Genomic DNA, 71,373 nt, shown 5'->3' with positions numbered 1-71,373 from the left:
TTATAGATTTGCGCGAAAGAAATCAAAACAAGGGGAAAAGCCTCACAGAGAAACGATTTTCCTACAAATTGTTTGGTGACTCAACCCGTAACTCAGTACCGTACCATTGAGGGACTTGTCCTCCTTTTAATCTTGCAGGTCCAGATCGACTCACTTGGAGGTGGTCAAAACTCGGCAATCTCTTGGTGGCTGATGCTTATAGACATCTCATTAAAGAGAAACCGGATAAAAAAGATGATACATGGATAGTAATCCGAAGTTAGAAAGGACAACAAAGAATTCGGTAATTTCTCTGGCTTCTTTTAAATGATAAATTGCTTACCAATAGCGAAAGATGCCAATGCAGCATGGTGAATGAAGGCACATGCCAAATATACGGAAGGTCCCAACAATCTGAGACTACCATGGTTTTCCGATCGTCTGGGGAAGGATTGTAACAACAGATAGATTGCAAAACTTCAACAGCTTGCCGCTTAAAACTTGGTTGCTCGATAATTTACAGGATGATCAGGTTCAAAATGTTGATGGGGTACCTTGGAGCTTTCTCTTTGGCGTGTTGTGTTGACTCATCTGGAGAAGTCAAAATCTGATTGTATTCAAAGGTGTGAGCCTTTTGGTTCTGAAGCACTAGTGAGGGAAGGATACGCAATTGCTAAAGTTGCTATGGAAGCTTACATTAAGGCTAGTGAGCAAAAACAATCAAGAGTAAAATGGGAAGTACCACACAAGGGATGGTGGAAATCAAATACTGATGGTGCTTGTGCATTGGATGATTTTAAAATTGCCACTAGAGGATATTTCGAGGTGACCAAGGCTGCTGGAAACTGGGTTATTGTGGTAATATTAGGACCGATTCTATTCTTCAGACTGAGCTATGGGCTATACTAGATGGATTGGTGATGGCATGGGAATTGGGAGTTCAACAATTGATAGTAGAAAGTGATAGTAAAGGAGCAATTGGTTTAATAATTGAGGGAACAAACAACAGATAACACCTCGGCTTTGATCAGAGACATATCACTGTTTAGTAAACGAGATTGGTCTTTACAATTCAAACATGTTTAAAGAGAAGTCAATCTTGGTGCAGATCATAATGCAAAGGTGGGACTCCAAGCAAGTCAAGGGCTGAAGCGATTCTATGATCCACCTGTAGGCATCAACAATATTCTGTTTGCTGATGGTGCAGAACCTCCTTGTAATCAATATAGATCTTCGTAATATTTCATTGAGCAATCTGCTATTTTCTACCAAAAACAATAGTGTTAAAGGACCTTGCTTACTCTTAATGTTGTTCAGCAATAACCATCTTTGTGTCCAGACTTTAAATCTTCTGGTTGGAACCTGTCAGTACTAATTGTCAATCCAAACCATACAACTCTTGAAGAGCTACTGTCACGCTGCAACCAGATGGGCACTGGTTCATATTTTGGGCTACAAATCAAGTATTATGGTTAGTTATGGCAGGTTTAAAGGTGAGTTGCTACTCAACTTCAGTGATCTCGTATCGTTTTCCATCCCAAACTGCACATCGATTCCCTGTTTACAAACATCTCTTCCTGTGAAAATACTCTTCCAAGTCCGAGTGAAGGTGTTAAGCTTCTAATCACCCGATCAATATTTTGACGGATTTCTTTTGGCATTTTCGCACGAGCCATTACATTCACTTGTATAGTGAGCGTCTTTGATAAATAAAGTAGTCCACTAATTTTGAGAAAAGAGTTCATTTTCTTTTTGTTGAAAGGGTAGACCATAGTGGTAATTATGCAAGGGGAGCTCAAGTGGTCGAAGCCGAATTTGGGAAGAGCCAGAGACCAAGACCAACCCATTTTGTTACGACTTTCTGTATAAATATTTCTCATTAAGTATATCACCAGTTTTACTTTGAACCCTCAAATTGCCATCCTCAGATTCCCATTAGGCCATAACTGCACCAAATACAAGAGAAAGAACTATGAAAAATGGGGAACGAAGGACTAAACTTCGCCAGCTTGTTGCCTCATGGATTATAAGTTATAACCTTGTATGTCGCAAATAAAATGGGTTCTTCAACGTTATTTAGAGTTTACGATATCAACAATTCCGTTGTTGCTGAATGAGTTGGGGGCCCTTTATGCCTACCACACGTTCAAAGGAATGCTGCTGTAAACGCCCCAAAAGCTAGCAAGGGTATCAGGATTTTATTTGCTTCAGATGCCAAGTAATGCGTCAAACATATGGCATTTAGGCTTGAACAAACGGGGTAACGAGCAAAGGGCTTTCTCTAGTATCTACAGCGAAAGTCTATTTTTGTCAAGATTAACATGCCGATTGAATCAGCAATTGACCAAAATAAAAGAAAATCAGAAGCTGGAGAGATTTGACCATGGGCCAAAACAAAGAATGCAAGAATATATTCTAGATAACATCCCTTTCGATGCATTCCTATGATTACATTTTCATTCCTATTAGATCGGGTAAGAAACAATGGCATTTTATGGCATTTCCATTTTCAAGTACTGACGCCTAACTCAGCCTAATAGTAGAGCTTCACTAAGACACGTTCAAAATCTCTTTGGGTTTTTCCCACACTAAGTGAAAAAGAAGCACATCTCCCAATGCAATAAATAGCAAACAAGACATTTACGAAATTTGAGTAATATAAGATAATATATGGATGACATCACTACCTCACGAAGCACAAAGTATACTCAATAATCAAAATAAGTTGAAAAGATTCATAACAAAGTAAAACTTACCATTTGTAAATATTACTTGAAAAATAAAAGTAACACAGTTAATACAAACACAAAACTTGTGTTTATAGGAATCTGAAAAGAAAACACCACAATTAAACTTATGAAGCAGCTACAGCTGCCTTCTTCCTTGGAGCTGCTTCAGTACCTGCCAAGAATTTAAGCACCAACCCATTATTATACACATCGTAGTCAAACACAGACAACATACAATACAATAAGAAGTTACCATTACCTTCTCTAAAGCCAGTTTTGAATCTCCTGGGCACATGACGAAGATATCTCATGCGGCCAGTCCCGGTGGTTTTTCTTCTAATAGCCTTCATACTCCAGTTATCTGAAGCCAAAAACACAAGCCAGTAATATTGCAATGAAAATCACTGTTCAGCAGACAGAATTGATTGAAAATATAGATCGGCTAAAACTCCAACAGCTATCTTTAACCAAGCCAGGACCATCAACAATGGCTTAATATATTTTAACCCAAAATTAAAACTACAGTCAGGGCAGGAAAGATCAAATGATACAACAGGAAATATGGTTCATGATCTGTTAAACTAAAACCTAAATCAAGAAAGAAGAAAACTTTAATTTGCCAACCTTCGTCTAAGTTCAGCTAAGAAAACTAAAAACAGAGCTAAAATTACTAAAATAAATAGACTGGGGAAGGGGGAATCTAAAGCAAAGAAGCAAAAGAAAATTTACATTTTCGGATGCGGCTGGCAGGATAGCCACAAGCACCGCAACGGCTCTTTTGGAGATGGAAGCTTCGACGTCCACATCGAACGCAGAGAGTATGAGTCTTGTTCCTTCTCTTTCCAAAGCTTCCAGTTCCTTTACCCTATAAGAAAAAAAGGAATCTTCACAATCAATTTCAATTTCTTTATAAGCAACAATAACGAATAGAATCATTTCAAAAATAATAATACCATTTCTTCTGCTGGTGGTGCGGCAAAAACCCTAGAATTGTGAGGGGCTTTGTCTCTGCGGAGAGAGCTTTAACGGAAAAAGTGTTTTTAATCTAACAAATATATGAATTCCGGATTAGGGTTTTTACGGTTCCATTGTGGGGATTGGTTTTAGGCTTTCTGGTCTCCGGATTTTGGGTTCCAACAAACGATCAGACCCAAAAACCATCGTGTTGCAGCCCAATTATTATATGGATCAGACCATGTTCTAGGAAATATTTTCTTTGGGAAATTTTTATATAATTTAACAGGGTTAATATATTATTTGATATTTAATTGAGTACTTATCCTTTTTTACTAGAACACACTTGTTAAGTATTCATTATGTCACATGATGTCATTTGATTTGGTTACTGAATTAAATCTTGAACCAAATTAATGTACCAAATTGAGACAAAAAAATTTATATGTCAAATTAAACCTTGAAAAAAACTCAAATACCAAAAACTACATTAATTCAATTTAAAATGATTCGTATGAAAATAGTAAAATTTAAATTTTAAAAGAAATAAATTAAAATTAAAATTAATTACTCGGATCATATCAATCACATAAAATGCTTAAATGTAAGGATTATATATATATGATGGTCGTGATTAAGCCACCACTTGGCACGCGCTGGATGTTTACGTACACTTAAAAAGGGGAGTAAGAAATGGCAAATTTGGGTATCATCATCAGCTTGTGTGGATGACAAAACACAGCTTAGCCAATAGCCAAGGACCATAATTGCTGCTTAACTAACAAACTAAGGGCTGATATTTAAAAACATACTTTAATGTTGATCTAACTCCATACAACCCCTTTTGTTGGTTGGCTAAACCTAATCATTTTTCTTAAATATTTAAGTCCTAATCTAATTTAGTGCCTAATGCATATCCCAATTACTAACCAGTAATATAAGGGTGGAATTCACTTATATTGGTGTTAATTTGTAGAAGTTTTACATTTTTTTTTTGTAAGTTTCTATACGATTAATATTTTAATAATTCAGCTTACATGTAGTTATTTATGTAGATTATACATATCAAGTTTAGCATAAATTAAAATTTGTTAACTATTTGTTTTATCTAAAAATAATTAGTCACTAAATATATATTAATATAGACAATATTTTAAATTGATATGATAGAGATATTTGATAAATTCAAAAATTTGCATACATGACAAGTTAAAATATCTTAATGATTTCAATGGACGGATTGTTAAAATATTAGCCGTATAAAAGTTATCGAAGAGAGTAAAACCACTTTAATTTTACATTGGTGTAAGTGAATTCTTCTCTTATGAAAAGAAAAAAATTATAAAATTATATAGTCTCTAGTTTAACGATAAAAAAAACTTTTACGAGTTTTGAACTTATATCACTTTTTCAACATTAAAAATATTTGAGAAACCAAATGATATAAAAATCATTTTTTAAGTATTGACATTACAAAATCAGTATAATGTACAAATATATATCCGATGAACTATAATATAAATATGAATCACTACAAAACACAACAAATAAAAAATCGAATATAATTAATCAAACCGAATAAAACACATACATAACATACATAAAATAAAATAAAAATTTACACATCATAATTTCACATTTTGAAACTCAAACCCGAAAAAGAATAATTAAAAAATTTCATATCGATCGTGGTTTAGAGGAGCTAGCTAGCTAGCATTAATTAAGGTTAAGAAAAGGTGATTAGAGCAGTGTATATATATTGCTTTAATTAGTTAAAAAGGGGTCCTCACAGCATTATCTTTTTTTTTTCAATCATAGCATAAAAGTAAGATACCAATTCATAGCTTTGAGAGAGATAACGTGGGTTGGTCAGTCAAGTCTCATCTCATGTAATGAATCATTAGAGATTTTTTTCCTTAACTAATTAAAAGAGAAAAAAAAATTAAAATAAATAAAAGGAAGAGGAAAGAAGATAAGCATGGCGAAGTGACAGTTGATGGTAATAAAAGCCCAAAAGGGGAGGGGTGGGGGTGGGGGTGCAGATGGGCATATGAGAAGTTGTGAACCATACAAGTGCTAGTATCGTGGTCTATTGTTGATTGCCTTTAATAAGATTGCAGTGTGCAGACCAAGAAAAAAACCCTTTTTGACGTTGATATTTTCTACCTGTTTTTAACATCCCTTGACTCTTATATACTCCAGCACGTACATTAAACAACATGTTCCTATAATTTACATCATTATATTGGGATCCTAACAGTTCTGCATTTAGAGACGATATTGTCTCATATATATTTCTTGATTTTAATATTGAGTAATTCGATTTTTGTCAAAAGATTGAAATAATTTAAGTGTCAAAAATAAGTTACTAAAGGTAATTAATCACGATATTAATATTTTTATTAATTATATTAAATTTAATCCTCAACAAGGGTGAAATTTAAATTTTTTAGAAGGTCGAAATTAAATTATATTATTATGATAATAAAATGTAATTTCGTCATTTTAATAGTCTATATCTTTATAATTTAAAAAAAAGTGAATCAAAATTTCATCATTTTGAGTTTCAAAGTACACTTTTACTATTATTAATTTAAAATTTTATATTATTAAGGGGTCAAAGGAAAAATTTTCATTTTAGGGAGGCCGGGTCCAGCCAACCATCCCTAGCTCTACCCTTGTTCCTTGATGTTTATACATTTTGAGTAAATGGGAACAAAATGTGTAAATATTATTACAAGCTAAATTTAATAAATTAGGATCAAATTCATATAATATATAATATTTAAAAGCTAAATTTATTATTATACCAATAAAAATATGTACAATTAACTCAAAAATATTAACCTTGTGATTATTTAATCACTTTTAAATTTATAAGATTAAACTACTCTAATTTTTTTAAAAATAATTTATTTAATAACGAAACTAAGAAAAACACATAAATTTTTTTTACCATAAATACATCAAATTATGTGAAAACAAATTTCATAGCATCAATCAAAATCCAACTGAATTGACAAAACAACTCAACTGTTCCAGGTGACAAACAATGGGTACAAAGTCCATCCTTTTTTCTCCTTATTCTGGTGTGGACACTTTGTATAACCTTTTAGATTAAAATAAAAGATTTGAAGTGGAGGGGTGGGAATCTGTATGTTACATCTGCCTGCCCATTGCTTCTTACCCTTTTATTTTTCTAAAGTTAATTAATTTCCTTTCATTTTTGCTCAACCAGTTTTGCCCAACTTGCAAAGGGAAAGGGGACTACCAGCTATTTTTTTCCTTTAAATATATAGAGTAAAATTTTACTTATTTAGAATAATATTACTAATTAACATATAATCAATGGGAATTTCTTTCCTTCACAAATAAATTTGAAATATTAATATATTTTTATTTTTAAAATTATAATTATCTGATAATAATAATAACCAATCATTATATTCATATATCGCTAAAGCTTTAGTTAATAGAATGAGAAAAAAAACAATCGGAAGTTGAAAAATTAAAAGATTTGTCATTTGAATTTTGAATGATTTGTTTTATATATTAAAATAAAAATTATCATTCGTCCTATCTTCTTTCCTCTTACGTTTTCTTTGTGAGATTTCATCATTGGTATTCATACGTTTATGTCAGCCAAATTTAAGCATAGGATATGAATTAATAAATATATTACAGCAGAGCAATTAATAAGATTTCTGGTCATTTTTAAATGCACATATTTAAGTTCTCATCAATAGTTGGTGGTCCAAAGCTTCTACTACCAGGAATGAAATCATTTGACCTAGTTTCTTGGTTGGGATGAAGCATTCTATACAAGCACACCCCCAAAACCAGAAAGAAAGATTGTATAAATGAGAAAGATGTAATAAAATATAGGTTGAAAAACACCATTATATTGCTTTGCAAAAACAAATATCAAACATCATATATTCAGCTTGCTCTGACAAATCTATCTTCTTCTTCTTTTTTTTCCTCTCTTTGCGGATAAAGAAAAGTGATGCCTAATTACAGAAAAATGAAATGGCAATGTACAATATCTAAGATATATAGTCTAAGGTCCCCCCTTCCACAATCCAAAACAACATCAACCCCTTTTTCTCTTAACACTTTGAAATTCAACTCCTTTAATCTTCCTCCTTCCGAAGGCCTGGCTGCTGCCTTATCTGGTGTCATCTTCGCATTCAAGATGAAGGGTTCATTGAGACAACTCTCTCCCTTTTTTCTCTCTTTTCTTTCTTTCTTTTTTCTTCTTCTTGTCATTTGAAGAATCAAACCTCGCACTTGTAGGTGTTTGGATACAAAGGCCAGGTAGGGAATTAGGATAGGTTATGTAGTATGTATAGTTGTTATCTTCAACCAAAATCTGTATGTCTCTTATCTCACTTCAAAAACTTCGGAAAGAACAAAATCTGAAGGATCATAATGATGATGATTGGTGCAGCAGTGAATTAGTGAATGCCAAACGATGCTTTGCCTCTTCATTCCAACACCGTTGAATGTCTTCTGCAATCCTGATAGCATCCATTGATGTACCTAGCAGTCCACGTTTAGTGAACCCCACCGCGTATAGCCCATATTCACCTTTCCATCCATTAGGGAATGGCCTTCGAGGGTACCCATCTTTCTCTGAGAACATCACTTTTTCCTGACAATTTTTTCAATTGCTCTTTTTTTAGCATCAAGTTGTGAAGAGTTTTAACTTAAATAGCTTAAAGAATCATAGATAAAAAAAAAAAAAAAAAAGGAAAGAAAAGGTTGTAAAATTAAGCTTTTTATACCTTTAGCCAAGAGGGTACATTGCTTTTATAACCGGTTGCTAATATGATTGCATCAAAGTTCTCAGTTGTGCCATTGACAAACTCCACAGCATGTCGTTTTAGGCTCTTGATGCTCGGACGTACCTACAGCAACAACAGCTCTAAATTAAGAATTGTGAATATATATATACATAAATAAATATGCAAATGTAGTATGTAATTAGAAAGAGAACTTCCAAATGCAAAGAAAATTCTAAAATTCCATAATCAAAATTTTTATAATTGATAAAAGAATAACTTTCAAATTCCATCAATTTTTGTTGGATCGAACGAAAAAAAATTGATATTTTTATATAAAATCATGTTTTTGAGAAAAAAAATTAGGATCAAAATGAGTTTTTTTTCTAAGAAAAGAAATGGAGCGCAATTATTGCGAAACAATATATTCCGGCAAAAGGAAAAGCAAGTGGTACGATTGTTTGAAACACAGTATTATAGGATCAATCAAACACTTGACATTTAGTTGCCAAAGGAAAGGAAAAAAAGAAAAGTGATGAGATAAGGGGAAAGTACCTTAATGTCTCCACTTTTGATTTTAGCAAGCGTGCCAACATCTAAAACGGGGGTCTTTCCCGACAGATTCTTGAGTTGAAGGGGACCCAAGTGCGGACGAGCCAATCCGAAGCGAGAAGTATCACCGAGCATCAACCATGATACAATCAACAGGAAACGGTCGACCAGTCGCAAGGGAAACCACTTGAGCAGCCACATCGATAATCCGAATGTTGATGTCCCTAGCATCTCTTGTGGGAGGACATGGACCTTCAGTTTCATAATCCAAACACTTTACTTATAATGTCTTACAAACATAGCATAAAACATGGAGTTGAAGAAAAGGGTGGAGATTCATGATTAAGACAACATATATAGATATATAGGATCCTAACTAGAAAATATATATATTGCGATGTTGCGCATGCTTGGGAATCCCAAGAAAGTGAGAGATCAAAGATCTTTGTTCTTTCTTTTTGTCTACCTAATTTTAGTATACTAAGTTTGCTTTGGTCGGTCTTTTTTAACTGATTCAACCCTTTGGAACTTGTAGCCACGCAGATTCTGGCAATATCTGTCAATTACAAGCTCTTAGCTAGCTTGTCTAATGATTCCATTTGATTATACTTACTAAGCAATAATCACCTTTTTAATGATATTTTATCTGGGTTTTTCTCGATTTATATGAAATTTGAGAGAAAACCTAAAATTAACGAAAATTTGTTCAATCAAAAACCACCCTTTTTCTTAACTAGATCAAGAATTTTAAAGTCTGAGGGGACAGTTTGAGAAACCCTTTTTTCTTTTTCTTTTTTTCTTCCAATCACCTTTGTGAAAAAACAATCCAAAAAGTTGAAAGAAAAATCCCATAGTGGGTGTGATTTTTGCTTTAATGTTTAGAAAGAGAAGAAAAATATAATTTTTTAAAAAGAAAAGAAGAGTTCTTACTGTATCTCTGACCACCAGTGAAGGCCTAGCATTATGATTGCAAAGGTCCAAACACACCTCCATGCCTGAATTCCCACACCCCACCACCAAAACCCTTTTCCCTCTAAACTCTTCTCCACTTTTATATAAACTTGTATGCCTTATGTCCCCACTGAATTCCCCCATTCCTTCCATCTCCGGCATCATCGCCTCCGCATTCTCTCCCGTCGCCACCACCAACCACCGGCACACGTATTCCATCTCTTTCCCTTTAACCCCAACACTTGTCACGCGCCAAAACCCCAGCGTCGGATCATACTCAGCTTGTGAAACCGTCTCGTTGAACCTAGGCTTAATATCAAACTTCCTAGCGTAAGCTTCCAAGTAGTCCACGAATTGTTGCTTGCTAGGGTAAGTAGGGAAACCAGTAGGGAACCCCATCAAAGGAAGCTCACAAAACTGCTTCGGCAAATGAAGACGAAGACGGTCATACGTCTTGAGTTGCCACAAAGATGCTATGCAGTTGGATCTCTCTAGGATTACACTCGGAACACCTTTCTCTTTCAAGCAAGCGGCGGTTGCTAAACCCGAAGGCCCGGCGCCGACGATAACTGGCCCCGGAACACATAAGCAACTAGACGACGACGACGATGACTCTTTCATCTTCTCCAAAAACATGGGATCATGAGCTTGTTTTCCTTCTATTTCACTCAAGTAGTCCATGAACTAATACTTATTAAATTACTAACTGGTAATTGAGCTCAAGAAGAACAAAAACAAGAGTGAAGAGAAAGCATTTGAGATTAGATTTTTATAAGGGAATTGTCCCTTGAAACTAGGAGTGGATTAAGAATATAAGAGGATTCTTATCCACTTATATGAAACTGAGTTGTTTTGAATGAATCTATCTGAATTTTGGTTCTTTATGAAAGGTTTAGCGAAAGATGAGCAAAGAACTTCTGGGGCTTAATCAGCATTCATTCATTTAAACACAGAGAGAGAGAGAGAAGGGAACAATGAAAAAACAAAATTGAAATAAAATAAGATGAAGAGAGAGGAAGATGGTGATATGTCAGTAACATCCTATATATATAGATTTATATATTCCTTTTGTTCATTCAAGAATTTATTTTCATAAGGGAATTAAGTTTGAGAAGTGGTAAAGGAGGGGCAAATATTAAATCAAGTAGGGACATTTTATTAATTTAATAAAAAAAGGAATTGAATGTCTGGAACTGTAAATATTTACTACTCAAAAACACCTCTCCATGGGACGTCACCCTATCTGTCATGGCAGAAACTTAGAGAACTCATTGGGTGAGCATTTAATTAGTAAAAGAACTATCGAGTTTCACCTCTTTTTATAATTAATCCTTAACTTTAATCCCAAATAGGATAAGTTAGACAGTGGTGATTACATCTAGAAGATTGTTGGTACGATTTTCACTGGATTTGCAGTTCTGAATATTGTCATATTCAATTTCCATTTTTTATTTTGATTCTAGGGTCGGTTTTATTTAAAGACAATGGCGGTTTTATGTTTCAATTAGGAAAGTTAATCGAAAGTAAAGATGGAAAGCCATTTTCCTCTATCACTGTTCAATTGAAGTGATGAATGATCTTACACTTCTTCATAAATTCTGTTCTATTTGGTTTCTAACTGTGACAATATATTTTAATTGAGCCCTATTTCAACTTAAATAATTTTTTTAAAATTTAATGATAAAATGTATTTTAGCGTTTTTGAGTTTTAAGTTTGAGATAGATAGTAATATGAATTGTATTAAAATTATTATAAAAAATATTTTTATAAAATTGAGTTGTTACTTACCTCATCTCATGAAACATGTTAATCTGAATGATTGACTAAGTTAGTGTCACGCATCATGCAGATCTCAACTCAATTAAAAAAATCAAATATCTAATTATTTTATGAAATAACAAACATAGACTTTTTGTCTTTTTATATAAAATTTATAATCTATATAAAAGCATGAGTTTAAAAATTTTTGAATTGACGATGATACTCTTTATTTTCTATCATATTACTGAAATCACATATAAAAAAAAGTTTGAATAAGATAGAAGTTGTGATAATTATATATTTTAAAAATTATAATTTAATAGGAATTATGATAATTACGCATTTAAAAATAATTATAATTTAATTTAAAATTATTAGTTAAAAAGTTATGCTAATCTTGAAAAAAGTTATTACTTGAATAAAACTTTAATCATAAAATATAGGAAAAACCTATGATAATTATAAATTATCATAAATTATAATTGCAATTACAATCTCAGTTATTAGTTAAAAATTTGAATGTAAAAATAAATTCTTTATTAATGTAAAATAGAGTTATTACGTTAATAGAATTCTAAGCATCTTAAATATCATTTAATTAATATTAGAGCTAATTATTAATTAGTTATTATTTACCTTAATTATATAAAGTGAAATTATATTGTAGGTTGAATATGTTGAAAATGCTTTAATTATGATTCAAATTTTTTATTATAATATCTGAATTAATAAGTTAATATATTTTAATTATATTTAATAATTATTATAAAGTGAAATTATATTATAAGTTGAATATGTTGAAAATGCTTTAATTATGATTCAATTTTTTTTATAATATTTGAATTGATAAGTTAATATATTTTAATTATATTTAATAATTTAAATATAAATATTATTTTATATTAATTATTATAATAAAAATATAACATTTAAAAATTAACTAAAAATTAAACGTATAAAATTACATACAACAACTTTAAAAACTAGTTAAAAAATATAAAATTTAATATTTTAACTTTAACATTTCGACTAAAATTTTATTTAAATTTTTTATATAAATTTTTACTCACATTTAATATTTATCGCGAAAGGATAAAATGTTGAATACAGTTAAGGGTTACTGAAAAGTAGAGAAACGGTTGTAGGGTAGTAATGATGGAGATGATGTGATAGTGGTCACAAATATACAGTGGTGATTATAAATTAAACTTGCACAAATTTGATTTATGTATGAATTAAAATATGTTATGTTTATTTATTAAAATTTATTGTAAAATTTGTAATATTTTATAAATAAAAATTAAAATAATGTTGAGTAATTTTATCTCATATCTTATTAATGAAAATATTTGAATATTTATACATGTTATTACCATTCACGACATGACCTTACTATTCTTAGAATTGACATTCTGAACGAACTTCAAGAATATTAGATATGTGTTTCACTCTGGATTGTCTGCCAAATCACACGGCTTCCCTTCTGCGAGTTCCTTGAGTATATGCGAATTGAGACTGCGACATTTCCTTGGTTCGTGCGAACTTTCTTTGTGAGTTGAGTCTGCAAGCTCCCTTCGCAATTCTTTCATGATTTACCTCACACTCAATCATTTAGTGAAATCTATCTTAAATTCAAGTTGGTGATCACTTATGTTTAACAACCTAGTCCTCAAATTCATTTATATTTTAAAACAATTTGAGAAGTAGAATTGAAGATCAAATAAAAGGTTTAGAGACACATGGAAGAGTGTAAAAGCAAAGAAGAGGAAAGAAGGAGATGGTGAGAGAGACCCTGAAAATCAGATTTAAGCTGAAATAATAATTGAAAAATATCAGGAAAAAAGAAAGAAGTGAATGAAAATGAATCCTCTCAAGGCAACTAATATATGCATGGTGGAGAGAGGGTCTCGGACTTAGACAAGACAAGCTTAGGTGGTGATTAACTACCTTTCCCTCAGGTAATCATTCATTCCCTTCCATCCTGCTTTTATGTATTTTTCTCATAAAAAATAAAGATGTTAATCAGACAGCATTTATTTCAATAACTACTAATGTTTAATTATAACATATACAAAGTTTGAAGCTTAATTAAACATTTGATGTCCGGATTTTTATTATCCGTATGATCACGGCGGATCAATAAATGTACAACAGGAATGTTTCTGTCATCTCTGCTCCCCTTATTATTAGCCACTGCTTTCTTTTCTTTCAAACTAGCAAATTAATTTGAAAGCTATGAGTAGGTGAGACAAAACAGATTGAAATTTTTGTTTTATTTTTAATCAAAATTGATTAAAATTATTTTGGATTGATATGTTATTTTATTAAATAATTTGATTTTATATTTTTAAAACCGAATGATTAATTAAAATAAATATTATTATTATTTTAATTTAAACGTAATTTTATTCAAGCTAACCAACCTAACTAAATGGACCCAATGTTCCATGGTTTCTTCTTACAAGTTTTAGATTTTTTTTTTATCTGAAATTCTTGCGACATATTACGTTATTGTTCCTGGTCTTGAAATGTTTAAGATTGTTGTGGTTAGATTAGAAACGAAAATGTAATGGCTATATTACTACGTAATTTGTTAGATCCATGGGAGCGAATCGAAACTTCTGTCAATATACCCAATAAGGAAAAAGAATTGGAAAGTTCCAATGTTGGCGTTGCAGCTTGAGAACAAAAATTCATATGATGTTGGCAACTCAATATTATTTCATCAAAGCTTTTATGTTTAATCATTTTTGGAGTTAAAGTTGAGTTGACCCATTTATATATCTTTTTTTTTTTTTTTTCCTGATTGCTTACCGTTCAAATCCATAGGCCAAGGGGGACCAACATCTTCAATATTTAGAGACGTCATGTTGTAGGGTTTTTTTTTTTTTTTTTTGGCTATAATTCGTCCCATTTCAACCCGCAAAGTCCAGAATAAATTGATGAATACAACATCGTAAATATGGCACTTAGTAGGTTCACACAATTCACAAAAAAAAAATAAAGTGTAAATTACATCAATAGTCATTTAATTTTAGGGTAGTTGACAAAACAATCACTCAACTTTCAAAAAATAACAAAACAGTAAGTGATATAGCATCCTACTGTGTAAACGGTCTCAATTTAAACCCTAGCTGGGTTGGGCATTAAAAGAAAAAAAAAAGCAAAAAAAAAGAAGATAAATTTTTCAAAGCTCCACGCATCACCAATGGCGTATCACCATTACCTTCAAGCTCTTTAAACCTACTTTCAAATCCCTAGGATCCATCAATCCAAAATCTCATTCAAGTTTCTCGAATTTTGATTTCGTCTATATAGGAGAAGAAAGCTCCACAGAGGAAAAGTGGTGGCCAAAATTTCATCTATATCTAACAGTGGAGATGGTAGATAGGGGTATTTTGATATCTCAAATTTTAGACATGTTTTTTGTTCTCAAATAGATTGGTAAATGGTCATATAGATGGGTAAATTTTCAACATGTTTTTTGTTTTCTCAAATTTTGCAGCAATTAATTTGCTTTTAGAGTCTTCAAACAATCCCTTCTCTCAACCTTCCTTTACTCTTCCCCTAACTCTTTTTCTCTTGATCGATTCCACGATGCCAACAACTCTGTCCTTGCTGCTTCACATGAATCTTTTGATGCTAACAACCTGCACAATCTTGAGTTCCCTTTTAGTAAGTTCAACCCAGTTGAATTTCTCCATCACTTCCCATTCCTTAGCTCTTCCTTTCTCTAGCAGGAACTATTTTTTCTTGGAGGCTTGAACAAGGTGAGCGATGCTTTCCAAACATCTTTTCATCAAGATTGTTGATTGTTGAATGGATGATTGGATGATTGAGATAAGGTGGTAGTGGTTTGGAGGTCAACAATGGTGACGCCAAAGATGGTTGTGGTAGAGGCACCGATAACAAGATTCTTGGGATGTAGAAGAAGTATAAACATATTGGGTCATTTATGTAAAAATTTAAAAATATTGGACCATTTATAAAAAATAAAAAAAAAGACGGAGAAAAATAGTCACTAACTTTGCCTTGTCCAATATGGCAAGTTAACTGGCCACGTTAGCTAGTTAACTGGCCACATCACCTATTCCTTTAGGTCTATAACGGAAAATGTTAATGAGTGACTGATTTGTTAACTTTTGATAACGTTAGTGACTGTTTTGTTATTTTTTGAAAGTTGAGCGGCTGAATTAAAACATGAGTGACTGTTTTGTCAGTTACCTAAAAGTTAAGTGACTATTGGTGTAATTTACCCAAAAATAAATTGGGAAGGGTCCTTGACAACATATATAAATCTATCACACTTGACAGATGTCTCATCTAGTCCTTTTAGGTTAACTCCAAAAGCTCCTTAGGTTGAAACATGCTACCCTATTATTGCATTAGGAAGATTGCTAGGAACCACACTAACTCCAACCCTATAAATACTCATTTATCATCAATGTACAAAGACAACAAGACTTAATCCTTACTCTCCCAACAATTCATCCTACACACTCTTAAACCTCCAAGTTTAGCAGTTCTTCGCACCTCTCACACTGTGATCCACCTCGTTGTAGTGACTCTTTGCACCCCTCACGATGAAAATCACCCTGTTATAAAACCCAAAAAGTTAACAAAAAGCTATGTCTCTTCTTTTAAAGGATATAATCATCAAGAGCGAGAAAGTCAAAGCATTTCCTGCAACCCATGTAGAAATAAGTTTGAGGAACAGGGCCAAAACAATACAGTAGAGGCCTACCACCCTTTGTACCTACAACCACAACAATGGAATGATGAACTTGCATGTCTTCTCTCATTTGCCTTCTAGTAGACCATTAAGAAGAAGAATATTGTCATTGTCCCAAAGAAGAAGATAACTCCTAATCGATGATACAATAGTATCAAGAGTTGCAAGAACAAAATGAGTTTCTTTGGTCTCAGCTTCAAGAATATGCCTAAGAAAAACTTAAATGAGCAAATAGTAACTTGGAAAAGAAGAAGATATGTCTTGGGACCAAAGACGATCCCTAAGGTAGCATCGCAACCTTGACCTAATAGAACACTCGAATTGTCAATTCACCTAGTGCATATTCTTGTTATTTACAACTTGACCCCAAAAGTTAAAAAAATTATAAAATTACCCCATTGGTATTTTTGTGAAAAAATTTCTAATTTAAAGTGAGCCCACACTCAGCAGATGTGAGCTTAAGTATAATGGAGAAGACTACTCGATCGAAGCATTCATTCTAAACGAATCATAAAGGTACGATTTTGATTAAGTATTTTTTTACTTTAGAAAACACAACAAAGTTCTTGTTTTTTGAAAAAAAAATTAAAACTTTGGTTTTCCCTTTTCATTACGTTTTCCGAACCCAATTTTCCAACATATTCAAGTACCAAAAAACCTCCCTAAAAGCTCAAGACAACAAGAGAAGAAGAAGTTTCAGAATATTGGTGTAAAAAATGTTCCACAGATGTACATAAATACGCTTATTCCTACGAGAGGATCCCCAAATGTGAGAACAAATAAGAATCTCCATGAGGAAGAAAATGCCTCAAAAGAAGTGAAAAGAAGACTTTTGCTAGAAGAGGAGGTTCACCCCACCAAATTGAAACATGATAAGGGCAACTCGAAGTATGAACTATGAGAAGGTTTCTATGAGGAAAGGTATCGAAATGCTTGACTTAATTAAAATAATCTTTGGAATAGTAAAACATTAGATATTTTAAGAGGCCAACAATGGTACATAAGAGGTGGCAATGAATCACCATCAAACATATCACCTTGCCTCTTAAGAAAGCCACTCTCACAATTGCAATTTTAAGAAGGTAAATCTCATCTTGGCACAAACATTGGCGTCGTTAAGAAAGGAAGAAATACAATCACCATTAGGCGAGTAGATAAGCAAGTATGAAGGAAGAAGTATGAAGGAAGAAATACAATCGCCTCCTAAAATAATAATGGATTTATAAATGTTCTATGGTAAGAAAGCAATTCTAGATCTTTAGCCCACCATTATTGTAGCGACGTAAAAAAAAATTTTTAGCTTCGCTTGGTCGCTAATTGTGGCGATTTATTAAACATTTGAAAACCAACTTTCGATTTTATTAACAAAGGGAGTCGCCACGATCCTTTTTATAGGTGTGATCGGACACCTAATAAAATTATTTTAAAACAAAAAGAAGGCCAAATTTAGGTCTACATGAAAGTCCAGAGAAAAATTGGGGTTCGGGAGTCAGTTACGCGTGAGGAAGGTATTAGCACCCTCGCGACGCCCAAAATTGGTATCTCATAAACATGTGTTGACTTGATTTTCAAAAATACGAGTTCAATATAATATTTAATCATGATCCGATTGAAAAATGAGAATTTTTAGTTTTCGATTTTTTTTTAGAAAGGGTGTCCCGTTTTTTAACACAAGCCGACGAATTTCACCCAACATAGCGATAAAATCGATGGCTTAATATTAAATTGGTACATTGTCTTATTTTTGAAATTAATTAAAACATGAGAAAAAATATTCCTAAAGTGAGAAATTAAAAATAGATAAAGGACGCAAAAAAATGATATCATTAATGAAAAATATTAACATGGAATACTAGAATATTAGAATAATAATAATAATAATGATATTTACAAAATAAAAACAAATCATGTACTAATAATAAAATAGGAAAAATGATATATTTGGTAATAATAATATAAAATAATAATATGTACATAAAAATACATATATATATATATATATGCATATAATAAAAGTATGTAATAATAATAATAATAATATCTACAATAAAAGAAAATATTAGGAAACGTACATAAAAAATATATACATAAAAATTTACAACAATAATATAAAATAATGATATGTGCAAAAATATATATATACATATGTACATAAAATATACACTAATATAATAATAGTTATAATAATACTAACAATAGTAATAATTTGTAATAATAATATATACACAATATGGTATTTAAAATATATATATATATATATGTATATAATAGTATTTAAGAATATATACATAAGAAATATATAACTAATGGCATTAAAAATATATACATAATATATATAAAATACCTAAAAAAGAAGGGGAAAGAAGAGAGAGGGAGGGGGAAAGGAAATCCGGCCAAGGGGGCGGTCACCGGTCACCGGTCGATCGTCGATCTCCGCCTCGTCGTCGACCATCACGCCACCACCGTATGTGGCGGAAAAGGTAAATTTTTAACAATATATGTATATATAAAGAAAGAAAAAAACAACACAAAAAAGAAAAAAAGATTCGAAGAAGAGGAAAAAGAAAAAGATGCAACCTTTTATTGATGTTTCTTTTGTGTTCAAAATTTGAAGGATTTTGTGTTTTTTTTTCAATCTTTGTAAAATCCTCCTCCTTTTTTTTTACATGATTTTTGAATGGCTTTTTATAGCCATCTTTTACATGATTTTCTTTTTTTTTTCTATTTTGTAGGTGGTGGTGGTAGACAATGGGAGGAAAAATGGGGCAAGTGGGAAAGTGGTTAGGTGGCTAGGTTTTTTATCTTTTTTGTTAGGTTTTTCTTTTTCTTTTTTTTTTTTTTTGGTTAGGTTTTTTTGGGGTAGGTTTTTCTTTTTTTTTTTTTTTCTTTGTTTTTTTTGGGTTAGGTTTTTTTGGGGGCTTAATGGGCTTTTAAATTGGGTTTGGGTAGATGTAAATGGGTCATGGGTTAAGGGTTTTAGTGGGTTTAGAGGTTTGGTTGGGTTTTCATATAATTGGGCCGGGCAATTTGGGCTTCTACAATTATCATCACTAGGTATCTCATTGAACTTCTTCAGTATACCACTCTTAAAACACCGAGACGAAAGACAATCACCATCTCTTTTAAATGATAGTTGTAGTAAAAGGAAAAAAATATAAATTAATGAGTAGATTGAACAAAAAATATGAAAAATAAAAATTTGATATAAGTGGAACTGTTTGAAAGATTTTTGGAATAGAAATACACAAGTTAAAGAACCATAATTAATCATAGTTACAAATATACAAAAATATCCCTAGAGCAACGTGGTGCACTTGGAGGATTTTTACTAACCATAGGTATAGAGCTAGATGAAAGCCTGCTTCAAACATCTGTAATGGAAGAAAAAAGCCCCTTCCAATTGTTATGACCTCACTCATCTAATAAAGGCTCGACGAAATCGAAACTAGTACCTATAATGTACCATATGCAAACACTATAAGTGTATCATGATTAGTATCTCCTCTGCGGTAGTAGTACATAATAGCTCTACATTCTCTACCGAAATATCATATATTAGGAGATTGCCAACCATTTCAAACAAAAGACACAACAAACAAAAAATATAGTGAAAAGGAATAGGCAATCGTGCAACAAAAAGGAATAAAGGAAGGAAAGTTAAGGGAAGAAAGAAAATGCAAAGTTGCTAGTTTTAGACTCTGGCACGCAACCTATTTATAAGTGTTTCGAAAAAAATAAATCGACATTCCAGATGAAATACCAGTGATAAGAAACGATGCATTCCCAATAAATCCAATCAAACACGACCATGTGTTTAAGAAAAATTAATACAAAGGTACGACGACTGGAGGGATAATGATGATGTTGCAAAACTTGTGAAAGCCTTACTAAATAAACGTAGTTAACCTCACCTACGACATTAACTCAAGCCAAACCACCTTATAACTTGCCTTTCTTCTAGGAGGAAAATTATTATACCATTACCTTAAGCTCCCATTGCTAGAACAGTTGACCATTATAAAGACTTAACGATGTACAACCTCATCATGGCTTGGCCAGGAAAGCTAAACCTCATGGTTAAGCCCAAACAATCCATAGAAGATATATTGCAAATGGTCTAGAATAACATTATAAATCCATTATATTCAACAAATATCTCGTCGTATCCTTTTAGGTTGACTCCAATAGTGCTCTAGGTTGACACATGCCACACTATCACTTCACCTAAGGGGAGGGAAACTTAATGCCTAAGACCCACACCCAACCTCTATAACTTATAAAACCCCCCATCACTACCTCTATTGTAAAACACAATATCTTGTGTAGTTTTACTGTTATAACTATTAATTATACCCTCGCATTAAATCCCTATTGTCAGAACAGTTGACCGTTACAGAGACCTAGCAAAGCTCAACCTAGCTGTGGTTTTTCTGGAAGTGCTCAATCTCATGACCTTGCATAGATATATTAGGAAAGGTCCTAAACAATACTTCTTATCAATCCATCGCATCCAGTAGATGCCTTGTCTAATTCCTTTGAGTTGACTCCAACAATGCATTAGGCTAACACATGTCACCTTATCACTACACCTAGGAGGAGGGGAACTCAATAGTTGAGACCCACACTTAGCCTCCATCCTTATAAATATCCCCTTATCTCTGGGTAAATAAACAAAAATGAGATCTAGTCCTTATTCTGTAGATAATCTATCCCACACACTCTTAAACGTCCAAGTTTAGCGGCTCTCCGCACTTCCTACAATATGAATCGTTTGTTGTTGTGACAACTCTCTCTCGTACCTCTGTTATAAAACTTAACATCCTTGTAGTTTTAGTGTTATAACAATATCTTTCAATTGTGTTGATTTAAGAAGGCAGGAATGGGTTAATTTCAAATCTTAAATACTATTTAAAAAAAAAAAAGGATTTTATAAACCAAATCCACTTAAGCTGAAGTACATGGCAGGGCTCTTGAATGAAAGCCAAATGTCAATCAATAATTAAATTAAGTATGAAGGTTTAGATGATTAAAAATTTAGGGAATGTAAAATAGCATCACTAGCAATATCTTAAACATGATCTATAATTGATTAAAAAAAATAATCCCAAAGTAGTCTAAAAAATATTATCCCTAAGTTAGGTCACACGTTTGCTCAATATCTCCCCCATCTTCAGCCAATTGCTTCAAAAATTTCCATTTTTCACAACTTGGACCTTTGTCTCATTAATGCACTGAAAAGTCAGGCTGAATATTTATCACAATTTTAGCCAGCAAGTAATAAAGGTTTTCAATGGCATGATTGTTAATATTATATTCAGTGGAGTATGCATGCTTCTCTTGTTGTTCTTCTACTATACTTAATTTAAAGGATTAGTTTTGTACTTTAATTTGCTTTATTTTGGTCCTTGTGTCATTATTACTATTATGACTTGGTCCAAATGATTAGTAAAAGAAATAACTGTTTTGGTAATTATAAATGCATCTTTCTAATGGCATTGAGTCTAAAATATAATATTAATAATAGAAGTAAGATATTTAAATTTAAGATATACTGAAATCGGGTATAAAATAGAGACAAAAGATGATAATTTCCTCTTAAAGAATGAAAGACCCCGGCTGTCAAAATCAGGTGATTAGCAAAACACAAATGGGTTAACTCTGATCATGCCCTGATGTGTACATACGTGGAAAAAATGAAAAATACCTGACAAATATATTCCTTTTGATTCAAATCCTATCATATTGTTTTCTATCTTGTTTATAAATATGTGCATTTATGAATAACCGCCTGATTTATAATTGGACTAATCAAATAAAATGGTTCATAAATAATTTACAATTTTTTTTCTTCTAAATTCTGACATGACGACCGTCCTTTAATATATATAAATTTAGTTTGGGTAGATTTTGATGATTGAGTTGGACCCGTTTATAAAACGTCTCAATCTTGAAAGAAGCTTGTGAAATTTTGTAAGCCACTTAGGGGGGCTAAGGACAAATGTATGGAGTCCTTGACAGTTGAAAACAGTAACAACATAAATCAATGTCTTAAATGAAAGCCTGTGCCAAATAATTTGGTAAGCAACAACCATATGTTCCTTAGAGAGAGAAGATTTATATATTGTAAGGTGACCCCTTTTTCTTCTTCTTTTTTTTTTTGTCCCTAACATCTCTATTGTGACATCTTCACACCTTTAATTGTTATAAAGTTGAGATCCTTGCTGTTTCTCCTGTTTGATGTGTCACTTATTGTATTGGGAAGTTAAGACCCTCAGGTTGAAAAAAGAAGAAGAAAACGCACACAATCTTCCTTTACATTGAATCAGCAGTAAAGGGAAAACCCATCATTCCTTTGTTTTTGTTGGTTCTAAAATGGGTTTTAAGATTGGGATTTTCAATGTATTTTTGTCGCTAATAAGTGACCGAAAGATGTAAAGTGAATATCATTTCAATTTGAAGTGAGGTCAATAAATTTTTTAAAAAGGACAAAGTACAATTTAATCGTGATATTAACACGTAATTTCCTAAAAATTAAAGTAATTATATAAGTAATTATTTATTTTTGAGAAGGCCAAAGCGACTGTCTACCCCGCCTACCCCTCCCTTCACGCCTACTTATATAGTTAAAAATAATGCATTTATCACATAATTATGAATGAAATAGATTATAATAATTTTGTTTAATGAATGTTATAGTAGGATTAGGGTTCCAAAAAAGAGATTTTTTAAGAAATATATATTGGTTTTTATGGATTACCATACATATGTAAGTAATCCTCAAACACATCTTTTAATGAAAGCATTAAGAACCATACAAAATTAGACTAAAGTAATAAATATTGCTTTAGATATTGCTATAAAAGCCAAAGAAAAAAGAATGCTGCAAAAATATGAAACAAGACAAGCTAAAAAAGTTGGTGGGTTTATACTTTTATTTATAATGGCGGAAGGCTTAAGAGCCGAAAGTTACACATTATTATTAGATTTAAAATGAAGAAAGGGAGGCCTATGGTCTAATGACCTTCCATTACTGTTCTCCAATATATAAGGAAGAGGGAAGGTATCTTATTTACACCTAAAAAACAATACCAGTTTGAGAACTCTGAATAAAAAATGTTGATACTATATATAGTATTATTCCATTACTTAATTTTCATATGCCCATGGCTTTAGCCTTTGCAGTTTCCACTTTCCATACCCAACCAAAACCATACATATATATTATAATTATTAGATTAATGGTAGCAATGTATTTATACAAATTTAAAAAAATTTTAAAATTATTTTTTAAAATTTTAAATAAAAAATGTGATAATAATATTGATTACCTTTTAAATAGAATGAACTTTTGTTATTTCTAAATTGAATCGATGTTTTATTGATAGGGCAGCAACTCAATCAAACACTTTAAGTTAGTAAAAAAATAGGGTAAACTTCACTTAATGTCATTAAATTATTAATAAGTTTATGTTTTGATCACTTAATTTTAAAATGTTACGAAATGGACACTGAACTATTTGAAATCTTTCATTTAAGTCATTGGTTTGTTAAATTTACTAATATATGACATTTTTTCACATGCACCAATCAAAAACTCTTCTTCTTCTTCTTCTCCTTCTCTTCCATAGTTTTTTATTTTATTTATTTTATGAAATAGCTTTGAATGTCATGAATCTACGAACCAAAATTCAATCAACTTTTTCTTTGATCTCTAACACTGATCGTTAGATCGACTTGGATCTGAGGTATGTTCTTCTACTTGTTGATGGGTACCGATCCACCTTATCAATCACTGAATTGTCGCTTAGAGCTCACTAGCCAAACTTTATTAAGAAAGAAAAAGCTTAACAGCCCAATGACTTAAATAAAAAAACTCTCGAGTAGTCCAGTGACTTAAATGAAAACTTTTGAATATTGTAATAATCATTTTGTATCTTTTTGAAGCTGAGTGACCAAAACGTAAATTTAGTAATAATTTAATGACTTTAGGTGAAATTTACCCTAAAAAGTAAAGACAAAATATGTCCCCTTTAACAGTAGTTCCTAAAGCCCAAACCAGCCAATAATATGGGCTTAGAGCTACCGCGTGACCGACAATAAAATAATGTGAGTTATGCATTCTATTATATAAACTTTTTATAATATATATTCATTTTATTATTTAGATTTAGATTTTTTTTAATATTTGAATTTATGTTGTTCTCTTAAGAGCTTAATGCGTCTTACCATTATTATTATAAAAATGTTAATTTAAATTTTCATGTGATTATACTGAATAAAAAAATCATGTGATTATTAGAAAAGAAAAGAAAAAAGACGCAGACATGATGGTATTAATGTTAGAAAAAATCGATGGTTCTCGTACACACTATCCATCTTTATTCTATTTAATTGAAAATGCCTACTTTAGCTAAGCACTCCAATTTTTGTACCTTAACTTTATGGGAATGGAAATTGGAAGGCTAAAAAACACCAAAGGCAACCCATGCCTATCTTTCTTTTATGAAAGCAATAATGAATTGCATATATATATATATATATATATATATATATATATCGCTCGTTGATATTTTTAGAAAAGTATATAATTTCACGTTATTTTTATTCTTTTTCAATAAAGAATGATAAATTAAATTTTTTATTGACTTTTAGTTTTTTCTTTTGAAAATTTGAATCCAACTAAAAATACTAAAGTTTAGGAGAAAAAATTTAATTTATCATTCTCTTATTAAAAATGATATGAATGATGTAGAATCATATATTCATACAATCTTATCACTTTTGGACATAACTATAATATCAAAAGTGAACATAATAAAATACATGTTATTAACAAGTCAAATTTTATATTTTGGTAATATTTTAATTACATTTTTTGTTATATAAAAAAAGAATAATTCCAAAAAGAAAAGGAGAGGAATATTAATATAAATACATAAATTACTCATACCATTACCATAAAACCTTAAATACTATAATTAGAAGCTCATCTCTATCACTATCATCATATGAATTCAATAAAAAAGTCGCTATCATAGGGCTAATATATTTTGTCAATAAAAGTAATGTGGCCTAATACGAATGGTAGGGCCATTGGTTAAAAGTGGAGGAGGGTTCATCATAATTTTAGGATGTATATTTATTTCTTCTATGCACATGTTGATTGTATATACTATTTAAATTATATTTATTTATTGTATAGAATTTATAACGATCACGAAATTAGAACAGAATAATATATAACTTAAATTTTAAGAACATAAATTGAATTTAAGTAAACCGTATTTTTGAAATTATTTTTAAAAATATATACTAAAATAATAAATTATGTGAAATTCTATTCTTATAAATAGTTTTTATAATCTTAATTATTAATTACTAAAGGTAGATTATTAAATAAATTTAAATATTGTGGCCCGCTAAAAATTTATTGTAATATTATTTATATTTTAAATATTTATTTCATCTTAATAATGTATTTAATTGGTAACAAAAAGGTGGTTTAAATGATTTTAAAATTTGGAGTGGATTATCATATAAAATTGTAAGTTAAATTATTGAATATAAGCAAATTGAAAGAAATTATTATGAAAATACAACTTGCAAAACACCATAAAAATTATATAAAAAATGCGAAGCGGTTTATGTTGCAATTTTTCCCTCTACATATGGTTTCTTTCTTTTCTTATCCCGTATCAAAATTTTATAGTGTGAACACATTTAAAACTTAAGGATCTTGTAATATATAATATATATTAGATTTAAGATTTAGACGTGTTTAGGTTAATAAATTTTCATGGAGACAACAAAATGAAAAGATAATAAGTAAAATTTCGCTAAACTTACAAAATATTCTCATACACAAAAAAAAAACACAAATCCTTTTCTTTCTTATTTTTAGATAAATTTCCATTCTTAATCGAATTTTCACAGTTTCATATAGAAATAAGTTTTTAGTTTATTTGTGTTGAAGCTAAAAAGTCAGAAAAGTGAGAATTATAAATTTGAATACTTGTAATATTTAAGTTTGAGTTTAGTTGTTAATAATATTTTAGCAATTTGTAAATAATACAAATAATTAGTAGTTACATTTAATTAGTTGATGACTTTGATTCAAATTTATAAATACATATCATCTGTATAAATTTCATTTTATTTTTAAAGAAAATTTATTCTTTTAAGTGTAATATGGTATCGAGCATAAATTTTTCCACTATACAACTAATTATTTTCTTGCCATATAAACAAAATTTCATTTTCTTTTTAATAATTATGTCAAATTTCTTCATTGATATATCTTTTAGAGATCGATTTGAACATGACAGTAAATTCTATTGCCTTTATCAATTAGATAAATTAAGCCTTAATCTTGTGTCTTAACCCTTTTTAGTGACAACTACGATATTTGAAAACAATCAATGCTAATGGCTCTAGCTTTCAAGAAAAATAGTAGATTTATTTATGGTTATCTTCAATAGTTTGATGCTTCTATAGAATAAATTCTAGATCCATTTATGAATTTATTCACTTATGACGATAATAGTGTGATATACCTAAATCAAGAGTGAACGATGAACTATATATGCATGACTCATATACTTTGATCTAAAGGAAAACATGAGTCCTACATGATTCAAAAGACAGATGATTGATAACATTATTTCCTCCATCATCAATAGGTTTCGACCTAAGGTGAAAGTCATAGAAAATTAGGGATGGTGAAGTGACCCTTTGTAATGATTTACTTGCACTCTCTCTAGACCAATGTTTTGAAAATCTTTTGTCCACTCTTGGATGATCTTTTACTTTCTTCTACTTTATTTTCATCTATTTCAGTAATTATACTTTTTAGAATGGAACTTTTTGGATGTGATAATAGTTGAATTTTTTTACATTGGTGCACATTTACTTATCCACTTCTTACTTAGTTATAATTATAGTATTTTGATTATTAATATTAATTCTAGACAAAGCATTGGTGCTTAATTTACTTAGTTATAAATAACTTATCTATACCATATCTTCATCCATATGATAGTTACACTACTATTACACTGTCAAATTGATTTCAGCACTTAACCAAACGCCCTCCGATCATCACCACCGTTGAAAGGTCAACCTTTCTACATACACCAAATTATACGAACAATATGCACATTGTCATGTGGGCAGAGTGAAAGATATGTTTTAGAGAGCAAAACGATACACGAGTATACTTGTAAGAAGTTCATAGTTTTAAAGAATTAGTGATTAAATTAGTTTGACTTAATGCCAAATTCAGTTAATATTTTTATAATAATAATAATAATAATAATGTACTTTGATTTGAAATTTCCTATATTTTTGCTAATTTAATTCCTTCCATCCGATAAGATTAAAGACGGAAAGCAAAATGTAATTATTTACTCATTAGCAATTTAATATTAGTGAAACCAAATTTAGAATCTAATCATCAAAATTAGTGGGGTAGGAAAGACCAAAAATAAAGTAATACTAGCATTACACTTTTGCATTAATTTTGTGTTTTAATCAATAAAAAGTGGTGTCCACATAAAAAGTTTAATGCTTCGTTCTCAAGTTTGGAACTTATTGTTATTGTTATTCACCCACAAATATTAAACCAACTCTACCGTTTTCAAATTGAAGAAAAAATGGTGCTAAAATATTTCTATTAATATTAAATACATTTTTACATAATATTTTTCCTTCATAACTGTCACATAGTTTACTTAAGGAATTATAATTTCGTCTTCCTAAAATAGCATAAACATGTAGCTTTCATATTGGTAGTGCTCATACCTACATTGTTACTATACTATTTGATTGAGTTCGAAAGTTTATTTAAAAAATAGAGATTTCAATAAAAATATAAACCCGAAAAATGAGTTTGGATAACATGTCTTTTAAAAGGGTCAAGCTTCGAGCAGATTTTTTTGCCCGGGCTCGACTCGACCCGAATCACATGTCTATACCTTTTTATGTATTTTTAATTTGTTGGGAAATATATATTTTTAACATATTTGATGTATTATATTCTTAAATTTGTTTTTATATGAAAATAATCTAAAAAAAATATTATAGTCAGACCAGATCGAGCTCGTGTTTGACATTTCTAATATGAGTCGGGTTTGAACAAAATTTTAAATTTACTTTTTTCAGCCAAATGCAAATTTTAAAAATAGGCCTAAAATCTCAAACCCGACCCAATCTTACCCATGATCAAGTGTAATTGTATGTACCAATTAAAGAGGTATTCATGGTTGGTCGAAAATTCCAATCAATTTTTTAAAGAATTGCCTTATTCATATTCGTTTGATCCAAAAATCAATTACATTATTTAAAATAATATAAATCTAAATATTTTTAATTTAAATACAAATATTTTTATTATTAAATATAAAATTAAGTTATATTAGACCAATCTGAATTCACAAAATATCTATTTACGATCCGACCTGTAAGGATCAGGCGTACCCCAACCTAGCAAATAGCCCAGCCTATTGAAATGGTACTAAATGGAGTTTGCAAAAGGGATAAATTTTAAAATGATACATGAACTTTTAATTTAATGTACAATTTGATATATGAACTTTAATTTAGTGTAATTGTACACATAAAAATTTGATTGTGGTTCAAATGTATATATGAAACTTTAATTTTGATTCAATCATGCACATTTAAAGAAATAAATAAATCAATTTGTTCTTATTTTGGATAAATATAATTATATATATATATATATATATATATATATATATATGCAATATATAAACATAAAATTATGCTATACCAATAATTATATTAATAATGCATGAGAATTTGTTCAAATCAAATCAAAATTTAATGTATAAAATTGTACAAAATCAAAATATATGTATAAAATTACATATTAAAGTCATGTATAGTATTAAGATTTATCTCTTTGCAAAAACATCAATTTAATTAGACTTCTTTTTGCTATATTATAATAATTTTAATTTCAATTCCAAAACAATAAAGGTAAACTTCATAAATAGTTACCTGATTATTAAAAATTTTCTTATTAAATATTTTGACTTTAAAAATTATAAAATAATTATTTAACTTACTTTTTAAATTTTTTTAAAGTTCAAAACTGCTGGCTGATGTGGCTGTTAACTTGATGACTTATATTTTTGACAAATTATTTTTATATCTGCCCTTGCAGCTTCCTTTCTTTTCGCAGCAGACACTAATTTTGGGTATATGCATGATTTCAAGCCTATTTGGTCCTCTAAATTTCATTTAGTTTCTTCATTTTCGACAATAAGAAATGGGAAATTTAATTAGAAGGAGTTTAAAGTAGAAAAAAGTCTTATTTTGACGCATACAATCAAATCTACTAAATTTAATTTAAATCCACCCAAATTAGTTCAGATTCGTCATGCTTCTCGTATCTTCATTCATTTGCATTTTAGAGTTAATATTTGAGTTTTTTCTTCTGATGAACTGAAAAATTGGGTTCTGGTAGTGATGATAATTGGATATTTGATTCTGATTTTAAGTGTAGAAACTCATTTGCGGGATTCTGGTGTGATCTGGGTTATTTAATTATTATATGACATAGAAATTATGTGTATTAAAAGAAATTTGTCAAAAATACAAGTTACCAAGTTATCAACCACTTAAACAAAAAAAAAAACTAAATGATTATTTTATAATTTTTTAAAACTGAGTGACTTAATAAAAAATTATAATCATTGAATGACCGTTTATATAATTTACCTTAATTTTAATTAAAAAATCACTAGTACCTAATTTTATTTCTAATAGTTGGCATTCTGCTAGTGGTTTAAATATATCTTCTTTTAATATTTTTTAATGGAAAAATTAACTGTTGTTTCTTAAATTCATGAATTCTCTTTATATTTTATAAATATATTTTAGAAAAGTAAAATATTTACCCTTAATCCTTCCTCAACTAATAATTAAAAAGATAATATATTTCAATGTACTTAAACTCACATTCTATTATATTACTAATAATACCCACACTCAAATATATTTTTTAATTATGTTTTTAGGTGTTGCTTCACACCTCAAATGATTGCATGAATCTCCATATTATATATACGTTCAAAAATGTGCTTTTATTATTATTATTTAAAACAAAACACAAAGGAACACTTTGGGTTGGAACAAAAATGATTGTGCCACATTTGATGTATCTATTTGATAAAGACAATTCCAATTAAGAAAAATCTCAACTTTATGTAAAATATGATCTTCCACTCCCTATATATCAACCATATAATATATTACTATATTGGACACAGAATCAAGAGGTGGGCCATATTTTCCACTCTTTCAAACCTTCATTCTGTTTTTATTTTTAAATCACTTCTCAAAGCTTGATTAGACCGTCGTGGAAACTTGGCTTTTCTCCATGATTTAAAGTCTACTTTGTCCCTACCTCAACTTGCATTTCCTTCCTATACATCTCATATATTTTATACCATATTAAAGTCTTAAGTTTTTCTTTTCTTGATAAGATATTAAAGTTTAGTTTGTCACGTACAAAAGTTTTAGGTTATATACTGTTATTATTTTTTTATATTTTATAAAATTATGATTCTTAAATTCATTAAGTTATATTATTTTTAAAGTTTATTACAGTAAATATATTATCATATGTGTAATGACATGTCAACTTATTATTTTCACATATTACTCACTAAATATTTAATTAATTGATTAAGAATTGTAATTTGTGTCAAGACTAAAATTTTAAAATTTAAAAGTATAAGAATTTAGAATGACCCAATTACGAATATAAACTAAATCTGTAATTATATGCATGGTACATGACTAACAGTTGAATTTAATCAAATGAATTTAACTGTTATTATTTTAGTCAATATTAAAATTTTAAAATTTAGAAATTACAAAAAATATATAGGACTAATATCAAAATTTAACCAAAATTCACTATCCAAATAATTGTTAGCTCAAAGATAATATAAGTATATTATGGAACCTTAGCAATGTATATATATGAGACAATGGTTGAACAATAAAAAAAATCACATCTAATCATTAATTTATCTTTGGTAATATATAACTCTAAAAAGTTTCCTTTTCTCGTCATCGTTTCAAAAATTGGGAGTTGGGAGATGCCCTTTTCCATTTACTATATATTATCATTTGCCATCCGATTTTAGTTCATGAACCTTTTCTTTACCTTACAATTATTTTTTTTTCCCCCTTTCTTTTGTCAGTTATCGATTGAGTTTTTAATTCGATTAGTATGGATATTATTATTAATATAGGAGGATATAGTTTGAGTACGTTGAAACGTATTATCTTCCTATTTATAGATTGAGAAGATATTATAAATAATTTTAAATATTGTGTCAAAAAGAGCAAATATAATTATAAAATTACTCAAAAAAAATATAACTACTAAACAGATTGGATTTTCTTCATATTCAAATTATTTTAGGCATGAACTTTTTTGGGCAGACTGTTTTTTATTCAGATTAGTTCAAGTTGAGCGGACTTTGACGGATTCAAATAATTATTTATTTTATTTTATAAATATATACCATATTATATGAATAAATTTTGTATATTTGAATTATTATAATAATATATATAAAAAGTGCAGGTTTGAAAAAATTTTAATTGATGAAAATAGCTTTTATTGTTTATTATATTACTATATTGATAATTGAATAATTTTATCTTTTTTATTAAATTTATAAATTTAATACTCATATTTTATAGTATTTATTTCAAGCTTTAAAAATAAAATATTTATCCCAAAATCTAAATATATTATTCAGAGTCCAAACCCAAATAACATACTCATTAGTATCCAAACCCAAAATAAATTACTTATATCCCAAATCTCAAGTCCAAAATAAAAAGAAATCAAACCCAATACTCAAATACAAATTGTAAAGTTAAAACCCAACTCAAAATCTAATTTATATAATTTATCTATATCTTATAATATATTAATAGCTATATATGCATTATAGTTATGGTAATAATTATATAATATTATTACATTATGTTAAAGAGGATCACTTACAGTAATGTAAAACAAAAACAGTATTACACACATTTGTAATTCTTTATACAATTAATATTTTAATAATTTGATTGTGAAATTTCATGTTTTATTTACATAGATCGTTCATGTCAAGTTTTGAATAAATTAAAATGTCGACAATTTGTTTAATATAAAAAATTTCAACCTTCAAATATATATATTAATAAAAATAATATTCTTAACGATATGAAAATATATCAAATTGATTTGAAACTTTATGTGCATGAGCATGACAAGTATAACTATGTTGATAAATTAAATAGTTAGTTTGTTAAAATACATACAGAGAGTTAGTTTGTTAAAATACATACAGAGAGTTATATATGTAGCCGCTAAAGAAAATTTTGAACTAATTACAAAACATCACGTGTCAAGCCAAAATTACCATGGTCAAATTAAAATTATTGTGCGTAAAAATGATGACATCACATACTATGTCATAATTATTACTTATCTCTTAATTAATTTAAATATTGCGATAAATAATAAATAAATATATTATTATTTCTCTAATTAATTAAATTAATATGAGATAAATAATAAATAGATGAGAAGTTTTTAAACTTGGATTCTGCCACATACTTTGGTACTTCTAGAATAACGTCGTCTTAGAATTCGATAATGTGATACTATCAACTAATAATATGATGACACGTGGCAACCTGATATCCTTACATGTGGCAAGCTTTAATAAAAATTTAATTTTTTAAAAGATAAATAAATTTAGAAAAAATTATAAAATCATTATACATAGAGAATGAACATGGACAAATCGTTGTCATTTAGTCCCTATATTTTTTTAAGAGTTTAGTCTCTCTACTTTTTAGATTTCAAAATTCAAACCGAATTGTTAACATAGTCAATATTTTGTTACATTTGCTGATTTGACATTTTGAAATTAAAAAAAACTTAATTGATAGTCATGTAATTAAAAATAATATTGTAATGAACTTAAATTTAACAAATTAAATTTATTAATGTTAATAATTGAACACGGATCTCAAAATTTAAAAATTAGAAGGACTAAATTCTAAGAAATAAAAGTATAAAAATTAAATTTTAACATTGTGAAGCGTATATAGACTTATTACATATTTTAACCTCTTTCTTCTTTTTTCAAGTTTTTCACTTCAAATTTGTTTATTTTTTCAATAAAATCATAAATTATTTTTAAATTATAAAAAATAAAAATATTAAATATTAAAAGTTTTTATGAACTTTTAAAATTTTAATTTTAAAATTATAAATTTTCATTTTATGTATTTTTAAAGAGTAATGACCAAATTAATAAAAATTATAAATATTAAGGGCTAAAATAATTATTTTATCTTTTATAATTACCACATCAACAAATTTAATAGAAAAATTGAGGGACCGATATTTTTAAATATAAAAAAGGCAGGAACTAGAAGGACTAAATTTTAAATTTCAGAAATGCATAGGGACTTCTGAAAAATTTAAACCTAATAATTATAATTTAAGACGCCCGGTTATTGTGCAACGAGGAAGATTAAAGTCGGAGCAGAGATAACAAAAGGGTGATGAAGGAGGAAGATTTAAGGCTGCTCTTCTCTATTTTATTATTATATGTTTTCTTTATTATTTTATATATAAGAGCTAAGCATACGCTTCCAGTCTCTTGCCTCTTCACAAATCGTAAGTTAAATTCCCGCCATCTTTATTTGAAGATTTGAGTAGCCATTATTGGCGGCATTGCTTCTTATGGAAGAAAAAAGAATTAGGGTTTATTGCTGCTTTTGGTGTCCCTTGGAATGTAGTTCCTTTAAAATACTTTGATGGTTCCTGTAAATCAAAGTTTATTTATGTTTAATTTCTCATCATATATCTTGTCCTATTTGATAAATTGGGGTAGATTTTATCTTCAACAAAACATGTGAATATTCCCTAAGAATTAATATGATGTATTTGCATCTTGAATCATTCCGTTATTTTTCTTGGTTTCAGGTTGTGCTATTCAAGTATGGCAGAAGTTGAGAACATTGAATTTAAGTGGGGTAAAAAGAGAGGAATTGGTGCGAGAAATAGAGATGTTCAGTTTTATGAATCATTCACTTATGATGGCCTCTATTACACTCTTTTTGACAATGTTTATCTTCACAAAGAAGGCCAAACTTTACCTTTTCTAGGGAAACTTATAAAAATATGGGAAAATCCCGATAAATCCAAGAAAGTGAAGATTTTATGGTTTTTCCAACCTAATGAGATATCAAAATATCTTAAAGTTGAATTGAATCATCCTAATGAAGTGTTCTTGGCATCTGGTGACGGAGTTGGCCTATTTAACATTAATCCTTTGGTAATTGGAATTCCATAACTTGTTTCAGTACTCCATATTTCTTTTATTATCTGAAATTCGACAATTGTAGTTTATATTTGTAGTTACTTGTGGTATTTACAGTCCAGTGTTTGAGTTTTGGTAGCTATCGAGTTTATTAATTTTATTTTGTGCTTTTTACTATAGGGAAAGACTTTGAAGAGGATAAGTTCAAGAGCTTTCCATTCATAGTGCTAATATCTTCTTTTAGCTACTCTGTTTACATCCTGTTAAATTTCTTGCATGAAGTGGGTAGATCACAAGTTTCAATGGTCTAAGTGTTTTCATCTCTCCTAACACTTTCGAGTTTGGACATATATGTTGGATTCATAGTGGTCTCATGTACAGAAATTTGGTTTACAAATCTTGTTACTTATTCTTGAAAATGGTAATTTGTGTCCAATTCACTTCGGCCTTGAGGATAACTATCTTGCTAAAAGGGGTTTGTATTTAAGTTTTGCAGGCACTCAGTTTTAAAATGTAATTTTGCCAATCATTTTGATACCTGTTTTTAAGCATGTAGCATTCAGATATGTGTTCTATTTAAGTGTTTAGCAGACATTTATCTGACTAGCTACTAATTTCTCTACTTTAATTCAGGAAGCAATTGTAGGAAAATGCAATGTAGTTTGCATTTCAAAGGATAGCAGAAATCCACAACCCTCAGATCAAGAGCTCCAAAAGGCTGACTTTGTATTTTGTCGTACGTTCAATGTTAAGCGCTGCATTATTGTGGATGAAATGGATGAAAAAATTGCTGGAATTGATGGTATTACTATTTATTCTTTTATCATTTAATGTTACTTCATTGTGATTTCCTGTTCTGTGCTGGTTGTATAAATTGTTGATATTTGTTTCTGGAATTGTTGCAGTTAAATTTATTTTTAACCGAATGGGTTCTCTAAAGCCCTCTTCTAGTCATAACACTGATGTGGATGATAAACATACTAGTGAGACTGCAATGACAGTAAATAAAAAGGTGATTTTGTCTAATAAGTTGAACTCGTTTGAGACTCAAAATTTTGAAGATAGACAAGGGGAACAGAAACCCCTTGTTGAAGAAACCTTTGCTACTGATGATAGACAAGAGAATGTCTTTAACTACAAATCTGCTTCAAGCCTTAAAGCTGAAGAAAACAAAGAGTTGAAAGTTGATGAGAAATTAAAGTCCATTGAGGATTTGGGAGAGTTAGATGAGAGGCCATATAAGAAAGCAAAGCTAGATAGTTTTGGGAAAGTCTCTGATTGCAAGAACAAGATTGATGTGCTTATACCAAATATCATTGCTTCTGAAGACGAACCCAGATGTGCTACAAATACTAATGGGACATCAAACTCTTCCACGAAGCTGAAGTTGGGGGATGACGAACTCACAAAACCTACTTGCAAGTTGCCAAACGAGTCTTCTTCATGGCCTTCAAATGATATCATCAAAACTGATGACAAAGCATTGGAAGTTATTAGTAGACCTGATTTTGAAATTGGTGTTCTGGAGTTATCTCCTTCTTTCCTTTCCTTTTGTTTATCCCTTGCAACATGGAGTTCTAATGTGCATTAAAGATTGTGAGCTTGGTCCTATAATGTTGAAAAGGATTGTTAGCTTTAGTTATTGCAGCCTTGACACCAATACAGTAGCATCAGACCTTCAATGCTTCTCGAAGTGATTCAATTCTTTCCCAGGATGGTACGATACCTAGTAGTTGATCTTTGCCTCTTCTGTCTGTTTTGGAACTTGCCCAGTCTGCATCTGTATTGGCTTCTAGTTTTAAAGATAATAGAAGGCAATTTACCCTTAAAGTATATTAGTGTTCTTAATACAACTTGAAGATGGGATTTTTGTAGGATCATGTATGAATTGACTCACAACACTAATTAGAATATATTTCCCTATCATTCTCTGATATTCTCTTTCATCCACTGCTTGAATATGTTTCTATTGTGAAATGCTATCGCCCAGCTACCTCAAACCCCAAAAAATATCTCAAGCAAGTCTTTGATTTCAATTTCTTTTGCAGGCTTTAGCTTTCAAAGCAGCTATTTCTTCATGATCATCACCTGTTACCAATGACATGATGTACATACACAATCAATGTAGTAAGTCCATTTTTCAAGGTTTTCTTTATAAATAGAATGTGACCACCTTGACTTGGAAGGCAGCTTTAATTTCTCATAGCTACCGAAGTGAGAATATACAATGCAAATTTGCAATAAAGAAAGGATTGAACAAATCATGACACAATCTAGGAATTAAATGTCATCCTACTTTTAGAATTCTATCCTCTAGCTTCGAGGATAGTCTAATACGTGCCTTTAGTCACATGTAGAAATTGTTATTTTGGGAGTTTTTTTTTTTAAATAATTTTATTATAAATTTTAGTCATATCTATTCTTTTTAATATAATATCTACAATTATCTATAATCTTTTCCTAACTCATAAATAAAAAATAATACAAACTATCATTCAATTGATTATTCTTTCGGAATTAATAAAGAGTACGGAAACAAAACTTGATCACTTCAGTAATCATAACATCCATTTTACATCCATTTTAATATATATAATCTAATAAATGTAACAGTCACGCAACAAAGTAAGACTTTCGGCGGACACGTTAAAGCTGGAAAATGTGGGGCCCTCTTTCTAGTTAGAGTACTTGTTTGGCTGGCTGGAGGAGCTTAGCCTAACTTCTTTTCTACTAATTTATCCATTTTCATTTGTTTATTATTGGGATAATGATAAGTTTAATTCTTAAATTATTTTTAGAATTTAAATATTTTTATTAAAATGTTAATTAAAATATTAATTTTAATGTTGTTAGTATGACATTATATGATTGTTTATGTTTACTTCATACTAATATGATATTATTTGTCTATATATCACATCAACAGATAATTTAAAATTTATAAAATTAAAAATTAAAATTCAAAAATATTAAAAAACTCATAAAAAGAAAAACATTAAGTACTCATACATTGTCATACAAATTGACACATTTAAAATTTTAACATTTTAATTAATATTTTGTCAAAAAATCATTTCAATTTTTTTCAAAAGTTGATGGTCAAATTTAATTTAAAAAAAGTAATAATAAGGGCTAAATTGACAAGATATAAACATTAAGAGCTAAATTTGATATTATGTCTTTATTATCTAGGTAAACTATACTGATAGTCCTCAACTATAAAAAGTTTTTATTTTATAAGCTCAAAATAAAAATTTGCAATTTAAGCAAATATATTATATAGTTTTGTCATTTTGGTCATTAATCTGTTAAAATCACAAATGGAAAGCTGATGTGGCAATTAAAAATTAGTATAATAATAAATTTAACTCTCAACTTTTACATATTACATCAATTTAGTCAAATTTTTAAAATTTGACCTTCAAAATTTACAAATATTTTAAATTTGATACTAATTCTAAAAAGTTTAAAGAAATATATAAAATCCATAAATATTTTTTAAAATATATTAATAAATTTAAATTTTATATTAATATTAATATTTTTATTAATGATTCACAAAGTCCAAATCGAATCAAAACTGAAAATTTTCATTTATTTACAACCTTGTTGGTTTATTTAGGAAAGGGGTTGGGAGAGATATTGGGGTAGCGTTGAGAAAAAAATCCTATTAAATCGAAAGTCGATTTGAATTGAGGTATTTAGACAATTTATGAAATGTAACTTCAAAAATTGTAGTTACTCAAAATCGAATCAAATTCTTTTATTTATTTAATATATAATTAATTTTAATTTTTATGATATAAAAATATTTTATATTTGAAATAGTGAAAATGATGTAAAAGTTCTTGAAAAATTATTGTTTTTAGAAGTATATAGTTATGAAAAAACCTTGAAATTTTATCAAATAATATTCAAAAGTCATAAAACAAAACTCATTTTTTATCAAAATAAGTCTTCTAAAAACAAAACAAAAAATTAATATGACAAATCAAGAACTAAACCGAGCCGGATTGAATTATGATGGATAGTTCAAAAAATTTAAAAAACCCAACTGAACCAAACCGATATCACCCCTAGATGGGGAAGAGGGAGAGGGACAGGGGTGAGGAAGGGCTTTTTATTTTATGTAATATTAATATTAATGTAAAATTTAAATTTATTATATTTTTTTGAAAATATTTATGTATTTTTATATATTTCTTTGAATTTTTTAGAATTAGGGTCAAACTGAGACTATTTGTAATTTTAGAGAGTCAATTTTTGAAATTATGATTAAATTGATATGATATATAAATATTGAGGGTAAATTTGTTATTATACTGATTTTTAATTACCACATCATCTTATTGTTTGTAATTTTAATGGAAGTGATCAAATGACCGAATTAGGTAACGTGAGTATCTAAATTGAAAATTTTTAATTTGAGTACCTAAAATGAAAAATTTTAATAATTAAATGACTATTTATATAATTTACCTTTATTATTTTGAGATTCCTGTTCCTTTATTATTATTATTATGATATCAATTTCAACAAACGTTTTAGGTGAAAAAAAATATTCTTACTATGATTTATGTTTTATTGACCCATTGGAATGAGTTGTTGAGTTGGTCATAGAGCATACCCTTTTATTTTTCATACAAAATATTGATAGCCAAGCCGTATATGCAGCCAAGCTATTTGACTTCATACATGCTTAATGCTGACTTGAGCAATAACTTTTCTCTTTCTCTTATATATATATATGTATGTAAGATAGGGTTAATCACGTTACATGCATTTATATAAACCTCATCCTATTATTCACCATTTCTAGCCATGGAAATCAAAATGTGGCACAGACAGAGCTCCGGCAGAGAAACCATCACATTAGGCCGGAGCTACACGCAGCGTGGCATCAAAGATGATCGTTCTAAACCGAAGTGGACAAACTTTTGGAGGAAACTCAGAAGAGAAAGGAAGAAACTGTTCAGTTCTGGTGGTACATTCCAAGCTTCTTATGAACCAGATGCTTACTCCCAAAATTTTGATCAAGGAACGGGATGGGCGGAGCCTGATAATCTTTCTCGATCTTTTTCAGCTCGGTTTGCCGATCCGTCGAGGATCTCGAGAGCCAAATTATGAGTTGTTTGCATTCATGTAATTAAGAACTTGAAATGGGAAAGTGTTACCATGTTTAATATATCTTTTATAAGAATCCAAACTCAGGCTTTTTGCATACCATTTTCTCCTCTTTTTTGAGCTATTTTTTCTCTGCATTGCCATTTGTATGTAGTTCATGTTAACTGGTTGGACTTAATGGTGAAAAAAAACTCAAGCAAACTTGTTAAACCCAGAAATATTTATGTTTCAAAGAATTGTTTGGATGTGTTTTCTGGGTCTTTTTGAAGATCACAACCCAAGACAAAGAAAAGCATGGGATGTTGCAACTTTGGTTCGCTCTTTGCTTTATTCACAAGCAAATGAAGATGCTTTTGAGCTTCCTTTTTGTTTTTTTAACAGGTTTTCGCTAGTGGAAGTCACATTGAATAAAAAGCATAGAGAATCTTGCAGTATTTACTGCTTGTTTTGCTCATATTTTAATGAATGTAGTCAGTCACTCTCAAATAGCTAAGTATGTTTTAAGTCAAGTTCCACTGTCTCAAAGTTCCTTTGGCTGAAGGAAAATGAAAATAGCCAAGAGAAGTAAGAAGATGAAGAAGAAGCAGTTGAAGTTCAAAACTATGTGAAATTGGCACCGCCAAGCCAGCTATCATGATTATCCCCTTCAACCATCAAATTATTGCTTTAAATTATCTCAAAAAGAATTATTGCTTTAAAAGTCAATCAAGCTATAGTAGACTTTTTTTTATTTTATTATTGCACATTTTTTAAAACATTTTTTATTTTCAAGATAAGAATATTTCGATATTGTTTATCAAAATAGGTTTTTGTAATTATAACCTTGAAAACTATCACAAAGGTCTATTTAAATGGAGATTAAAATTTTTGTCCCTTTCAAATTAATGGGTTACGGATTGAGTTCTAGTTTGCATGAGTATCATTGTTAATGTAAGAGAATATGGATTGAATATATTGAAGTGCATTATTCTTTTATTGATAAGTTGAAGAGAAGTTATAAATAATTCTAAATATTGTATAAAAAATAAAAAACCTATAATAAAATTATTAAAAAGATTTGAGTGAATTATGAGAGTGGGAATGATGGATGACATTATTCACCTCTCAAATTTATCCATGATAATTATATTTTATATTTATTTTCTCTTCTTTTGTTTGAAATGCTTATATACTTTCAACAATTTTGTTTCCATTAGAATTTTCTAAATAATAATGAGTAATTGATTTTACACAAAATAATTTAATGAATTTAACAGTCAATATATAACTTAATTAAATATAAATTTTAATTTAATTTTAATTAAAACTTTATTAATAAAATAATTTAATATTTTTATTTTAATTTTACTATCACATATACAATTTCATAGCTATTTTAATTTCACTACTACAATATTTAATTTTTCCATCACCATTATTTTTTATCTCACCATCCCATCAAAATATAACTCTAATAACATTATTTTTAGAACTAGATCAATGGTTGAACAAGCTAGATCATCAGTTTGCTGATTTAACCAATTCAATTAAAAATTATTAAAAATTAAAAATAAATAAAATAAATAAATTCAATTCAGCATGTCTCATACAGATTTCCAATTTAACTGGTTTAAAGTAATTTTTCGAACCGATATCTCGATCAGTTTCCAATATAACCTGTCTAATCAGGTTAAAATATCATCGCGTATGGTCCATCTTTATTTCATTCTGTGCGCAAGAATAGGTAAGCCAAAACAGCATTAGCACCTTACCAATAATCTCTGCAAGAACAAAGGCCATCCTTGAACTGATGAAACCTGTTAGCATCTCTCACCACGAAAACAACCTTCACAATCTTCGACAAGCATTTTATGAAATCATGACAATCCCCACAAATTCTCAAGTTCTTGAACACCCTTATCACTCTTGCTTCATCCCACCCTCCATGGCAAAGTGCCAATCCGATTGCCAGCTTCTCACTGTGAACCCTCAAGCTCTCCACCTTCGACTCTTCGTCTATATCCCGCAATGCAAATTTCACCCCATGAACATAACCCATTCTTTCTTTCATCCTTCTCTCCATCTCCTTCAACACTCGATGAATCTTGTCTATCATTGGGTGAGTATCGTCTCCGCCGTAGAAAAAGTGGACCACCTTGTCAATCTCCACCCAACTACGCCCTGCCTCTTTCCTTAACCCCTTTGCTTTTGCCATTTCTCTTACTTGCTCGTACTCCTTCCAGTATCCAGCCTCGGCGTAAATGTTTGAAATCATCACATAGTTGACAGGGTTTTCGCCATCCAATGTCAAAAGATTTTGGCCTACTTCTTTCCCAAGTTGCAAGTTCCCATGCACCCTACATGCACTCAGCAGCGTTTGCCATATCCCTACATTTGGCTTTAATGGCATGTTCTCTATCAGGTCTTTGGCTTCTTTCAAGCGTCCATCTCTACCAAGAAGATCAACCATGCAAGCATAATGCTCGATCCCAGGTTTAACCCATCGATTACGACATAACTGTGAGAAATATTCTTCACCTTCCTTGGTGAGTCCTGAATGACTACATGCTGATAGTGTAGCCAAATAAGTCACCCCATCAGGCTCGATATTATTCGACTGCATTTGGTCAAATAAACGAATTGCCTCTTTGCCAATGCCATGTTTTCCATACCCGGTGATCATTACTGTCCAAGAAACCACATTTCTTGCTGGCATTTCGTTGAAAAGTCTTTCGGCCTCATCTAGAAGTCCACACTTCAGATACATATCAACGATTGAATTGGACACTGATATCTCAGAACCAGAAGGAACCTTAACAGCATACGCATGCATTTGCTTGCCTTGCTCCACAAGTGCAAAATCAGCAAATACACCCATCATACTTGATAGAACGAAGCCATCCACTTGCTTGCTGTTGTTTTGAAGCTGCTTAAACAACTCAATGGCTTCTGCCAAATTCCCTTCTTGAGCATACCCCAGAATTAATGCACTCCAAGATATTACATTCTTCTCTCCAATCTGATTAAACACCCTTTGAGCCCCAGCCAAGTTCCCGCATTTCACATACAAATCAATAAGAGAACCTGCAATGGCTGCTTTTCCAGAACATGGAAACCCACTAGTGATCAAAAAACCATGAATCATTGATCCTTCCCTAATCTTCCCAAGACGACTACATGCTTTCAACACGGTTGTTAATGTATATTCATCAGGTATCTCTCCATTTTCTAGCATTCTATGGAACCAAAGTAAAGCTTTTTCACCTTGGCCTGCAAGTGTATAACCTGCTAGCATTGTGTTCCAACTTATTAGATTCTTAACTGGCAAAACATTAAACATCATTACTGCTTCGTTGATTCTTCCACATTTTGAATACATATCAACTATTGAATTTCCCACCACAGGGATAGTTTCAAAGCCAGTTAATACACACCTACCATGAATCTTCATTCCAATCTCAGGAACATTCAAAATCCCACAAGCTTTGAAATTCGTGGAAAAAGTGTACTCATTTGGTTTCAAACATGAAAATGCCATCTGAAAGAAGAGTGATAATGTTGCTTTGGCATTACCATTTTGTAAATGGCCACACATGAGCGCCGTCCAAGAAACCACATTTCTCTCAGTCATTCTGTCGAACACAAGAGAAGCAGTGTCCATTACACCACATTTTGAATACATATCTATAAGATCATTGCTCAACATCAAGTCAAAATCAAATCCCATCCTCAAACTAGCTGCATGAACCTGAATCCCTTGATCAAGCAACGAGTTTTTTGAGCAATATCTTAAGAGATTGGCTAATCTCTGCCTGCCACTCCAAATCGGAAACAACAACCGAATCATTGATTATCTTGCAAAACTGCGTCTCAGTTTAAGAGTTTTATTCAGCGAAAAACATATGTAACCATATAGCATAATTAAGAGAGCTATGAGGGAAACCTATGCCCATATTTCGAAGAGTGAATTCTTGGAGACGAAGTGTTGGTTTTTGTAATAAAAGCATGTTCTTCGAGTAACTCTTCATTCTCTGGGTATGTTTAATATGTAGGTAGAAGCATCCCATTCTGCCCCTTTACGGAAAAAAAAAAAGTAAAAACCTCTTATTCATAGTCTGTTAAGTCGTAATTGGAAGTTCTTATCAGTCACATTTCGAGATCACAGAATACAGTTATTGGTCATATGACTAAGTTTATGGCGACAAATTTCACAGATATTCAACAGATATTCAATGGTTTGATCAACCTCCACAATCCAATCGAGATTTAGTCAAGTTGGACTATGTTAAAAGATTTGAGAGATTAATGTAATATTTAATTTTCACCTAAAACGAAGAAAACCTCCATGATACACCTTCATTTGCATGAATTTGGGACCTAAGCGAGTAATTTTCATTGCATCAAACCAATATGAATTATAAGTAAAATTGCATATGAATAGAGAGTTTGGATGAAAACTTTATGAGCAATTGGATTTTTATTCCTATTCGTTTATCAACGTTAAATAAACAAAAACATGTTTTTGAAACTCGTTTATTAAACACGAACAAAGTATGTTTAGTTTAGATTCATACCATAATTTGCAGTAATGCAATCTGAGAATAATAAAATGCAACCCAATACTTCATTGAAGATAGTTTTGAAATACAAAAGTATAACTTGCAAGTAACCCAAAGAATACCATTCTTGATCCATTCAACTTGAAAAGTTCAGCAGGGGTGCCTAAAAAGATACATCATAATCCCTAACACATCAAAAAAAAATCAAAACAAATATATGCTATGTGAAGGAGAGGCCACATATTCAAAAGTATAACTTGCAAGTAACCCAAAGAATACCATTCTTGATCCATTCAACTTGAAAAGTTCAGCAGGGGTGCCTAAAAAGATACATCATAATCCCTAACACATCAAAAAATTATCAAAACAAATATATGCTATGTGAAGGAGAGGCCACATATGACAATTATTGCATATACACTACAATCCATGAACACTGCATCAACCACCTTTTTTGCTACCAATCCTACATCCAAAGTCTTGCTTAATTGCTCAGCCCAATTATAGTCATCTGTGGAAGTGGCTTTGTGCTCTTCTCCAATGGTTCTCTGTGAACTTCCATGATCACCGTAAAGAAGCCGCCCCATCACCAATGTTACATTGGTCAACAAAACCAAGTAAAGTGGCCTAAAGTTAAGAATGCTCCCTAAGAACTTGTTTCCTGGAAGAGGAAACCCCAAATGCAACAATACAACTAAAACACCCACAATTACTGAACATAAAAGGCGTGCTTTCTCAGATGCATCAATGGCAGAACTTATTTGTTTAGGGGTGAAGAAGTTATGTTTCCGAGCAGATGTTTCTGAACCCTGTACTGTCCCTGACGTGGAAATTGGTGAACTTCGATCATTTGATGAAACCAGAAATGAATTCGGTTCACCACTTGTATCAAAAGCAGAACCATTTGAAGGCTCAATGCTTCTATCCCGTCCGCTGGATGCTGATCCTTCATCAATTCCACCATTATAAGCACTGGTCTGACCCTGATCAGCATCAGAAACAGGGTGATGTTTGAGCGACAAAGGACCGGAGGCTTCATCGTCGACATCAGGAGAAACTGCATGCCAAAAAAAACCCCACAAGTAATCAATCACAAGAACATGGAATCCATCAAGAAAACCATTTTTATTAATTTCGTTTCAGACCGTCCTTCAGTATTCTAGTAACTTGATGACATCAATGGAGGACATTTGATGGGGGCTTATGAGAAGCAAGTCCAAAGCTTTACCAAATGCAAAATTTAACTACTATTGTAAATCCAAATTTCCATTGCTAAGATTCAACTAAACCTAGATCCTCAACGGACTCATCCAATTAACAATACGTAATAAACGGAAACGACCCTTGAGTTCAAGATACACAAAAACGAGAATGGAGGGAGGGGGAAAAAGGGTACCGGCGGGTTGAGTCGAAAAATCAGTAGGTGGATCTTGCGGCGGAGGAGGGTTGGCGTGGAGTTGTTCATGAGAGTGAGGAGGAGGAGTAGGCAGGTTTTGGAGCTGACCCGTAATAAAAGCCAAACGATCAGATCCTCTTTCGAGGATTTTCCTACGCCGACTTTCTCTGGCGCTGGTTGCCATATTTGAGACTGAAATCTTTCGTTCCAGAAAAACACGGCTGTTGTCGGTTGAAATTTACTGGAGCAAACGTAAGCGAGAAGACCAGAAAATGAAGATTTCCGCTGGGCTTTGCTTTGGAACATTTGGGTCAAACTTTGGGCTTTTGTTTATTGGATTGTCTCAGTTTGGGCTTCTGTAAAAGTGGGCTTTAAAAAATTAAAGGCATGATGTCAGAAGTGGGATTTGAACCCACGCCCTCTCACGAGGACCAGAACTTGAGTCTGGCGCCTTAGACCACTCGGCCATCCTGACAAGATGATAGATGACTTTAAACGTTTGAGTTAAACTTCAATTAGATATATGCATCTTCATGTACAGTTGTAACTTAAAAGCAGATTAAATCTTATCAATTAATTCTTCATCCATTACTTTTTAGCATATTGGTTATCATTATCCATGTGTATGATACACTTATGAATTATGTAAATCATATGATTAAATTTGTATTAAATAATGATGAAGGGAAACTTAACCCATAATAATCTGAAATGATGAAATCAAGGCACCCCCACTAGATATAAAAACAAGGGGAAAACAGGGTTTCTGCTTTCTTTTTATATGTATTTTGCATTTCTAGATCATCTTATCCAACAACAGGCTTAGCATATATACATATATGGTGCAATTAAAGTAGTTTCCATAGCTAGGAAGTGTGTCAATTTTATACATAAAATATATAGGAAAAAACCATATTAAATATGTAATAAAATAGAACAAGCTTCAAGACAGATTATTCGGCTAAGATGATAGACTAAGCTTCTAGATCAAAATATGACTAGGAGTTCTCATTTTGGGATTGAAAATCACTAGGTAGTTTTCATTGGGATCCTCCTCCACTTGGGCTTGTGTAGGTGATATTTTGTAGTATGCAATTACCGGCTTGCTTGCCATTATTAACATATTATTGTCCCTCGTTACTTTTCTTCCTCCGAATATCTCTTTACCAAAACAAAGTAGCTGCTAGTGATCTGATCCAATCGAGCAGTGAAATGAAGAACAAGTCAGCCTCCGTTTCGAGTAGCCTATTACCGGCATTTGGAACCGTTGTTGATGATGGAGACCTGCACCTCAAGAGAAATGTTATTGCTCCTTATGATCGTAGGTACCGGTGAGTAATTCATTTTCAAATCTAAGGGAAAAAAAACAATTAGGATGATGCTCTTATAATGTTATAATTAAGGTTAAAAAAAGAGAGGCGGATTTGATGACATTTATATATTTTTGTGAAAGGGATGCAGATGGTGGCAAACGTTTTTGGTAGGGCTGGTGATATACTCGGCATGGGCATCTATTTTGGAGTTAACTTTTGATAAGGCAGCAAATGGGGTGCTCTTGTTCATTGATTTGGTCGTTGATTTCTTCTTCGCCATTGATATCATCTTAACTTTCTTCGTTGCTTATTTTGATACATCAAATTTTATCCTCGTTGATGATCACTTGAAAATTGCATTTCGGTATGTACTTTTTTTACTCTTCCCAAATTTAAAATTTATTCTTTGTACCTTTATTTTTACGAATTTAGTCTTTTTATTTTTCAGATTTTAAAATTCAAGTTTAACTATTAGCACTTTTATATTTTTGAGACTAAATTAAGCTGTATATTTTTACTATAATAAAAAAACAATTTTACCATTTTAATAACTTATATATTTATAATTTTGAAAGACTAAATCAAAATTTTATCATTATTCAGAAGTCAAAGTATAATTTTATTATTATTAATTTAAAATTTTATAAATTATAAAAGTTAAAAGAAAAAATTTCATTTTAAAGGGGTTGAAGCTCATGCTAGCCCTTAGCTACACCCCTATTTACATCATTTTTTAGTTACACAGCTATCAAGAAAATTTATTTTTAGTTTTAAAATATCATATCAATAAATTTAACAAATATATATATATATATATATATATATCTGAATTTTAAATCTAAAAGTAAAACTAAATTCTTAAAAATAAAAATATAAATAAATTCTAAGTTTGTGCGGAGTATAATTACCTATGTAGGAGTTTTAAGGTTTATGTCCTAATTTAATTAATTTATTACTGGGAAAAATAACTTATATTGTGAAGAAAAATTTTAGATAAACTTGTGGATTAACGTATTTAACAAATTTTATTTATCCAACTTTCACTAAATTATTAAAAAAATAAAATATTTCCATGTGTCTTTTAATATTAAAAATTAAAATAAATTAAAATAAACACATGTCATTTAATTTGTAAAGTCAAAACTCCATTATATAAAACAATAACCTATAAATATATTTTTTCTAAAATCTCAGTTTCCTTAAACACGATTAAAAATAAATTGATTTTGTATTTTCATTGATGCTTTTATTTACTTTTTAGTAATATTATCAATGAAATTTATATTAATTCATGATTCTAAGTTAATTGCTTGATAATGGATAAATTTTTAATTTTTAAATTTTAATCCATCTATGTTGGAATATATATTAATTTTAACGTGTGATGATTGAATATAAATAAATAAATAAATAAAGATATTCTAATATTTTTAAAAATGTAAACTTTCAGATACGTGACAAGGTTTTGGTTATTTATGGATGTAGCATCTACAATACCTTTTCCGTTAATAAACAAAATCCTTATCGATGAATGGCATACAGGCCAGGTCTTCAGCCTCCTCAACTTGCTTCGTCTTTGGCGTCTCTACCGTGTTGGTGAACTTTTCAAAAGGTAAATTATTTCTAGTTTGACAATTTCTTGCATTTGTTTTTTTAGCTACTCTCATTTTCAAAAGAGTTTACAAGAACAATACAAACCACAATAATACATGTTCAATCAATTAGAACTAAAATCAATTCAGTACAAAACACAACGAGCTAAAAATCAGAATAAATTAGACAAAAATAAGTCTAGGCAGGAACTATGTATATTAGAACTTTAAACCTAAAATAATTTAAAAAATTTATACATGACATTTACACATGATAAGACTCAAACATGAAAGTTGTGCATCCATAACTTAACCTTCACCAACATACCATAGCCTCGTAGGCTATATAATAGAAATATTAGACATATAATATCTCATAACGATTATGACATGTAAAAATAACACAAACGAGAAATAAATACACGGATTATCACGACAATTTTCTTATCAAATTTGAACTCATTTTTGATAGGTTAGAAAAGGACATTCGCTTTAGCTACTTCTGGACAAGGCTTCTTAAACTAATATGTGTGAGTATTATTGTCTACTCATGCTTTTTTATATAGTCTACTACCTCTAACCAAACATTTAGAATTAAGCTTCATTGTTAATCAAATGGCAGGTTACCTTATTTGCAGTGCACTCAGCTGGTTGCTTCTATTACTGGCTCGCTGCACGCCATAAACCATCAGAACATACATGGATTGGAAGATTGATTGGAGACTTTAAGCAAAAAGGTTTCTGGCATGGTTACATCTGTTCCATTTACTGGTCAATCGTCACTCTCACCTCAGTCGGTTATGGAGAGTTTTATTCAATGAATGAAGGAGAGAAGATATTTAACTCTATCTATATGCTATTCAACATGGGCCTCATTGCCTACATAATTGGTAACATAACAAATCTCGTTGTCCAATCTGTGGTCAAAACCTTTGCCATGGTGATTCTCTCTTCTCTATTTTCATTTATAGGCAACAACAATAGCATACAAGACTATCATACTAATGTTGTTTAGATTGAAATGATCCTATTTTGAATAAGGTAGCTCTATGATGGTCAAATTTTCATTCCTATATTTCATATTTGTACATTGCAACGCTGCTACTTCAGCATTACATTTTAATTCAAATATATTGAACAGACCATAACCAGATCATGTCTTGACAGAGAGATAGCATCAATGAGGTAATGCGTTATGCAAGCAAGAACCAACTCCCGGAAGGGATGAGAGAACAAATGTTGGCACACATGCAACTAAAGTTCAATACAGCTGAGTTACAGCAAGAAGAAGTGCTAAAAGACCTGCCGAAGGCAATAAGATCCAGCATTGCCCAACACCTATTCTGGAAAACCGCAGAAAAGACCTACCTATTCCAAGGAGTCTCTGACGACTTTCTTTCTCAATTGGTAACTATATTTCCAATTTTTTATGTGTAGTTACATGGGAGATTCAAATTCCGAACTTCTCATTTAAGCTGCAGTGCAGGTCCCTAGTGCATTATGGAAAAAATAATAAAAATAAAAAATGGTTCACCCTAAACAAAATTACATTCCAACATATCACTGAATTTCCAGTCATGAAATGTTAATCAAAGCTGACCATCTTACTAAAGAATTACTGTGTTAGAACAGTACTTTAATAGCTATAAATAGCTTATCAGCCATTAGATTTCTATGGGGATTTCTTCTTGCAGGTATCAGAGATGAAAGCAGAATACTTTCCTCCAAGGATTGAAATTATTTTACAAAATGAGATACCCACAGACTTCTACATTCTGGTATCAGGAGCAGTGGTATAGCATCATTCATTATTTTAAGTTTTTTTCCGTTTTATTTAACCTTGGAAGCAAAATCTAAACTCAATGAAACTGCAGGATGTGGTCACATACAAGAATGGGACGGAGCAGGTATTATCTTTTTCTAAAAGTATAATTCAGAATGATCAGAGAACTTAATAACAAATGCACAAGTAGGTGGAACATTTGTAGACTCAGAGCATAATATTCCTACTGACTCCGAAAAAAGGTCTTACGAACTACAACAACAGATTTGAAGAGTATATAAGTTTTATTTTTTGCCTGTAGATTTCCTAAAATTTTGGGAGCTTGGAATGGGGAAAGCTCAAACTGAAACTAGATATGATGGGAGAGTATACTAAAAACACAGTATATATATCAAACAAATAGTTTAAAAGCTAATGTCTCGGACTGCTGATAGGTTCAGAAGTAAACGGCTCCGTGGCAACATGACAATTTGACTCTTCACATTTTATACCTTCAAAAATGCTGCAGTAAGTAAGAAATTATTAATTTAACAAAGGTATACTTAAACCAGGAAATAGAGATTTCCAGTCTGCAAAAAGAACATGAAGATTGCTGCATTGATCAAGAGACCGAGATGAATGTTAGTAACATGAGAGTTATATTATTGGGATTATAAGAGTTAAAAAGCCAAAACACATACCATACCAGTAATTTAAACTAAAACATCTTTCTTTGCAATTGGTCTTATTACTAAAGTTCCGGTCTTTCCTTTTTCAAGTTTTTGTCAAATCTAGAATCTGCAGATATGGCAGGAGAAATTGGAGTAATTTTCAATATTCCCCAACCTTTCACAGTGAGAACTAAAAGGCTCTCTCAAGTTATCCGAATAAGTAATCACCAGTTCAAACAAATGGTGCAATCAGAGAGTAGAGATGGAAAGATAATTATTGCTAACTTCATGGAGGTACGTAAACTTTATCATCTACGGAAATAGGCAATCTATAGACAGTTCTACGCTATAAAGGAAGGAAAGAAAAATAATAAAGGAATGAAAAGACATTAATTGCAATTAAAAGCATTCCTTTAATGTGAAATCATCCACATGGAACCTAAAGCTGTTGAAAATATTTTAGATCAGAGCACATAACAGAGATTTAAATTTGAACAAGCAGTTCCATCAATGGTTTGGAGAAAAATAAACAATGAAAGCTCACCATCAATTCATGGACAATAGAAATCTTCATCCATAAAAGTTTTATTAGTTTAACCAAAAATTTAAGAGCGCTTCTTTACTTCATCTCCTCTATTCTCAGTACTTGAGAGGCTTAGAAAAAGACATGCTACAGGAACTACCTTTCCTAACAGAATTGCTGGCAGACCAGAATGTACAGGTATGTTTCCATTCTAAAGTTGAACTAACTAGACGAGGAAACGTGAGCCAGAATTGTGCTTATAAAACAAAGAACAAAGATCACATTTATGAAAATCTAGACCATCATTGTGTGATAAGCAGATTAGGTTCTATTATGTTTCTTTGCAGCCTACGGCACAAAATGAGGAGAAGCAAAACAGAGAAACAATGGATTCTACAGATGGAAATACTACAGGTAAATAATTGCTTCTTCATTAATCGTATCAAATGGACATAATCACTTTTAAGGGCATTTGGTTCGAATCATCTTAAATTCACAGGGATAATCATACATTTCGACATAATATTCTGACTTTTGGTTTGCAAAGATTACCTTAATCTGGTAATACATCCCCAATAGTACTAAAATTTTGAAATATAAGGGTAATCTAAATTCCAACTCTTCCTTAAGTAATGTATGATTTTGTAGTAATCCTCATCCTTCTTTCTATAACAATTAACAATGACAATTTAGTAAAATCTGCTTTTAAATAATATTACATTACGTTAACCAAACAACAAACCCTTACATTCTATTACCAAACAGCAAAATGTAGCATACCTAGTAATGTGCTAAGTAATCTTAGCTTACAATAATCTATCACCGAAGGAGATCTAATATTCCATGAACCAAATGCACCCTTAAGTATTTAAGGATTATTGCTGAAACTTACAGTAGCAGCAACAAGTTATTATCATAAAATAAACTATTTTAATAGAAACACTGACTTATTTTCTTTATATCATGTCAACTCTTGACTAGCATCTATTTTTTGTTTCGACATGTAACACATTTGAGCATATGAGTCAATCCTTTTTTTATGAAGGAAAAAGAGTGAATCAATCATCTATCTTGAATTTTAGAAACTCTGTATCCAAAAATGATGTCTTATAGTGATGATGACATTAGCTTTCTAATGCACGGATTACACAATATTGATGATATGCCTATAGCCCTATACCAACCAATTTGTCAAATAAATCCAAATATAAGTTCTTATAATAAAGTGCATAATATTCTATAGATAATTGCATATTATTGATTCAACCACCTTGCAGGAACATCAAACACTTCCGATCCTTCACTAAGTGCAGGTACCATCCGGGTGATAATATATGGGTATCATCCATCCAAGAAAACAATTTCTGGTGACAGATTGGGGAAGCTTATATATTTGCCTAACTCAATCGCAGACCTGTTCAATCTAGCAGGTACAGAGAACTACAAGCTTCTCAAAAAGCAAATATTTATTTGTAACTTCTGCATAGCAAGCTAAAGACAGAAGGAACGCATAAAACTGCCAACCAACCAAACAACAGAAAGAAATAACCCAACTAAAACTCGTTCCTAAGTTATGAGATCAGAAAAAATCAACCATACTCATGGGAGACAATATTTAACGTGATTCAACCTTCTAGTCTACATCCACAATCCAAAAAAAGAATAAAAAATCACTCCACTAACATAGATTTCATCCCTCCTCTACTCGATAATTTTAAAATCTAAACCTTAATGGCTGTTTAAAAGCCTATTACTTGAACAGTAAGAAATCTCATTCACTAAGATTTCCTACCTATTGAGAACATCTACTTCATTAATAAACTTAATTGTCAAATAATGTCTAACCAATAGAATTACATTAGAATCCCAATTGAATATTGACAACCAGATTTTGGGTCAATATCTAACAGGTGTCCAAGTGCATGACGGCATGTTGAAAATTTTTATCTTGAGATTTCAAACATGAAGCTTAGCATATTAAACCAGTAGAAGAGACAATTTCATTTTGTATCACAACAATATAGACTTAGAACAATTAATGTATAAGATAATACTTCTAGCCAAATTAATTTCCTTAATACATGATTTGGAAAGCTTGTAAACTTACTTGAGAGGAAAACAGCATGTTCATGGCTATGCTAATATACACTTAAAGAAAAAACGCAGGTGATAATTGTGTATCAATACAAGATCCTGAATTTCGTTATATCTGGTTAATGCAGAAAAGAAACTTGGAAAGAGAGGGAGCACTATTCTTATGGCAGATGGCTCAGAAGTTGAAGATCTTAGTGCTTTAAGAGAGAATGATCATTTATTCATTGTTTAAATGTTAAAATAATATTTATCAGTTATCAATATGTTGATCAGGTTAAGTGATGATCATTCTAAATGTCTAAGAAGTTATGATGCATGACATTTCTAAAGAAAGAAATATCTGCAATATAGCTGCATATGTATGTGAATGGATATGTGCATATCCACCGTTTGTGGACAGAGGCAATGAAAAATTTACCCATTGTGCTTTAGCTTCAATGATAATGGTAGAGTAGTATTTATTTATGCCCCAATATAAACCCAAAAATTTACCCGTTTGTGGACAGGGCTTACGATTTTCATTCTCTGCTATTCAGCATGTCCAAAACAGTGTATGCAGCTTTCTGAAACTTTTCCTTTTCTTCCTCCAAACTTTTCTTCCTTTCAAGAGCAGATTCTTTGCACTTCTCTACCTCTTCCATTACTCCCAAGGAGTTTTGATCAATTTCGCTGCAGAATTTTATTTAAAAGGTAAACAGAACATAATTTTTAAGAGAAATACGGTGTTTGCAACAATTTAATGATTTATTAAACTTGTCTCCCCTCTTAAAAGAACGTCTATGGAAAGAGCGAGGCAATAAACAAATATTGGATCCCAAAAATAAAAAATGGGCAGTCCTGGAGGACAACATCGCCTGTCTATGTTTAACAAGTTCATTTTCCTTGCAACAAACTTATTCCAGGAAAAAAAAAGCAAGGGAAGAGTGATATAAAAGTGATGATTGCTGAATTTGTTAGCAACACAGAGTAATTAAAAAAGAGAGAACACTTGAGAGGAAAGAAAACAGCAAGTTATGCATTCTTTATCATCTTTGTGTAATTTTCATAAGAGAGCTTAAGAGAAAAAGAAGAAAGTGGATATGCATGAGTAAAACACTAATCATATCTGTGTGTAATCTTCATAAGAGAGCTTAAGTTTAAATAAGGAAAGAAAAATAATTAACAACTATTCCAAGATAAGTTCCACATCGCCATTAATCACCGGATGAAGTAATTCACTTACTTTATCATCTTAAGCATATTCTCCATTGCCATCTGAACATGTTGTGACAAATCTGCATTAATTAAATCAAAATTACCAACTAATATTGTGAGATAAATAAAGATACGGAAAATAACAAGATCTGAGAAAATAAAATTGTAAAAGCTTTACAAGGACCTATTCATAAAAGTGAAATTTGTCTGTTTCAACTTATCGTACTCAAAAGTGTCCCGAGTCCACAAAAATTACGAGTAAAACAGGCGATCTCAAGAAATTAACCATGAATTATGGAATTTAAAACTGATTCAAGCCTAGACCCTCATGTTTCACAGTGTTTCATAGACAATTGGAATTACGTTGGTAATAATAACAAAATGCATTTGTTACACGTGAAACTTTAGATCATGCGATCGGTTAAAGGAGAAATCACGTAACAAAAGAGAATACTAAATGTAATTTGAAACGTTAAGCGAAATGAAAGTAATTATTGGAGAAAGGGAGAAAATTAAACAGAGAGGGAGAAAAATAAACAGAGGAAGAGAAATAACCAAAAACGAGAGAAGAGAGGAGAGATTCAGGTTCTTCAGCCACAGGCGGGGGAAGAGAGTGATGATCAACCTGCTGAGGTGGTGAAGTCGCCATTCCTTCTTTTCCAACTTTGAACAGAGCGTTCTTTTTTTACTTTCAGAGCGTTTGTCAGTTGATTGGTATGGACTGTGGGACTATTTAAATCTAAGCATAATCACTTACTTTCCTCTAATAAAAAATTTATTTGACCCATTTAATTTTTGAGAAAAATTTAATTTAATGTAAATATATAACACATTAATAATTAATTATTTTTTAAAATTAAAAATATTTTTATGTTTTTAATAATATTAATTAAGGTGATTTGATGAATTTAAAACTAAAAGAAGTGAATAATATTAGAATATTAGAATATTTATATTTTGGTGATAAGTAGTTATTCATTAATTTAGTTCACTGAATTTTCGTTCAACTGAATTTCATTCATCTCTTATTCCACCTTCTCCCATAATAGTCATCCTCGCCTAATCTAAAGAATAGCATTACATAGCCTTCACTGAATAAATAAATAAAAAACATAACCTCCCATTATTTCCTTTTATCACTCTCCCTAAGCAAACACTTCAAGCACCACACACCAGCCTTGTCTCCTCGTTCCCGTTCAGTTGTTCTCATCCCACCATCATCATCGATAAAGATCTCGACATTGTAAAAAGCTTTTTCAAAGTTGAGACGAGTAAGTTTATTGTTCCCCTCAATCTCACTTCTATTGTGAGAATTTCATCTCTTCTTATCTGCTTGTGTATTTCGCTAGTAGAGAGCTATTTCATTTGCATTTTTAAAATCAATTCTTCAATTGTGATTTACTTGGTAAACTTTTTTTATTTATTGATGATCTAACTCTTTGGGAATGTGATAATGCGAGTATAGGGTCTCATATATCGAGTTTTCTAAATTGTTATGCGAGTATTTTCCAAGAGGGTTTGTTTGTTTCTATTTAAGGTCTTATTACATATACGGTTCCTTGTAAAGTATTTGCCTATTATGATCAATAGCTTTTTATGTTCTTTTCACTGATAGGAACTTGTTGAAATTCGACTGATTCTTTTCTTTTTCTGGTGTTTTAAGTGGAAAAACAACAGCACAAAGATTTGATGGCTCCTTAGTCACTGATTTATAATATCTTTATGTTGCATTGTGTAGGTTTCGGGTCGAAGCGGAATGGATTGTGAAGGGCTTGAAACTTATTAAATGTATTAAAATTTTAAATATAAATAAAATATATTACATTTAATTTATATTATTTGCTTTTACTTTTACATGAGATCCTTTTATTATACACGTCTAGCAATATAAAAACAATTTGTAAATTAATGAAAGTTTGTCAAAAATACATATACAACATAACAATTTCATTAATTCTTTTGTTGTACTTCAACATCTGTCTTTGATAGAAATATTTGAGACAAGAGAAAGAGGTGTATTTTCCATTTTTTTAAAATTATTCTTTAAGTAACATATAGATTATGACATATCAACTAATTTTTGTTAATGTATGAAAATTATGTTTGGATATAAAATATAATTCTCAAACTATTTATTACTCCTAATCTTTTGTTCTTTTGTTTAGAGGATAATTAAATTATCTTTTGCTAACGATATTTTAGCATATCTATCTAAAAAATTATGATTAAATTATTTATATATATTATTATTGTTAAATTATATTTAATAATAATTTTATTAAAATATGATTAAATTTTTTATTAAATTATATTTAATAATAATCTTATTAAAATTTAATAACAATAATAATAATCATTTATTTAAAAATATTCGTAATGGTACTTTGGTCATTTTTTTTCTTATGCTATTACAACACTATTCCATTCAACCAAACACAAAAATACTATTACAGTTCTATTTCATTCCATTCAACCAAACAATTGAATTACTAATTATAACTTTATTTCATTCTGAGTCTATTCATTACAACTCTATTACATTACAGTGAACCACATGTGGTGTAAATGTTTTAACCCCTTCCCTTAAATTGTAACAAAAAACTATAAAAGTTATTAGAGGAAACTTTTAAGGTAAACTTCATTGGTGTCATCCAAATATTAAAGTATTTTTATTTTAATCACTCAAAAATAAATAAAATCATTAACATAATGTAGGTATGATATTTTTATTTGCATAATAACAAATTTTAATCCTTAAAAGTTTAGACTTTCTTAATTTGATATCGATTCTGAAAATTAAAAAATGAAAATTTATTAAAATCTTAAAAAACATAAAAATATTAAAAAACTATTAAAATTTCAAAAAAATATATATATATATAAAGAAAAATATAAAGAAATATAAAAAAATTAGTAATGCCAGACGAAAGTACTCCTGCAATGATGAAATCTCAAATATCCAAGGGTTTATCAAGCGAGTGCGGGACATACATTCAAAAACATCCTAATTCAATTACCAAAAGCATGTATTTTCACAAAGCAACAAATTATTTTGTGAGTATTTTGTTTTTATATATTATTTTTAAAAAATTATACACTTAATGAAATTTTAACTCATAATATTAGTTTTTATTATTTTAATTTTACCATTTTAACTAAAATCACATTCATTTAATCATTTTATTTTATGAATTTGTTAAATATATACTTGGAGCTACACCATTGATCACTCAACTATGTATAAATTTAATTTTTATTTTGATCACTCAAATTCAAAAATTATAATTAAGTGAATCAATTATTTAAGATTGGTTTCTTTTATCACCCAACCATTAATGGCTAACAGAAGGATGAAGTGGCCAATTTTTAAATTATTATAATAGTAAATAACCTTCAACATTTACAAATTATCTCAATATTTATGTCAATTTAGTCCTATTATTAAAAAAATATAAAATACATAAAAAGTTTTAAATATACAAGACAAATTATATGAAATTAAAACCTTCATTTTATTTTTTAATCAGAAACTAATGTTTTCCTTCGATTTTCTTTTCTTAATTTTGAATGATTTTTAAAGATTAAATCAACCATCTCAATAACTAGTTTGAGACGGCGATACTTTCATTGAAGCTCAGAATTACAAGCTGCTCCAGCTGATGGGATGCAAACGCTCTATCACACGAACCCCAACTACGTTCCCTACTCTTAACAGGCACCAACCATCTGCTGCTGCCACTAACATGTTCTTTAACCTCAAGAACATCATCTACCTCCTTCAGACCAGTCAATTCCGACCATCACCCGTTCAATGGTGTCACCATAACAAGATTGACTAAACAAAACGAAAACTTACGAATAATTGAATAACCAACCTCTTAGTTTAGTTTATTTTTTAAAAAAAAAAAAAAGCCAATACAAAACAAATTTGTATATAAATCTTAAACCCTGCAAATATATATAAAAGCAAAGCTAAACTCATTGGTCTCTCTCTCATTGTTAAATAAAATGATTGTCCAGCAATCATCTGTTCCAAGATTTCAAGCGAATCAAGTGGACTGACTCTTCTAATTCTTGGAAAGTTCTTGGCTACGCTTAGCAGCTGCCACAACTGCATTCATCAATGTTCCCCGGAAACCATTCTTCTCTAACTCGTGAATGCCGGCGATTGTAGTCCCACCAGGTGATGTAACATCGTCTTTCAGCTGACCAGGGTGCTTCCCAGATTGAACAGCCATAGCAGCTGCTCCCAAAACCTGCAAAAGAATGAGCCTAATTATCATCTTAACAAATAAATAGAGGCAAAGAGCTAGAAACTAAGAGATCCCTTGATGAAGATGCCATCAACTAGCAATTGCTAGTATTAAAATCACTGATTAAAACGCAATCCTCTACTCAAGAACCAAGTGCTCCGCAATCAAGGTAAAGCAATTTATTATGGGAGAATTCAAGGATAATGATAGAATCGAATAATCAAGTCAACTTTGCTTATGGGAGTACCTACTACTTTTTCCCCTTGTTTTTCTTTATCCTTTATGAACCCACAACTTCCAAGTGCTCCACAATCAAAGTAAAGCAATTTTTTACAACCACGTGATCAAGCACTTCCATCATTATACCCATTAAAAATGGATTTCTGGTAAGCTTACACAATGAATGTATTTTCCAAAGTTGTCAGAACCAGTCTTGACTGACTGGTTTAATTGATTGAACCAAAAGCAGTGGTCCGACTGGTGGTACATAACCAGAAATGAATAAACCACTGTAAACTGGTAAAAAAAAAACAAAACAGAAAACCAGGACAAGTAACCGATGGTTAAACGGTTATGATTTTTTATATTATTATTTTTTATGATTTTTTTATTTAATTATTTTTGAACTGGAAACTGATAGTCTGACCAGTCCCACCAATTTGGCTCTTACCACATTGATCAGCAAATTTTATGTATAAACCAAAGGGCAAATTCTCACCTTTAGCCTTACATGGAAATTCAAGGTAAAATTGTGCCAAGAGTTGTGGAGAGGTCAAGGATCTTTCTAAGAATATTAACGAACACTAAAATGCATGATTTATTTGTAGTAAACATAACATGATGCATAATGTATAACTGACTTACAGTCTGAGAAGCAAGTCCCAATGCTAGTTCTCGCGGAAGACCAGCAGCCACTCCCCCATCAGCCAAAGCTTCAATTGCTAAATATATATAAGCGGGACCACTGCCACTGAATATTTTCAGGAAACATATATCTTGTTAATCTAACTTTTGTTGGATAATCAAAGACAAAACATGATAATTCATTTTCAACCTTATTCAATGGATGAGGTAACTCTTAAGAGAAAGAATTCAACCCAAGCAATCAGCCTCACCACCCGCTGCAAAATGCAGGGACTATTGAGGCATACTATTAGGTAATCAGTCTGTTTATTCTGCTATTAAAACAACAGAATACCTAAGGCCAGTGACAGCATCAAACAGTTTCTCATCAGCTTTCCATGTCTTGCCAACTGCTCCAAATAATTTACCAACTAATTCCCCATCCTGTTCTGTTGCAGCTCCTCCCAAGCTCATAACTGTACATTATGGAAAAAGATCAGACATTTCTATTGCCATGCATTGCTATATAATAAAAGATTGCAAAACAAACTTGTGAGACTAGAAGAATCATATTTTACAAAAACATACGAAAAAAAGATGATGATTTCTCTTATGGCTCATTTTTTAATTTGTATTATTACATATTAATACTTGGTCAAATCCTATAGAAGAATAAGAAATGATAAACTTATGGATCTCTACTGCTACCATTTGTACCCAACATGACATAGAATCCATAGACTGAAGAAGAAGAGGAAGATCCCAGTTAGCAGACCACAATCCTCTAGAATCTAATGACACCCTTTAATTGCTGGTCTTCTACAACAAGCTAATATGAAAACGCCAAAAGTAACTATCTCCAGGAGTATGAGGCAAGACCACAGGTATTCTAGCCCCATATTGTAGACGAACCTAAAGCAAACAACTGCTATGAACTCTATAGTAGATAGTATATCTGACCTTTTATTTCACATATCGACTCCAACAATATTTTTGACCACACCGATCTACACAAATATACTTTGCTATTCCAAAAAAACTCAAAATAAAACAAATGATGATGGTACTCCCACAACAACTTAATGAAAAGCTCTCAACACCGGGAAATCCTTTCAACTAACACCATATTACTCTACAGAAATAATCGTGCTGAATTGCCATGTTATGTGCATAGCTTCTACAGTAACTTATAGACAGAAATTTTGGCTTGAATCTGACAATCTGAAGACAAGGGTGACAGATCAATAAGATCAAAATCTTTCAAGTAGATATAGTTTCCATAAATGGTCCATTATTTGAAAAAAAAAAATGGCAGCAACTCATAGTTTAGAACACAACAAAATGCTAAATTGGACATGATAACTTCAAAAATTGCTTTGCTCATAAGCATTTAATGCGAAAAAAGGTTATACCTGAAGCTCCCATAGCAACAGCAGATGGTGTGTTGGGCATCACCCGGATAAATCGGTCATGGCCAGCCCATTCCTGAACAAAATAAAATTATGATTTTATTGATGTCTGACATTACAATGGCACATGAAGACAGTGAGTAAGGACTATTTTGCATAGAAAGAAAAAAACAAAACTGGTTTAAAAGAATTCACTGTTGCTTCATCTGAAAACATGAATTTCAGACTGAAAATTTGGAATTTGTTTATATAGAAAATGTCAGAATGAATGTACACATCACAAATAAATTACAAGAGATTAAAACTACCAATGCATTTGAGAAAGCATGAGGGGTAGCTAAATTTCATTTGTCATCCAAGTATTTCTGATTCACTACTTCGTCAAAATCATAGATTTAAGTGTAATAATGAACATAATAAGATGTTTTAATGAGTTCTATAGCATAAACGTATGCATTTGAGCACAAACCTTTTATTCATATTTAAGTTAGCAAAACCCTAGGATTTAATTTGGTCACAGATATCAATAGAAAACTTTCTAGTTGAGTCCCCTAGAATGCACCAGAAAAATATTACGGTTTCTATCCCTTCCTTTTAGCATGTTCCTTCTCTTCATATTACTTTGCGCAAACACTCTACATACCTTTTAGCCACAACCAGCCCATTCATTTTAGAACTTATCCATAAATCTTAAACTAATGCCCTCAACTAAAACCAATAATTTAAATCCGTACTCCAGTACTGATAAACATGAAACCAAATGCATTTAACTGACCAAGATCTCTGGTAACAGGTAACTTTATACATTGTCAATGGTTTAAAACTTGCATTCTATGAGCAAGGATCCAACCAAACTGGTAAGTAGGAACTTCTAATCCAGCTTAATGAAATCACTTACAAAAATCATCTGCATTTACCAGTGCACAAAGAACCAAAAGCCATAACATCTTTATGTCCTTTTGTTTTCTGTATTCTTACTATTAAGTTCTATTAAGAACAGCAAGTGTTAGTAAATAATACTCAAGCAAAAACTAAGATGAATATATTAATAACTATGAACCACCAAAATTATCACATTAGGAATGAGAAAAAGCTAAATATTTGTCAGTGTTTGTTTCCACACTTCAAAATTAAATCTATTCATTTCTAAACCAACAAACAAAACTTAAGAACCTTCCTGTATCACATGGTCAAGAAAGGTTATCCACCATAAGCTCAGATTTTTAAGTTGATGCAACCCACTTCTTGAAGGAGCTTAATATCTTAGAGGGAAGTTAGCCTAATGCTTTTATAAATCTTAATGTTCTAGAAAGAACTCGCACACTAAAAGGTATTTTATTAACAGTGGAGCTAGAAGAGTCTATTATATTTTTCTCATGCATTCTATTATATGAATGAAACCTTGAAAATGCAAGTTCTACTTAAAATCAGATGTTTTCCCGTAAAGAATTAACCTAATCTCTTCACAGTTTTATTCAAAAAAAAAAAAAAGTCTCTTCACAGTTTAAATTAACATTAAGAGTAGAAAAGCTAAAAGAACTCAAAAGACAATAACACTCCAAATTGGCATTATGCTACTTAGAAGGTTCAATACTCTCACAGTGGCACTATAAGGGGAAGTTGTATCTCTCTTTTATCTTCTTTTTTTTCACCAAAGCTCATAAAACTGAAATGCTGATGTCAAGATTTCATTAAGTCGTGAAAAACTATTTCTGGAAAGAAAGGAGATTCTTTTAAATCATATTATGCTACTCTTCAGTGAATAGCATGATAATGCATAATTTATACTAGCACCATGTGGTTTAGGCTTTTGTAAAGGCAAAGAGCTCAAAAGGACATACTTCCAGATCCTTCAGTTTTACTCCTGCAGCAATTGAAACCAGGAGCTTTTTCTTTGAAAGTAACGGCCTCAGCTGCAAGATCACATTTTTAACTGCAAACCACCAAGGAAGAGGTTTAGACTAAAAACAGAAGCTTGGAAATCATCCTGAAGATGTTCTGCGCGCATACTTTTTGCTTTCTGTTTCTCTTGGTGATATCTCTCTTCATTTAAGTTCGACATCATGACCAAATTAATAAATGCAAACTTGCAAAACCATAGTGCTCAATGTGTGATGTCTTTACAAGAAATCATGTGGTCCATGTATAAACATATTTGAGATAAAAACAAAACAAACCGGATCATGTTTTACTGCAGTTGTTAAACTAAAATACTATATTGTATTTTCTATAATTAAGGTAAAATAACAGAGACTTTAGAGCCTCATTCACAGTTCATATTCTAAACATTTAAAAAAATTCATTGTAAATCTCCTAACATAATTTTCAAGCTTCTCTAAAGGAGAAAAGATGTATCACAGCTGGTATATGTTGGGTAGGTTAAAAGGTGGAAGAAAGAATAAATAGTGAAAAAGTAGAAAGGTTCCTTCTAGTAGGAAAGAAAAGTGAGAAGGAAAAGAAAAATAGAAAAGTTAATCATTTTCCACTCTTGCTCACAAAAAAGAATACTACAAACTAGAAAGAAAACTAGAGAGAAAATGGTAGAGGTCTGAGTTAAGCATTACATAGTTACAAGAATATCCATCTATTTAGATCATAAATTTCACATCTTAACTTGCAAAATATATAATGGTAAAATTGCATTACTTTTATATTCTTTCCTTTTGTTTTTCAACTCTACTAGAGGGAAGGAAATACCTTCTTTCCTACCAAACACATCTATGAAAATTAATATGCTTTCTATCTTTACATGTTTCTCCCCTAAAAGAATTTCATCTTTACACATTTCTAACCACTCTGCCAAGGGAAGTCGAAGTTTCTAGCATTTCATTATAATAATTGAGAAAAAAAAGTACCTGCTGCAAGAATGGTATCACGAACTCTAGAATTTCAAAAACAAAAAGGGAAGCGCACAGAGGCAATGAAAGAGGAAGCATGAGAAAAAGGTACCTACTGCAAGAATGGTATTGCCAGCTCTAGAACTTCAAAAACAAAAAGGGAAGCACGCAGAGGCAATGAAAGAGGAAGCACTCAGGCTAATAGCATTACCTACTTGGGGTTTCACAGAAAAAATTATCACATCACTAGCATCCACAACCTGCTTCCAAATATCCATAACTTAGATCAGAAACAAAATAAAAATAAGAACACCATATTATTAAAACTTAACAGCATAACAATCTTAAAGGATGATTATTTCTATTCTCTTTTTTACTTTAATTAAGTCTTCAGTGACATCTTTTCACTTCCTTCCAATTCCACGTACAAACAAAACTAACAGAACACATGTTGATTTTGCTATTTTTTTCCACTTTGTAAAGAACTAAAATATGTATATGCAAATGGTGAAAAGCAAAATAAAAGTAAGTCAAATAGTCAAAACCAACTTGGTTCTTTGTTTGTTTTTTTACCCCTTGTATATATATATCAATGTTTTCAAGGGCGCCAGGCGCACTCGAAGCGCTAGGACCTTTATATAGCCTGAGGCACAAAAAAAACCGCTCACCAGTCGAAGGCGCAAGCATATAAATATAAATATATATGTAAAATGTATATAAAAGTATATGTAACTAATACATATAATCAATAAGTATTAATTAAATAGTAAAAGAAAGATAATATAGTTCAATTTCTAAATTCAAAACATTGTTCAATAGTTTTAAGTGCAATAATTTTCTTAATGTATTGTAAAATAAAACACCATAAGAACGAAATTAAATATCATCACCAGAAACTAGCTCTAGATTTCGTTCATCTTCTCTTGAAAAGTTTTAACTTTTAGGAGTTAACTATGTTAATTAGATCAATAATTAATTAAAAAAGTCATTTATTATATTTTATTATGTTTTTCTTTTAAAAGTCAGAATAAAAAAAAATAAACAGGAGAATGGAAGGGCTCTTTAGTGAGGCGGGCTCTTTTGCGCCTGGGTTTGCAACAAAGGCGCTCAAAAGCCTAATTGATGTCACCTCGCCTTGAGGTGGCTGAGGCGGTAATGGCCATTTGCTGCGCCTTATCGGCTAGGTGCATCTAGGTGCTCTCCTTGACATCACTGATATATATAAAGCTATTTATGTATTCTTATAAAAAATCTTTAAAAGTATTAAACATAAATATCTATATATACATAATTGTCCAATAACCAAAGTAAAAAAGAACTAACTAAATTTCTTTGCACCTGGGAGTAAATATCGTATCTTTAATAATTCAACATAATAAAAACAATACTAAATGTAACAAGAACAAGGGGGAAAGAAAGCACCGTACGTCGGTGTTGTGACTATAAACAGAGATGCCGAGTGACTGGAAGGCAGTACCACGACTGGGATTTGAGTGGATTGCTGTAGAAATACGTTGGGGAGGCAAAACACCAGATTGTACCACTCCTCTGGCAATGCTCTCTGCCATTTTCCCTGCTCCGATGAACCCTAGCTTGAAGTTTTCACTCTGTATAGGCACTGCCTCCATGTCGTTGCTTGGATTTTATGTCTGGGGAAAAATTAAAATCAAATTAACATTACAGAAACACGAAATTAAAAAAGTTTTACACATTTCTGTCATCCAATGATGTTTTCCAAATATTTGAAAAAAAATCTAGAGGAAATAAAGCTAGTTAAGTAAGACCCGTACAAAAAAAAAAACAAAAGCAGTGAGTTGACTGGCTATTCAATCTTAACCTTAATCTGAAAGAAGAAAAACAGCTGAAGAAGAAGAAGAGAACACGTGCACTCCACGATCCCCAAATCAGTCTGAGATTTTGAGCATCGAAGGATATTGGAAACTGAATGAAGGATGGAAGTGGGCAATTAAATGAGAAGCGGAAAATCAAAACTATTGACGGCTTGAAAGTCATGGGCCAGGTCGAGCCTAATTCGAGACCATAGACAACTTATAAAGCCAAGAGCAATTGGGCTCGGAAGGAGTCTAATAATTTCACTTGCGCCACGGTAAACGAAGCCTTATCACTAGCACGAGATTCCTTCTCCTTGGACAATTCAGCCTTGAAATTCTTTAGCTTATTGTTCTTCTCCTCCACCTACTTATCTTTCTCTCCCAATTGACCCTTTAAAGCCTGCACTTTCTCATGTAACCTTTTTATTTGCCCCTCAAAAGTAGATGCTTTTTTGTTGGCTTCAAATGTAGTTGAAAGTTTAGCCTCATCTTTTGCCTTGTTCTGAGCTATTTAAAAAGTTGTTATTTCTCAGGCCACTTGGTCACATGCTAACTTCAAAGTCAACATGGGCGCCATAGAATCTGTATAAACAAACACCATTAAGAAGGAAAACAAAAAGCTTAACAAAATTAGCAAGATTATAAGAACTAACCAAGGCAGCTGCAACATTGGATGGGAGGACAACAATGAGCATCGAGGGAGAAACTCTTCCGACGAAAGAAGAACCTATCATGGCTGCAATAGGTTGAATTGAAGAAGCAATCGTAATGGAAGGATTAGAGTTGTTAGCAGCAACAACAGTAAAAGGGGTCTAGACGTGGTCAAAAGTACCACTAGGAGGATTGACCTCAGTGGTCAAATCTTTGGCACTAGAAGTGGCACTCTCTCGATGTTGCTCCCCACCTGTTGAGAGTTCGGAAGGGGTTGCCTTCCTCTTTTTGTTTACCCGTTTCCTCAAGGTAGGAAGAGAGATAGACACCTCTTTCAATAGGTCTTTTACTATGGCGTTTGCTTTCTCCATGATATCTTCACCTTCCATGGTTGATCCTACACAGACAGGTCAGAAACACATTAGTAACATAAAAAAAAAAAAAAACCATAAAACAATACCGTATCTTACAACATTTCCTTTTCCCCGAGCCAAGGGGAAAAATAATGAAATCTGTATCCTTTATGAACTGTTCGGTCCAATCTCGGATCATTCCGTAAGGACCTCCAATCGGAGGTATGAGAGGCAAGGGATTAACCACTGTACTCCTTAATACTAGCCACTTTCGATCAGAACAAGCTCCTATATTCACTAAATGGTTCCAAGGTTACAGAGTCCTCCCCGTTAACATTAGGCTATAGGAGAGACACAATCAAAGGGGCATGACTCAGCACGAGGTTTCCAGCGCCCTGTGAAGTAAAACCTTTTTGCAAGATCTACCTCTGAATACCCGTAACCCCTTTTATCCAAAAGATAGAATTTAATATCTTCATGTCTCAGGGAATAAGAAGCAGACTCTCTCGGTTAATAATTTTAAATTGTTCTCGTGCATTGAGGTCTCTAATTAGTGAACGCCTAAATTGCAAACTTCCTTGGGAGGTAGAAGCCACTTGGTGGGGAAATTGAAGTCACTCTAGTACATGCACGAATACGGTGAAATTTATTAAATTTCATTCATCAGAGTTGTCAATTTTCAAGTTTGGAAAATCAATCGGTATGCAATTACTTTTTGGATGGGATCTAGACATTTCTGGGCTGAGATATCTTCGTAGCATTCGAAGATCTATCTCTTAACTTCGAAACGCATTTTAATCACTTAATTTTAAGTTTGGAAACTCAAGTTATGATCATTTTAGTGAAGACTATATGAGCAAAATTTCTAGACAGGGTTGTTACGAAAATTATGAGTTTCGGGCTTTTAATTCAGGTTTAAATCATATTGAGTTTGATTTTTAAGATTAATTTTAACAAAGACCTTTTTGCTCATGAATTCGTGCAATAAATTCTTTTTTCCCTTCTTTCGTTGCTCTCTCTTCTTCTGTAGCACACCTTCCGTGGAGGCTTGACTCGAACAAAAGGAGGTGCAACTTTTAGGTTGAGTAACAACAGTTCCCGTTGTTAGAGTCGGAACCTTTATCACAGGTTTAAGAAGAGACACCTTAGGCCAAGCTTTAAAAGAAGAACGAGACTGGCTACTCGAGGAAATTGAACACCAAGAGGTATGGTCAAAATTCGAAAAATCATGGCTAGCTACCCTCTCGGACCTCGCAAAAGTTCCCCTCCCAATTAACCTCTCTCATGGTCGTTTCCTTCCAGAATACCCATTGCTTTCCCTAGACCTCTTCAAGACTTTGCCACTTCAGCCCTAACGAAAGACGAAAAAGCATATGAGGCTAATAGACAACTCCCGTTGTTTCAAAAACCATCATCTATATCCTTGGGAGTGTCCCTACAAATGTCTTCCTCTCCAATACAATACTTGAAAACATTACTCAAGGTAATCTCAAGAGAAACCACTAACATTCCCTTTCAATCATCATTTTATGCTCGTGAAAACCTTCAGGTACATCCGATAGACATGAGTAGGAGTAACATTTCTCAATAAAAGGACGCGTCCACTCGACAGGAAAATCGAACCTCTTACAAAACTTCAACTTTACGAGAATGTACTTGCTATGATCAACATTCATTCCTACCTCTCAACTATAAAACAAATTCTCTATCCAAGGAATAGTTTTCCAAGGATGGAATTCAAACAACCTAGGAGATCTTATGGAATTCAAACAACCTAGGAGATCTTTCCTTTTCCACTTCCCGAGGAAATACATATAACAAAACATCCTATCAGAAGGGTATATGCCTCTTATATGACACATCATAAATTACCTAACCAATAACTACTGGAAAGGCCTGTCAACTATTTCGATACTACATTGAAATCATAAAGAACATTCTCGGATGAAGTTTAAAAGGGGGAGAGTAAAACTCGCCTCAAGAAAAATAATGGAAGAAATAACCCAAGCCTCCTGTTAGTGGAGTCAGGGCCAAACAATTCGCTAAGATGATGCAACCCTTCAGGAATGCTGAATTCATACTTGTGGTGTTCCACAAGTAACCCACTACACATCAACAAGTTTTTAATCTCTTGATGGGTTGTGGAATATGGATAACTAAGGCTAACAATGGATTCATCATTTTTCCTTTTAGACTTTTTCACAATAATTTTTCGCTCCTTCACCACTTCTCTTGGCAGAGCATTTCCAAAATGACCACCACCTCAGCCTTGAGTTCGACCAAATCTTCCATTCTCTCTAACCATTTCTTTAACAAAGATGACAAAATGACTCTAATAACAACAAGAGCTAAAAGATTAATCAAATTATAAATACTTATCAAAACCAGAAATCGTTGCAGAAATCAACCAAAATCAGAAAACCAACAAAAAATAGTTATGGAAATTTCAAAATGAAATAAGACAAAAGTAACTTCGAAAAAGAAAACCTATAGAATATATAGATCTATCTCATGAAACACAATGTTTTGAAAAAAAAAAATATATCCAATGATGATTCACCATTTATTTGGAAAGGTTGTTATTTATCATTATCACGACTCCTCAGAAACAAAGTCTTAAAGTATATTTATAACAAAATCTCAAAAGTTCTATCACAAGTTTCATTGTCAAACCCAATCACCATCCATTGAAAAACCTTTAAGGAAGGGAACAATAAGGCTTAGTTTGGATGGGCGATTGGTGCGGTGCGGTGCGGTGCGTTTAGCTTATTTTTTGTCTCACGCTACAGTATCGCTATAGTATCTAATTTCACTGTCATCGCTGTTTTTACACTAACCGCAGGTAAACGCACCGCCCATCCAAACTCACCCTAAGACAATATGTCACCAGAAGGGCCACTTTATAACCCTTCCTCTCAACTTGAACGAGGGAAAGAGGAATATTGTTATACCCCATCCATATAAATACATGTGGCAAGTCGAAAGGACATCTGAACAACAAGATAGCCAACAATGAATCGGGACGTCACCCACAAATTCTGCCTTTTGGCACAAACATCTAGACAAGTGTAAGCCATCTAGTGGCCAAACCTTTAAGCTTCCGTTGGTTACCAAACACCACATGAGTTCAATTGCACTATACCGTTAAGCTAGAATGAATAACAAGATCTGTCCCATCACAGACATCCTCGCCCCATCGACAACATCCACGCCATTCATTCCATAATGATCACTACCATCTTACATGGAACCTTTTGTAACGCCTCTGTACCCGAGACCGTCGCCGGAGTCGAGTACGAGGTGTTACTAAACTTAATTCATTAATTAAACAGCTTAAACCATTTATTTTAGAATTTCCAAACAAGCTATCTACTAATTTTTTTCTAGAATTTTTGGTCGAGCCAATTAGTACAGTTTATTAGTTAAAGGGGATATTTGAAATTCATAACTTATTCATCATTTAATTCCATTTCTTACTATTTTTAGTGATTTTTCAAATTCACATCATTGCTGCAGCAATATTCTGTTTTGTAGCCAATTTTACCTTTCCAAGGATTTTCATGGGTTAGTTAAGACATAAAGCATACATGTTATCATATATAAACTTGATTAGCCATTCCAATAGCTAATCATTTACAAACCCTTTTCTTACCAAACCATAACCGTATCATATGATCATTTACACAAAGTGAGTATACTGCTATACATGCCATATTCAAAATATACAAGCCATTTTACCAATTTAGGTCTTTGGATAGTGTGAACGAGCCTTCGACCTATCCCGATTCTCAAGCCGGCTTGTCAAAACTACAATGAAGGAAAAGGAGGGAGTAAGCATAAATGCTGTAACGCCCCTTTACCGGAGACCGTCATCGGAGTCGAGCACGAGGCATTACTAAACTTATTTGAGCACTTAAACAAATTCGGACAAGCTGTCCAACTGCATCATAGTTGCTTAAAAATTCATATCTCGAGTTCCGAAACTCGAAATCAAATTCTGTAAATTTTATCGTAAACTAGACTCATATATATATCTACTAATTTTTTTTCTAGAATTTTTGGTTGGGCCAATTAGTACAGTTTATTAGTTAAAGTCTCCCCTGTTTTAGGGTTCGACTGCTCTGACCTCTGTGTATTACGAATCAGATATCTCCCTGTACAGAGTTTC

At 31.3% G+C, this 71,373-nt stretch overlaps 8 protein-coding genes and 1 non-coding gene across 12 annotated transcripts; 2 read left to right on the top strand and 7 right to left on the bottom strand.

Annotated features, from left to right (window-relative positions):
* Positions 1–2,663: 2,663 nt before the first annotated feature.
* Positions 2,664–3,809, bottom strand: LOC108481556 (60S ribosomal protein L37-3-like). Its single transcript, XM_017784674.2, has 4 exons — positions 3,662–3,809; positions 3,438–3,573; positions 2,968–3,069; positions 2,664–2,880 (listed from the first exon to the last, which is right to left on the bottom strand). Exons 1-4 carry the CDS (start codon positions 3,662–3,664, stop codon positions 2,834–2,836), a joined length of 288 nt encoding a protein of 95 aa, XP_017640163.1. The 5' UTR covers positions 3,665–3,809; the 3' UTR covers positions 2,664–2,833.
* Positions 3,810–7,548: 3,739 nt separating this feature from the next.
* Positions 7,549–10,970, bottom strand: LOC108483095 (indole-3-pyruvate monooxygenase YUCCA6-like). The gene is made up of 4 exons (XM_017786307.2): positions 9,929–10,970; positions 9,002–9,250; positions 8,450–8,572; positions 7,549–8,316 (listed from the first exon to the last, which is right to left on the bottom strand). The coding sequence occupies exons 1-4, from the start codon at positions 10,628–10,630 to the stop codon at positions 8,089–8,091; spliced, it is 1,302 nt and encodes a 433-aa protein (XP_017641796.1). The 5' UTR covers positions 10,631–10,970; the 3' UTR covers positions 7,549–8,088.
* A 23,051-nt stretch (positions 10,971–34,021) lies between these two features.
* LOC108485541 (protein ANTI-SILENCING 1-like) lies at positions 34,022–37,266 on the top strand. Of its 2 annotated transcripts, XR_008286050.1 has the most exons (5): positions 34,022–34,174; positions 34,484–34,835; positions 35,454–35,622; positions 35,726–36,537; positions 36,869–37,266. XR_008286050.1 is itself a non-coding variant. In XM_017789396.2 (4 exons), the coding sequence occupies exons 2-4, from the start codon at positions 34,500–34,502 to the stop codon at positions 36,409–36,411; spliced, it is 1,191 nt and encodes a 396-aa protein (XP_017644885.1). In that variant the 5' UTR covers positions 34,022–34,174; positions 34,484–34,499; the 3' UTR covers positions 36,412–36,650. The 2 variants fall into 2 exon arrangements, 1 of the variants encoding a protein (XP_017644885.1); XM_017789396.2 differs by lacking the exon at positions 36,869–37,266 and having other exon boundaries at positions 35,726–36,650.
* Positions 37,267–41,477: 4,211 nt separating this feature from the next.
* LOC108455956 (uncharacterized) lies at positions 41,478–46,177 on the bottom strand. Its single transcript, XM_017754544.2, has 2 exons — positions 45,879–46,177; positions 41,478–45,539 (listed from the first exon to the last, which is right to left on the bottom strand). The coding sequence occupies exons 1-2, from the start codon at positions 46,060–46,062 to the stop codon at positions 44,860–44,862; spliced, it is 864 nt and encodes a 287-aa protein (XP_017610033.1). The 5' UTR covers positions 46,063–46,177; the 3' UTR covers positions 41,478–44,859.
* On the bottom strand, positions 41,692–43,770 carry LOC108455946 (putative pentatricopeptide repeat-containing protein At3g15130). Its single transcript, XM_017754534.2, has one exon. It carries the CDS (start codon positions 43,768–43,770, stop codon positions 41,692–41,694), a length of 2,079 nt encoding a protein of 692 aa, XP_017610023.1.
* Positions 46,178–46,269: 92 nt separating the features above from the next.
* Positions 46,270–46,353, bottom strand: TRNAL-CAA (transfer RNA leucine (anticodon CAA)). Its single transcript has one exon. It is a non-coding gene; the product is annotated as a tRNA-Leu (tRNA).
* A 454-nt stretch (positions 46,354–46,807) lies between these two features.
* On the top strand, positions 46,808–54,313 carry LOC108455967 (potassium channel KAT3-like). Its single transcript, XM_017754556.2, has 13 exons — positions 46,808–47,209; positions 47,340–47,555; positions 48,642–48,803; positions 49,256–49,313; positions 49,406–49,723; positions 49,951–50,190; positions 50,478–50,576; positions 50,658–50,690; positions 51,325–51,510; positions 51,860–51,937; positions 52,087–52,153; positions 53,017–53,169; positions 53,962–54,313. Exons 1-13 carry the CDS (start codon positions 46,968–46,970, stop codon positions 54,063–54,065), a joined length of 1,956 nt encoding a protein of 651 aa, XP_017610045.2. The 5' UTR covers positions 46,808–46,967; the 3' UTR covers positions 54,066–54,313.
* On the bottom strand, positions 50,694–55,777 carry LOC108455978 (uncharacterized). 3 transcript variants are annotated; one of them, XM_017754573.2, is made up of 4 exons: positions 55,583–55,777; positions 55,056–55,107; positions 54,326–54,502; positions 50,694–51,068 (listed from the first exon to the last, which is right to left on the bottom strand). In XM_017754573.2, exons 1-3 carry the CDS (start codon positions 55,674–55,676, stop codon positions 54,352–54,354), a joined length of 297 nt encoding a protein of 98 aa, XP_017610062.1. In that variant the 5' UTR covers positions 55,677–55,777; the 3' UTR covers positions 50,694–51,068; positions 54,326–54,351. The 3 variants fall into 3 exon arrangements, with proteins under 3 accessions (XP_017610062.1, XP_017610070.1, XP_017610055.1); XM_017754581.2 differs by having other exon boundaries at positions 50,694–51,057; positions 54,347–54,502; XM_017754566.2 differs by having other exon boundaries at positions 54,347–54,502; positions 55,583–55,776.
* A 2,821-nt stretch (positions 55,778–58,598) lies between these two features.
* LOC108454496 (pyrroline-5-carboxylate reductase) lies at positions 58,599–66,566 on the bottom strand. Its single transcript, XM_017752980.2, has 8 exons — positions 66,207–66,566; positions 65,797–66,018; positions 64,581–64,629; positions 63,374–63,465; positions 61,536–61,608; positions 60,479–60,599; positions 60,145–60,250; positions 58,599–59,283 (listed from the first exon to the last, which is right to left on the bottom strand). The coding sequence occupies exons 2-8, from the start codon at positions 65,995–65,997 to the stop codon at positions 59,095–59,097; spliced, it is 831 nt and encodes a 276-aa protein (XP_017608469.1). The 5' UTR covers positions 65,998–66,018; positions 66,207–66,566; the 3' UTR covers positions 58,599–59,094.
* Between the last annotated feature and the right edge of the window lie 4,807 nt (positions 66,567–71,373).

The sequence above is a fragment of the Gossypium arboreum genome, chromosome 7 (assembly GCF_025698485.1).
Source record: "Gossypium arboreum isolate Shixiya-1 chromosome 7, ASM2569848v2, whole genome shotgun sequence".
Taxonomy (NCBI): Eukaryota; Viridiplantae; Streptophyta; class Magnoliopsida; order Malvales; family Malvaceae; genus Gossypium; species Gossypium arboreum.
This window is presented reverse-complemented; position numbering and strand designations above follow the sequence as displayed.

Bases quoted from the DNA above. Each gene is read 5' to 3' on its own strand.
- LOC108481556 (XM_017784674.2), bottom strand. The intron at 3,070-3,437 runs GTAAATTTTCTT...TTTTGGCTTCAG, and splicing joins TGCCAGCCGCATCCGAAAAT to ATAACTGGAGTATGAAGGCT. The intron at 2,881-2,967 runs GTAATGGTAACT...AATTCTTGGCAG, and splicing joins CAAAACTGGCTTTAGAGAAG to GTACTGAAGCAGCTCCAAGG.
- LOC108483095 (XM_017786307.2), bottom strand. From the start codon at position 10,630: ATGGACTACTTGAGTGAAATAGAAGGAAAACAAGCTCATGATCCCATG. The intron at 8,573-9,001 runs GTACTTTCCCCT...TTGTTGCTGTAG, and splicing joins TCAAAAGTGGAGACATTAAG to GTACGTCCGAGCATCAAGAG. The intron at 8,317-8,449 runs GTATAAAAAGCT...AAAAATTGTCAG, and splicing joins ATGTACCCTCTTGGCTAAAG to GAAAAAGTGATGTTCTCAGA.
- LOC108485541 (XM_017789396.2), top strand. From the start codon at position 34,500: ATGGCAGAAGTTGAGAACATTGAATTTAAGTGGGGTAAAAAGAGAGGA. The intron at 34,836-35,453 runs GTAATTGGAATT...ACTTTAATTCAG, and splicing joins TATTTAACATTAATCCTTTG to GAAGCAATTGTAGGAAAATG. The intron at 35,623-35,725 runs GTATTACTATTT...GAATTGTTGCAG, and splicing joins AAAAATTGCTGGAATTGATG to TTAAATTTATTTTTAACCGA.
- LOC108455946 (XM_017754534.2), bottom strand. From the start codon at position 43,770: ATGATTCGGTTGTTGTTTCCGATTTGGAGTGGCAGGCAGAGATTAGCC.
- LOC108455956 (XM_017754544.2), bottom strand. From the start codon at position 46,062: ATGGCAACCAGCGCCAGAGAAAGTCGGCGTAGGAAAATCCTCGAAAGA. The intron at 45,540-45,878 runs GTACCCTTTTTC...TTTGGCATGCAG, and splicing joins TTTTTCGACTCAACCCGCCG to TTTCTCCTGATGTCGACGAT.
- LOC108455967 (XM_017754556.2), top strand. From the start codon at position 46,968: ATGCAATTACCGGCTTGCTTGCCATTATTAACATATTATTGTCCCTCG. The intron at 48,804-49,255 runs GTAAATTATTTC...CATTTTTGATAG, and splicing joins GTTGGTGAACTTTTCAAAAG to GTTAGAAAAGGACATTCGCT. The intron at 50,577-50,657 runs GTATAGCATCAT...ATGAAACTGCAG, and splicing joins TTCTGGTATCAGGAGCAGTG to GATGTGGTCACATACAAGAA.
- LOC108455978 (XM_017754573.2), bottom strand. From the start codon at position 55,676: ATGGCGACTTCACCACCTCAGCAGGTTGATCATCACTCTCTTCCCCCG. The intron at 55,108-55,582 runs GTTATTTCTCTT...TAATTAATGCAG, and splicing joins CCTCTCTTCTCTCGTTTTTG to ATTTGTCACAACATGTTCAG. The intron at 54,503-55,055 runs GTAAGTGAATTA...AAAATTCTGCAG, and splicing joins AATATGCTTAAGATGATAAA to CGAAATTGATCAAAACTCCT.
- LOC108454496 (XM_017752980.2), bottom strand. From the start codon at position 65,997: ATGGAGGCAGTGCCTATACAGAGTGAAAACTTCAAGCTAGGGTTCATC. The intron at 63,466-64,580 runs GTAATGCTATTA...GGTGGTTTGCAG, and splicing joins TTCTGTGAAACCCCAAGTAG to TTAAAAATGTGATCTTGCAG. The intron at 60,251-60,478 runs GTATTCTGTTGT...GAAAATATTCAG, and splicing joins GATGCTGTCACTGGCCTTAG to TGGCAGTGGTCCCGCTTATA.